General features: G+C 49.2%; 3 protein-coding genes and 2 long non-coding RNA genes across 6 annotated transcripts in view; 2 read left to right on the top strand and 3 right to left on the bottom strand.

The window, feature by feature from the left end:
- Positions 1-3,256, bottom strand: part of E2F2 (E2F transcription factor 2) — a 23,301-nt gene extending 20,045 nt beyond the window's left edge. The window contains exon 1 of the mRNA XM_025278747.3: positions 2,542-3,256. Within this exon, the coding sequence (XP_025134532.1) occupies positions 2,542-2,793 (252 nt within the window). The 5' untranslated portion in view covers positions 2,794-3,256. The remainder of the gene's footprint in view (positions 1-2,541) is intronic.
- An 18,400-nt stretch (positions 3,257-21,656) lies between these two features.
- LOC112582977 (translation initiation factor IF-2-like) lies at positions 21,657-25,397 on the top strand. The gene is made up of 2 exons (XM_025278745.2): positions 21,657-22,609; positions 24,787-25,397. Exon 1 carries the CDS (start codon positions 21,923-21,925, stop codon positions 22,565-22,567), a length of 645 nt encoding a protein of 214 aa, XP_025134530.1. The 5' UTR covers positions 21,657-21,922; the 3' UTR covers positions 22,568-22,609; positions 24,787-25,397.
- Positions 25,398-25,533: 136 nt separating this feature from the next.
- Positions 25,534-27,176, bottom strand: ID3 (inhibitor of DNA binding 3, HLH protein). Its single transcript, XM_006077941.4, has 3 exons — positions 26,789-27,176; positions 26,585-26,668; positions 25,534-26,031 (listed from the first exon to the last, which is right to left on the bottom strand). The coding sequence occupies exons 1-2, from the start codon at positions 27,086-27,088 to the stop codon at positions 26,609-26,611; spliced, it is 360 nt and encodes a 119-aa protein (XP_006078003.1). The 5' UTR covers positions 27,089-27,176; the 3' UTR covers positions 25,534-26,031; positions 26,585-26,608.
- An 11,690-nt stretch (positions 27,177-38,866) lies between these two features.
- On the top strand, positions 38,867-40,461 carry LOC123328613. Of its 2 annotated transcripts, none has more exons than XR_006543543.2 (3): positions 38,867-39,022; positions 39,544-39,631; positions 40,102-40,461. It is a non-coding gene; the product is annotated as an uncharacterized LOC123328613 (long non-coding RNA). The 2 variants fall into 2 exon arrangements; XR_006543542.2 differs by having other exon boundaries at positions 38,883-39,070.
- A 3,892-nt stretch (positions 40,462-44,353) lies between these two features.
- On the bottom strand, positions 44,354-50,059 carry LOC123328612. Its single transcript, XR_006543541.1, has 3 exons — positions 49,729-50,059; positions 48,831-48,973; positions 44,354-45,236 (listed from the first exon to the last, which is right to left on the bottom strand). It is a non-coding gene; the product is annotated as an uncharacterized LOC123328612 (long non-coding RNA).
- Between the last annotated feature and the right edge of the window lie 19,879 nt (positions 50,060-69,938).

Raw genomic sequence — 69,938 nt, 5'->3', positions numbered from 1 at the left:
CAGCCCTAGAGGTAAGAGGGCCAGTGATGCCAGACACCACCCCCAACAGGTGAGGTAACCCAGGCTTAGAGGAGGGGAGGTGACTTGCCCAAAATCACACGGGGCATAGAGCCACGTCTCTCCTGAGTCCCAAGTCCTAAGTTAGACAGTGCGGATAGGAGCTGGTGTTAAGAAGCTGAGAGCTTTGCTTCCAGATCCCCCCTAGCCTCCCTACGCCTACATTTCCTCATCTGACCCACCTTGTAGGGGTGCTCATTAAAATGCTCATTTTCTTTCCTGATTCTCAGAGAAAATTTGGAAAATACAGACAAATGAAAAGCAAAGGAGAAGTCTGCAGGATCCCACCCTTTCCCCAGGCTCTGGCAGTGTGACCCCGAGTGAGGCCATGTGCCTGGCTGGAGCCGGATCAACCCACAGGTGGTAGAAGAGCTCTGGCCAGGGAGCGAGGAGACCCAGGTGCCCGCCTTCTTTCTGCCACTGATCTTGTTTTGCCATCTCTGAGCAGTGCCTAAGGTCCCTTTAAACAGCAGCTCCCCAACAAATCCTGCCTCACCCTGCACTTTGCAGCCTGGCCACAAAGCAAGTGGCCACACCCAGGGTTGGGGTTGGAGCTGCTCCTGGTCACACCCTGTGAAAATGAGCAAACGGGGGGCCGCGGTCTGCCCACAAGGCTTTGGGACACCGGGCAGCCGGGGAATGACAGGAGAGGGGGCTCTGGGCCCCGGAGGCCTTTAGGGTGACCTGAGGCAAAAAGACGCTCCCACGTCTTGGCTTAGGACCTGGACAAGTGACTTCACCACTCAGCTTCGTTTCCTCATCTGTGAGATGCCTCATCCCAGGCATCTTGACCAAGATAATGAATGTGAAGAGTGCCAAGCAGTGCCTGGCACATGAGAGGCATTCAGTAAAAGAGCCATTCTTGCTGTGATCACTGAGCCCCTCCGGGAGGGAGGTGCAGACAGATGCACTCAGCTCCTCTGGGAGGCAAGCGGTTCAAAACCACAGCTGTTACTAAAACTCTGCCGGGTCCCCTGAAAGCAGCTGGCCAGAGGAGAGACTGGGCCCGCCACTGAGCCCCTCCCTGGGGGCACCCAGCTCCTAAGTCAGACAGTACTGGAGAAAGTCAAGCAGAGAAGAGACTGTATCTCCCTAATAACTTCAGACAGATTACATCCCCTTTCCAAGCCTCAGTTTCCCCCTGCAACATAGAGCTGCTAACACCATCTACTTCCTAGGGTACAAAACTGTTTCAGATTGTAAAATACTGATCAAGAGATAGATGCAAAACTCCTGGTTATCCTTGAGTGCTTGACCTGTAAAAATAGGGAAAGTACTCCTGCCTCCTTCCTCCTAATTGGAAAGAATGTACAAGAAGGGGCTCTGAAAGTTTAAAGCCTTGATCATAAGCAAAGCAGGATTCCAGAAGCAGGAAGTGGAGGCTCTGCCTGCAGCCTGGGAGCCTAAGCCTGCAGACTGACACAGGTCTGATCAGTGCCTCTAGATCAGAGGCACTGGGGCAGAGGGAGTTATGTTTCTGTACTTGAACTTGATTCACCTCTCTCAAGAAAGTAACCTACAACACCACCATCTTCCCTCCCGGATCCTGCTTCCAAAACCCTGGACCTTGAGCTGAGAGAGAACTGAGGTGAATTAGTCCCACAGCTACCCCCCCACCCCCACACACACACAGATTTTAAAGACAAGGAAAATGAAGCCCAGACTCGGGCTGACTTGTTCAAGGACACACAGTGAATTAGTGGCAATCAGGATGAGAAACCAGGCTCCCCAACTACCACCCCCACTCCCCAGGGCTCTTCCCACTCTATCCCCACCCTATAGTTGTTTCATTTTGCATGGGCTCCAGGAATTCCACTCCCACAAAACACACCCTGTGCCTGGTGCCACCACACTTTGGGCCCTCCCTGGCAACGGGCCTGGGGGTTTGAGAAAGGAACACTCCATCTGCAAAGGAACCTCAGAGGGCTGCCCCAACCTTGCACCTGCCACTGGCTGGCTGGGACAGAAGACTGGCCCTGGGGGTGGGGGGTGGGGGTGGTACCTAGTGCAGATAATTGGGAAAGAGTTGGCTGGATGGTAAATTGAGTCTCAGCCCAGCTGGATCTGAGAGACCTCCTCCTGTTTTAAAGCCCCCACGGTATCCCCAGGCTCAGTGCTTGGACAATAGCAGGTGCCAAGTACTGGTTTCTGAACCAAACAATGAATGAATGAATCACAGCAAACTGATTCCAGAGATTTCCCCAAGGTCGCACGGTGCGTGGATTAGGTCTCCACACTCCTGTTCCAGTGTTCTTTCTATTCCACTCCAGTGGATAAGCTCATTTCATCCCAAGTCTGAAAAGGAAAGACTCTTCTCCTTAGATATTGGGGCAATGGGTTGTTCTGGAAGCTGAAAGCAACCCTTCTGCCTCCCCAGACTCACTTAGACTAGGTCCCAGGCACCCCTCCCGCCTTTCCCACACCCGTAAAAGTAGAGAGCGAAGCGTTGGGTGTGGGTGGGTAGGTTGGGGTCCCCAGCATTACCGGCAGCCGGCCAGCCGGCACGCATCGCACAGCTTGACCCTCCGGTCCGTGGGGGGTGGCGTCGAGGCAGGTGCCGGGCGCCGCAGCGGGAGGCACAGTCTGCGGGTACAGCTGGGTGTAGTAGGTGGTGGTGGTCGGGCAGAGCTGGGGGCTGCTGAGGCCCGGCGACCACAGCTCCGTGGGGCTCATCGCGGGCAGCCCCTTTGGGGGTGGCCCGGCTGCCGGAGCCAGGGCCCGAGGCCCCCGCAGCATGGCGAGCGCAGCGCCCCCCTTTTCAGCCAGGCCTGGCGCGCCCGCCGGCACCTGCGGGCTTCGGAGCCCGCGGCGGCTCACACCGCCCGCGGCATGGCGCGGAGGCCAGGCAGGGCCGGACCCTCCTCTCCTGGCCCGCAGCCGAGCCGGGCAGCGCTTGGAGATCGCCGCTTGGAGATCGCCCGGCGCCGCCGGCAGCGGCGGCTGCGGCAGGGCCAGGGGCTGCCCCGCCCCTGGGGCGCTGGCGACCTGCGAGGGCCCCGCGCCCCCGAAGGCTTCAGCCCCTGGGGTCCGGCGCGCTCCGGGGAGGGGGTCTCTGGGATGCCCACGGGCTCGGCAGAAACAGCGACGCACTCAGATGGGGGAGGGGGACCGATCGCACCGACTCCTTCTCGTCTCGATCTGAAGTCCCTGAGTCTTTCTCTGCTGCTTTCCCCCCCACCTTTTTTTTTTTTTTTTTTTTTTTTTTTTTAGCGCGAAACTGCGTGCCGCGAAATTCGGATCTCCCGCGGAAAATGCCGGGCTCCGATTGGTCGCTGCTACAGGCACAGGCTCCACCCCCCGGAAGGACCAGTCCCTCGAGGTGGTGGTTGCAGCACAAGCTTGATGCTTAAAGGGGCCGCCGTACCTGCTGTCGCCCGGTGCTCTCCCGCTCTGGCAGCCCGAGAAACAGACCCGGAGGGTGGTTCCCAGACAGCAGAGGCAACCATGCCCTGAGGACGGGGTCCGAATACCCAGGGGGTGGAGGGGATCTTTTGACGTTGAGTCTCTGGCCTGAACCCAAACCCAGGGGTACGTTGCCGGAGCTGCAAGCCTTTTGTTAGTTTACATTATAGCTCAGCTAACGCTAACGTAGAGGTATTTATATCCTTTTCCCCGCTGAAATGAAAGCCAGAAAAGTCTACTCTTTCTTGGCACGGGGCGGGGTGGGGGTGGGGGGAGGGCGACTGACGGAGACTAAGGTTTATACCTCTTTATAGGGGAATCCTAACATCTATCGGATGAGATGGATGACATCACCGACTCAATGGGCATGAGTTTGAGTGGGCTCCAGGAGTTGGTGATGGACAGGGAGGCCTGGCGTGCTGCAGTCCATGGGGTCGCAAAGAGTCAGACACGACTGAGCAACTGAACTGAACATCTATGGACGGCCACAGCATGCCTAGCACCCTGCTAGATGATTGCTTTATCTTATTTTATTTAACTGGATCCAACAATTGCCGAAAGAGGAGTGATGATCTTCCTGGTAAAGATGGACCGTCTGAGAGGCTAGGTCACTTGCTCAAGGTCACACAGAGAGACTGGCTGATTTGTGATCTGACAGTTCAGTCTGGGACAGGCCATCTCCTGAGCCCTTGTTTGTTCCAATGAAAGAATCCTCCCACATTCTCCCAAGCTGAGCCCAGGCCCTTGCAGGATTGGGTGGAAGTCCAGAGTGCAGAGCTCTGACTTGTCCACAGTTGTATTCTCAGAGCCCAGCACTCAGTAAATATTTGAACATCTCCAGGTTTCTCCTCAACAACCCTTTCGTCACAGGTCTTCCTTCCTTCAAGGCCAATAATCCACTTACATTCTTCATCTCTCCAGTCTAGAGAGGCCAAGGCTCATAGAAGTAACTTTGGCTAGTGAGTGGCAGAGCCACTTAAAGGTGCTGCTAGATTCCAGGTCTGCTGATTGCTGCCTGCTTCTGTGTGATTTTTATGCAAGTCTCAACCTGGCATTCAAAGCACTTCTTCAGAGTCAGTTCCCAGCTTCATACTTGATCCTCAGATCTTGAAGATGAGATGGTAACAACGCATGGGGATGAAGAACCCAGACTTTGAAGCAGATAGCCCTGCTTTCAAACCCAGACCTGGTCACTTTACTAGCTGTGTGAGCCCAGGCAAGTTTTATAAACGCTCTGAACTTGGGTTTTCTTGTCCCTTAACACTCACGTCATAAGACTGCGGGGAAATCTCATGAACTAATGCATGTAAAGCTCTCACCACAGAGCATGGTTTATAAGGAACCCAAGATACGGCAGCTGTGGTTACATCTCTGACCTTATCTCCAGTGCACAGATCCCTTTACTCCAGTCTACACATTTCACTGGATTTGCATGGCTCAGTTTACCTTTAAAAATTTTATTATTATTGTGTTATTTGAATGAAAATAGACTTTACTGCCCAGGGATTAAAACCATTTGAACATGTCTTTTTCTATATAACTTATTGTGAGGTGATCAGTGTTCACTAAAATATTAATTTTCATCAATGGCTTCAATTCATGTCTTCTTGACCAATTCTTTTTTTCCTTCTCATATATTGTATGACACATCTTTCAGGCAATGAAGAATTTTTTAAACACCACAGCTAAGGACTTGAGCATTCATCTGCAAGTACTTATATGCTTATTATTAATACATGCATTTATGTTCTTCGTGGGTTTTTTCCACAGCCATCCTCTACCACAAGTTTTTGGAAAACATTTATCATGACAACCTTCACTCACCTTCAACTCATAGGCTCTGTTTCACCTTGAAAAGTCTGGTAACTGGCCTCCAGGTGCTGCTGCCCTGCCCACACAGCTGATGGTGCCCCTGGTGACTTCTTTCCTCAGCAACCACATGGGGAAAAGTTTCATGCCCTAATTTAAATATCACCTCCTCCAGGAAGTCTTCCCTGCCTGCCTCCCCTCTCCTAGTCAGAGTGCTTCTCGCCCTTTTCTGGACCCTTTGTGTGTTCTGCCTCCACAAACAAGGCTTTGTTTCCATGCTTTGTTTATCTGTTAGGCTCTAAGCTTCCTCAAGGGACCAGGTGGTATCCCTCTCTGAATGTCCCTCAGCATCTAGAGCCTGGCTTGGCATGTAGAAGATGGATAATAAATATTGATTAAATGATTCACTCATCTTCCCAGCAAAGACTGGCAGAAGTTAATGAGATCTGAAATCAGAGGCTCGGCAAGCCCAGCTTCAAGTCCCACTCTCCAGCCTCCCAGCTGAGAACCCTCAGAGAGGCTGCGGCTCCACCTCTCCACGACAGTTTCCTCAACCATCAAATACTGATAATGCTTCCAGTTGGCTGGTGTCACTAGACTCCAGGGATATTATTGGCTAATGATGGTGTTGACGATTGCTAATATTTATGGAACCTACTGTGTGCTGGGCTCCAAGCACTTGGGCCTCTCTTCTGATCCTCGTGACACCCCTCTGAGACAGGCACTGTTATTATCCCCATTTTACAGATGAGAGAACCTGGAAGGAATTGTGGAAGAGCAGGTTTGGGGAAGGAACAGGGCCCCAGGGCCAGGAAGGGAAATGGGGGTGGTAGGGTGGGGCTGGGATGAAAGAAGGGAGCCAGCAAGGGGGCCATGAGCCAGATTTCTGCGGCTGAGTTTCGGGCAGCTGGGGCTGCCTTTAGAGTTTCACTGCCTGGGAACTAATTCCTGCCAGAAGTGTGGGATGCCAATCTGCAGTCTGTTGCCCTGAACTTGAATTCCTGCCCCTTCTGCTCCTAGTGCAGGGCTCTTAGTCAGGCTGTTGGATCTCTCCGAGCCTCAATTTATTCATCCTCGAAATGGGTATGGCAAAAGTGACCTTTCCATTCAAGATTCAATGAGGTGTTGGATATAAGGGGTGCACAGCAGGTATTTAATATATTTTCACTGAGCTTTGTGTGAGTGAACCGGAGAGACCTTCACAAGGAACTAAACTAAAATACTTGCAGTTTTCCATTCACGCCCTATACTCTCCTGTTTCCCAGCCTTGACTTCCATGGCTCCATATCCACAAGGCCCCTCCTGCCTGCCATCCCCACGTGACAGATCTGACCCATCCTTCAGGGCCCAGTTCAGACGGTGGAGTGGCAGGAACAGAGTCTGAATAAAACTTCCACCGACCCGTGCTGTGCTTTCATCTTCATGCCCTCTCCCTGAGCGTGCCAGGCACATAGTAGGCCAGCAGTAAGTGACGATGGTGTTAAGGGTTCACGTCTCCTGAACACCTCCTCAGTGTAAAGCACCAACCAGGCACTTTATATACATGATTATTTTTTAAAATTTATTTAGTTTTGACTGTGCTGGGAGTTGGTGATGGACAAGGAGGCCTGGCGTGCTGCAGTCCATGGGGTCGCAGAGTCGGATACGACTGAGCGACTGAACTGAACTGAACTCTGCTGGGTCTTCATTGCTATGTGTGGGCTTTCTCTAGTTGCGGGGAGCAGGGGTTACTCTTAGGTGCGATGCTTAGTCTTCTAGTGGTTTCTCTTGTAGAGGAGCACCCGCTCTAGGCACTCAGGCTTCAGTAGTTGCAGCTCATGGCCTCTAGAGGGCGGGCTCAGTAGTTGTGGTGCATGGGCGTAGTTGCCCTGCAGCTTGTGGGATCTTCCTAGACCAGAGACTGAACCTGTGTCTCCTGCATTGGCAGGTGGATTCTTAGCCACTGAACCACCAGGGAAGTCCTACATGCATTATTACATTGAAACTTCCCAACTACCCTATAACATTGTACAATAAGGGCATGTGTGCATGCATGCTGAGTCGCTTTGGTCATGTCTGACTCTGCAATGGACTGTACTCTGCCAGGCTCTTTTGTCCATGGATTCTCCAGGCAAGAATACTAGAGTGGGTTGCCATGCCCCCCTCCAGGGTATCTTCCTGACCCAGGGACTGACAGAGCTTCAAATATATAAGGAAATTGAGCTAGGGCTGGTTAAAGAGGAAAGTGAAAGTGTTATTTGCTCAGTCATGTCCAACTCTGTGATCCCATGGACTATAGCCCACCAGGCTCCTCTGGGCATGGAATTCTCTAGGCAAGAATACTGGAGTGGGTTGCCATTCCCTTCTCCAGGGGATCTTCCTGACAGAGGGATTGAACCCAGGTCTCCGGCATTGCAGGCAGATTCTTTACTATCTGAGCCACAAGGGAAGCCCAGTGGTTAAAGGGGAAACCAGGATCTGAACCCAGATCTCTGTCTCCCAAGACACTGAGCTATTATTTTGAATGAAGAACTCAATGCTAGAACCAACCCCATTGAAGGAGGGTATGTTCTGCCAGTGAACCCAGGGTTCCAGCCCTGCACACATTGCTGTGGATGGGAAGAGTGTGCCCACAACTATCAATTACTTTATAATTATGGATGTTTAGCCCCATTTTCCAGATGAGGAAGCTGAGTCCCAGGGGATGTTAAGAGAGGCTACACAGCTGGTAAGGGAGGCAGCCCTGTTCTTGAAAGAACCAAAAGCCCTGGAAAAGTCCCCCAAACAAAGCAAATTTTCATTTCAGCTGTTGTACCTCATCCCTGGTGAATTTTCTTATGAAAAATGCCTCTGATTCCCTCTTCTCAAAGCCCTACTTATCAAAATATAATATGCTTGATAGAAACTTCCCAAAGGCACAGACCTCCTGTTTTGGGGCTCCCAGTGTGTTCAGTTCAGTTCAGTCTCTCAGTCGTGTCCGACTCTTTGCGACCCCACGAACTGCAGCGCGCCAGGCCTCCCTGTCCATTACCAACTCCCAGAGTCCACCCAAACCCACGTCCATCGAGTCAGTGATGCCATCCAACCATCTCATCCTCTGTCCCCTTCTCCTCCTGCCCTCAATCTTTCCCAGCATCAGGGTCTTTTCCAATGAGTCGACTCTTTTCATCAGGGGGCCAAAGTATTGGAGTTTCAGCTTCAACATCAGTCCCTCCAATGAACACCCAGGACTGATCTCCTTTAGGATGCACTGGTTGGATCTCCTTGAAGTCCAAGGGACTCTCAAGAGTCTTCTCCAACACCACAGTTCAAAAGCATCAATTCTTCGGCGCTCAGCCTTCTTTATAGTCCAACTCTCACATCCATACATGACCATTGGAAAAACCATAGCCTTGACTAGACGGACCTTTGTTGGCAAAGTAATGTCTCTGCTTTTTAATATACTCTCTAGGTTGGTCATAACTTTCCTTCCAAGGAGTAAGCGTCTCTTAATGCATGAAGCCTAGAAAAATAAAGTCAGCCACTGTGTCCACTGTTTCCCCATCTATTTGCCATGAAGTGATGGGATCAGATGCCATGATCTTAGTTTTCTGAATGTTGAACTTTAAGCCAGTGTATTATCTGTTCACAAAAATCCACAATCAGACGGAAGCCAAGTTGGAGCTGTGCAAAGGGAGGCGGGAGCCTCTGCTCTGCTATATTTGCACTTTTCGGTACAGCCTTTTTTAACTATTCTAAAATAAGCACATATTCCTAAGCCAGTAAAGAATCTGCCTGCAGTGTAGGAGACCCCGGTGTGATCCCCAGATTGGGAAGATCCCCTGGAGAAGGGAACAGCTACCCACTCCAGTTTTCTGGCCTGGAGAATTCCATGGACTGTGTAGTACATGGGGTCACAAAGAGTTGGACACGACTGAGCAACTCACACTTTCACACTTTGGTAGCTGGAGGGAAAACGTTATTAAAAAAAAAAAAGCGGGGCGGGGGGGGCTTTCCTGGTGATTCAGAGGTAAAGAATCTGCCTGCCAAGGAGACAAGGGTTCGATCCCTAGGTGGAGAAAATCCCCTAGAGAAAGAAATGGCAACCACTCCAGTATTCTTGCCTGAGAAATTCCAAGGAAGGAAGAGTCTGGTGAGCTACAGTCCATGGGGTTGCAAAAGAGTTGGACATGACTTAATGACTAAAAAATAAGTCATTTTTTTTTAAAGAAAAGCAATAAGTTGCTGCTTCAGGGAAGCAGAGAAGTCCTATTGATAATGATAGTTTCACTGGAAAATTGTTGGAATGTGAGGTTCAGGGGTTCTCTGGACTGGCACATAGTAAATACTATATGAGTATTTGTCAAGTAAATAAAACTCTGGGCCCTGAGATTCTGTAAGCTGTGGCCTCTTGGACATATCATGCCACTGCTCTGGGCCTCAGTTTCTTAACCTGAGAAATGGGACAAATCATGGATTCCTCATATAGTTACTATGATAGTTGAAGAAAATCCAGGATGGTACATGAATGTGTGTGTGTGTGTGTGTGTGTGTGTGTATGTGTGTGTGTTGGGCATAATATTACCAAAGTGAATTGAGAAGATAAAAGATTTGAATGAACAGTTCTCCAGAGAAGACATATAGAGGCCAGTAAGCATATGAAATGGTGCCCAGTATCATTAATCATTAAGGAAATGAAAATCCAAACTGCAAGACACACCCTCTAGAATGGCTGTAATCAAAAAGAATGTTAATGACAAGGTTTGGCCAGGATATGAAGAAATTAAAACCCTCATATATTGCTGGTGGGAATGTAAACTGGCGTAGCCATGTTGGAAAACAGTTTGGCAGTTCCTCAAAAAGTTATACACAGCTAGAATCATTGTTGTTCAGTTGCTAAGCTGGGTCTGACTCTACGGTCCCATGGACTGCAGCACGCCAGGCTTCCCAGTCCTTCACTATCTCCAGGAGTTTTCTCACATTGATGTCCGTTGAGTCCGTGATGCCATCCAACCATCTCATCCTCTACCACCCCTTGCTTTTGCCTTCAATCTTTCCCAGCATCGGGGTCTTTTCCAATGAGTTCAGGTAGCCAAAGTGTTGGAGCTTCAGCTTCAGCATCAGTCCTTCCAATGAATATTCAGGATAGAGTTATGATATGACGCAAGGACTCCACTCCTAGATATATACCCACGTTGATACAAAAACATATACATGGATGTTCACAGCGGCAGTATTCATAATGAGCAAAACATGGAGACAACCCAAATGTCCATCAGCTGATGAATGGACACACAAATGTATATCCATCCAAGGAATATCATTCAGCCAAAAAGAAATGAAGTACTGACATCTGCTACCACGTGCATGAGTCTTGAAAAATTATGCTAAGTGAAAGAAACCAGACACAAAGGGTTACATACTACATTATTATATTTAGGTAAAATGTCTAGAATAGGCAAATCTATAGGGACAAAAACCATTCCAACAGAAGGATGTCAGTGCCACGCTTCTCCAGTGGAGACAGGCCATAAGAGGATGCTGTTCGTGATCCCCACACATGGGTAGGGCTTCCCAGGTGGCTCGGACGGTAAAAAGAATCTACCTGCAATGCAGGAGACCCAGGTGTGATCCCTAGATTGGGAAGATCCCCTGGAGAAGGGAACAGCAACCCTTTCCAGTATTCTTGCCTGGAGAATTCCATGGACAGTCCACTGGGTCGCAGAGAGTCAGACACAACTGAGCGACTAACACTTTCACCTTTTTCACAGGGACAGAAAGTCGATCAGTGTTGCCAGGGGTGGGTTGGTTTCATCGTACAGATGAGGAAATTGAGGCTCAGAGAAACTGAGTTCCACTATGCCCACCTATCTGGTGACTTTGGACTGGTGGCTTCACCTCTCAGAGCCTTAGTTTTCTCAACTAAAAAATGGAGGTAATGATGGGCACCTGAGAGGGTGGTTGCCTACCTTCAAATTAGATCATGTCCTTTCTCTCTGGCCTTTTCAGGTGGAAGCTGGTGGGGTTAAAGGAGTAAGGCTGCCACCTAGAGGTGAACTCTGGTACCTGCCAGAAGCCTGCAAAGCTATATAATACCTATTAATCAATGAACCAACCCCCTACAGACTTGGGGAGGAGAAAAAGAATGTGAAAGATGCAGCCGGCTGGGAAGCCCAGGGCTACCAGATTGGCCAAATTCTTTCCAGATGTTTCCAGGCCCTGAAGATGTTTTTCACAGATGTTGGGTTTTGTGGTCTCATTGGAGGAGGGCAATCAGATTCAGGTCCTAGTAGAGGTGCCCAGAGGAGTTTGGGGAAACACAACCTACGAGTCCTGTGATTATCAGTTTATTCCCTCCTTTTCCCAAAGGAACTCTTTAAAACACACACCTGGTCTTGTCACTCTCTAGCTTATGATCTTGCAAATAGCTCCCCGGTATGGCCTGGCCAGCCCACCCCCTGCAAGTCCCTCAGATCTTCAGCCTCCTTCACACAACAACCTTAGGCTTTGATAAAACACCCTTCTCTTGACACTCCCTCTGACCTCCCTGCTCTCCCTGTTAGCCCACATTTCTGTTCTCTCTGCTTGGGCTTCTCTCCACCTCTCACACCAGGAAAAAAAAAAAAAGGTCTGCTCTCAGACACAAGTTTCTCAGATACACAAGTCATAGAGAATGCTGTGTATATCCCCCATGCACAGATGATCTCAAACTACACTCAGTAAAATGGGTGTATTTTCCATCGACAGATGGGTGGTTAAAGGGGATGTGGTACCTGTATACAATGGAATATTCCTCAGTCTCTAAAAAGAATGAAATAATGCCACTTGCAGCAACCTGGCTGGACTTTTTGAGATTATCATACTAAGTGAAGTAAGTCAGACAGAGACAGACAAATATGACTTCACTTACGCAGAATCTTAAAAAATATATACAGATGAACTATTTACAAAACAAACACAGATTCATCAACTTAGAGAATGAATGTATGGTTATATTATAGTTGGGGAAGCGGTCTAACTGGGGGAGGGAGAGATTGGGAGTTTGGGACTGACATGTACACACTGGTATATAACACTTAAAATAGACAGCCAGGGACTTGCCTGGATCTCTGGCAGAGTCCAGTGGTTGAGGCTTTGTGATTCTACTGCAGGGAGCATGGGTTCGATCCCTGGCTTGGGAACCAAGATCCCACATGCTCTGCAGGGAAGCCAAAAAATAAAATTAAAAAAAAGATAAAAATAAATAACCCACAAGGACCTACTGTATAGCACAAGGATTACTCCTCAATATTCTATGATAACACAATTGGGAAAATACTTGGAAAAAGAATGGCTACACGTGTATGTGTAAGTGAAGCACTTTGTTATACACCTGAAACTAACACAACATTGTTAATCAACTATCCTCCAGTATAAAATTAATTTTTTTTTAAAAAATGTGTGTGTTTTAACCCTTCAGCTGAATAGAATTGAAACCTGGGACAGCAATATCAAAAATCCAGATCAACTATTAACATAAAAAATAAGACTCAGAACCAGTTTGAAATAAACAAGACATTCAGTCTTTGGAGTCTGAGTGGTATTGGCCACACTATGAGTGTGGGTGGTGATAGCTTAAAGCACCCATTTCTCAGATGCTGACTCTGGCCCCTGCTCCACACTTCCTGTAGGGGATCTCAGTCTGTCATCATTTCACATTGTGATTCTGTTCTGTCCCTCCCCCCAGATTTAAGTCACTCCTTGTCTTTATTGTCGCACCCCCATATTCAGCCCAGTGTTCATTGCAGAGTAGAAGCCCAAGAACTGCTGATTGAAATGAACTCAGTGGAAGATTTTTGGAATAGATGAGAGGCCACTCCCAGTCTCTTCCCAGAAAAGTCTTTGGCCACTGTCAGCGGCTCTGTGACTCTGCAAGCCAAAGAGACTTCAGGGACCAGAATCCTCAGGTATCTCCTCCTGGCTTGTTGACAGGGTAGCATCTCTCTGCCCATCCCTCTGCCCCCATGGTCAGCCCTCCCCAAAAAGGCAGATTAAAAACAATGACGCTAACAGTAGCAAAGCAAGTACATTTATACCTCAAATCCACTTTAGTTACCATGATAGTCCTAAGAGGAAGCCACGATTAGCCCTACTGTATGGCTGAAAGAGGGGCTTCCCGGGTGGCTCAGTGGGTAAAAGAATCTGTCTGCTAATGCAGGAGACGCAGGAGGCGTGGGCCAATCCTTGGATCGGGACGATCCCCTGGGGGAGGGCATAGCAGTCCACTCTGTTATTCTTGCCTGGAGAATCCCATGGACAGAGGAGCCTTTTGGGGTCACAAAGAGTCGGACAGGACTGCAGTGACTGAGTGCACATACATGCCCAGGTGAAGCTCCATGATACTCCTGAAGGCACACAGCTTAAGAAGTGTCCGGGCACAGGATTTTATTTATTATGCGCCAATCACTGTTCTGAAGGCTTATAAATCTTATTTTATATATCCTCGTAACATCACTATGAAGTATGTATTGTTATCACTCCCACTTTACAAATACGAATCAGACTCAGAGCTCAGGTACATTTCCCAAGATCATCAGGCTGGTGATGCCTGGTTTTGAGCCGGGGCAGTCTGGATTCACCCTCTCAACCACTCTGCTGTCTTTGCTTCCTTCTGCATACCATCTGAAAGCCTTGGCTTCAGGATGTGTAAGGAGGGTAAGAACACCCACGTCACAGAGTGGTTGTGAGGATTAGATCAAATGGACATGGGCATCTGGAACACACTAGATACCAAGGAAAAAGAGGTAACCAGTTTGGCTTAAGTCGAAACTGACAATTGCAGCAACTGGCCACCAGGGGGCAGTCATGCGCTGAAGACCTAATACCTTCCCGGGTCCTGGTTGACCACTGGATGGTTAAGAATTCTATTGGGACCTTTTCCCCGGGCCCCGACCCTGTGATCAGTGACATCTTGCCGAAGCAGAACCTGGTGGAACTAACCTTCCTGCAGATGAAATGAGGTATAGACCTTAAACATATCCAAGGCCCCTTTGCCAACACCAGTTCTGGGAGGATGTATGCTGGGGGGAGCCTAGCTGTGTCCCATTTGGGGGTGGCCGTGGTGGGGGACAGCGATTACCAGCAATGCCCGTTCTGCTGGAGGCTGGGCTCCTGGAGCCACAGCTGCAGGGTGGAGGGTGACAGGAGGGGCTTTGGAATTGTCTCCCTACGGGTTTCCATGGTTACAGATTGATGCAGGCAGCCCACTAGGCTGGGTCCTTTATCTGTATTGTCTCCTGGAGAAACAATGGGCTTTAGGGATTGGGGCGGGGGGCCACTCCATGCAGATCACTGCTGCAGGAGGGCCCTCCTGGGCCCTGCTCTGTGAATCCCTTGACCCCGGGGCTGCTGGGGCTGAGAGAGCAGGGCGTAGGGGTCAGCCTTGGCAATCACTCCCTGCTTTAGGGTCCAACACACTGCTAGAGACTTGGGAGTGGCCATCTTCGGGGCCCTGAAACAACAAAGCGGCAGAAGTCTCGGGGTCCTGGGCAAAAAGCACACAGTTTAGAATCGGCCCTGATTATATCATGATTCCAACTCGGGAAATAACTTTTTACCTGCCTGAGTCTCAGTTTGCTCATCTGGAAAGTGGGGGGAGGAGCAGCGACTTCATAAAATTTCTGTGAGGCAGCATCAAGCACAAAGCCTGGTATCGAGAGGCTCACAGGACTAAGTGCCGAGGGACTCGGAGCATGCCTCGGGTTGCAGGACTAGCTGTCACTCAGCCTGTGGCCTTAGCCAAGGCCCTTCCCCTCTCGGGGCCTCAGCTGCCCCATGTGTGGCTTGGGGACTTTGAAAGGTTTATAAAGGATGAGATGAGATGATAAGAAAATGCTTAGAAAAATAGAAGTCAAACCCTAACACACCACTCTGCCTTCCAGGACTTAAAGGCACTTGGAATATGCAACAGATGATCACAGGGGGCACGTGACATCCAGATGAGTTGAATCTGTGGTGCTATGGCAGAAAGGGGAGGTTTTTTTAGGAGGCTGGACATGGAGGGTCTCAGAATCAGGCAATTATTCCAGGAAGATCTGCCACCCTGATCAAAAAAAGAAACAAAAGCACAGAGAGGGAATTCCCTAGTGGTCCAGTGGTTAAGACTGCACATTCACTGCCAAGGCTGAGGGTTCGATCCCTGGTGGGAAAATTAAGACCTCCCCCCACGAGCCAAGGGGCACGGGCAAAAAAATAAAAATTAAAAAAAAAAAAGCACAGAGAAATGAAGGGACTCAGCTCTCTGCCACCCAGTTTAATTACCTTGTTCTGTCATCACCTTCCTCTCCAAGGGAAGGGTGTGTCTAGGTGGGGAGGAAAGGAAGAAGAAAGGGAAAGTTACCGTCATTTATGGGACACTTTTATAAGAGGTTAAGTTGATCATTAGCCCCATTTTATAGATAAGGAAACTAAACAATGCTATTAGTTATTCAACTGGAGTGGCCAAACAACATATGAGCCCCAAGAATAAAAATAATTTGTCTGCAGGATGGAAGACAGAACTTGCTCAAGAGAAAACTAAAACAATTCCCAGCAGAGGGAATCAAAAAAGTGTCTATCACTCATCCTTCCATTAAGATGCACTCAGCCCAGAGTCTTGCACAATACAAGTGTCCAGGAAATGAAAGTTCTTATCACCATAAATGCTACTATTAAATTTATTACTACACATTCAACACAGGAGATACAAAGGTAAATAAAACTCCCTCCTGTCTTTGAGGAATTCGGCCTACTGAAAGGGAAGGAGGGTGCAAAAAATAATCTCTTACACTTATTGGACTTGACAGTGTACAGAGCACTTTTACATACACCATCTCAACTGAATTCTCCAAACAACCTCATGAGGAAGGCATTTTTCCCATGTTAGGAATATGGAAACTGAGGCTCAGTGAGGCCCAATGACTTGCCCAGACATTGTAAAATATGAATAAATTAGGAAAGAAAATAATTTTAGGAGGAAAACCACCTTTATTGGATTAACAAATGTGTTTAAAAATCAATAAAGGGTATTAATTACATAAGGCACCCGGATCATAACCCTGTTTTATTAAAGAATATAAAAAGATAGCCCTTACTGAGTTAAAAAACCAACATGCTTTGAAAAGCTCCCATATATGGAACAATGACAATGTGCCAGGCACTTCTCTAATCCTCACGATGACCTTGAAAGGTCCGCCCCCTTTCACAGGTGGGAGGTCAAAGCTCAGAGAGGTGAAGTGAGGTGCCCAGGGTTGCACAGCAACCTCAACCACGACTGAGACCTGGGCTCTGATACTCAGGTTAAGAGCGGGAGCCAGGGCTTCCTCCCAGGGCAGTTTTTTTTATTTTTGTATTAATTACTTTTGTTTATTTATTGGAATATAATGGCTTTACAATGTTGTGTTAATTTCTGCTGTACAACAAAGTGAATCAGTCATATGCTTACATATATCCCCTGCTTCTTAAGCTTCCCTCCCACCCCACCTCCATCCCATCCACCTAGGTCATCACAGAGCACCGAGCTGAGCTTCCTGTGCCTTATAGCAGCTTTCGTCCTGATTGACAGAAAGAGTCAAGACTTGGGCTTAGGGTGGAAAAAGCCTGGTGTTCCCCAGAAAGACAGCACTGAATTGATCTGCCGCCAGAGAAGGCTGTCATATCCTAGGTGGTCTGGCCCCACCTGACATCTTGGCTTTTTGTTTTATTATTGTTTTTAATTTTTATTGACTTGTAGTTGACCTACAATGTTTTGTTCATAACTGTTCTACAGCAAAGTGGTTCAGTTATACATATATACACATTCTTTTTTATATTCTTTTCTATTATGGTTTAACATGCGTGCGTGCTAAGTCACTTCAGTAGTGTCCAACTCTGTGACCCCATGTACTGCAGCCCACCAGGTTCCTCTGTCCATGCGATTCTCCAAGCAAGAATACTGGACTGGATGGCCATGCCCTTCTCCAGGGCCAGGTTAGTTTTGCCAAGGAATTCTCCTGCTGAGAGGTCACACAGTCACCCATCTCCCTTCACAGAGGACAGCGAGTTAGAGGGAGCATGCAGGCCGCTCTTCAATGCAAGAGGGCTTGTTTCAGCTCATCATGTGTGTGTGTGTTCATGCACACGTGTGCACACGCACAAGTGTGGCTATGTGTGAAGTTTGTTAGGCACTAGATCTCACAAAACCATATGATAAAAATCTGTACATCTTCTTGAAATGCCAATTTTTAAAAAATTGAGATATTAAGATTTTGTATAAAAACACAGATGGCTATAGAATGTATGAGAACACAAACTTCACAGACTGTGCTAAGATAATGAATGACAAGTAGCATTTGGGGGTTCCTATTATGTGCCAAGCATTAAACCGAGCATACTATGTGGTAACTGATTTAATCCTCACACCTGGGAATTCCCTGGCAGTTCAGGGATTAGGATTCAGTGCTTTCACTGCTGGGGGCCTGGGTTCGACCCCTGGTTGGGGAACGAAGATTCCACAAGCTTCATGGTATGTCCAAAAAAGAAAAGTTAAAACAAAAAATTTCCCAACTGTCTGTAGTAGGGACTTTCATTATCCCCATTTTATAGGTGCAGACACTGAAGATGAAAGAACTTAAGTAGTTTGTCCAAGTTCACACCGTAAGTGGGGGACTGTGTTATCAGAAACCAAATACTGTTTGTTCAATTGGAAGTTTACAAAAAGATTCACAATGAGGGTGACGACAAAGACACAGGTGGCTCCTGCTCTACTTCATCTTGATAAAATGATAGGGACTGCCAGCTTCAAGCAGTCCATCTGTGCCAGGTACTCTGTTTTCTTAGTTCCTGAAACAACTCTATGAAAGAGGTACTACTGGGAGCTTTAGAGGAAAAACAGGCTGAGAGAGGTGGTGTCCTTTAGCTGATCACACGGCTAAGAAGTGGCAGAGACTGGTCTGTCTGATCACAAAGCTCCTGCTCCCCTGATTTCACTATGTTTGGCCTCCAGGTTCTCTGGCCTCTGAGTCACGTCCATCCTACCCCAGCCCCGACCCCTGTTCTCTTCTACGGAGGGATGCGCTCACCAGTGAGCTGGTTCTGTATCAGGCGGAGCCTGGGTTCAAAGTTCTGACTTTCCACAGTTGAAAACACCTTTGTCATGAAATGATTACAAATCCCAGTAATGAGAGAGTAGTAGCTGGGCAAAGGGAGAAGGCAATGACAACCCATTCCAGTATTCTTGCCTGGAAAATCCCATGGATGGAGGAGCCTGGTAGGCTGCAGTCCCTGGGGTCGCACAGAGCCAGACACAACTGAAGCGACTTAGCAGCAGCAGCAGCAGCTGGGCAAAGACTGGGAGCATGAAGATCTGGTTTTTAGTCCCTAGGTCTGTGAGGGGGTCTTTTCACATGACACTGGATGCGTCACTTACGCCCTCTGGGACTCAGCCTCTCCATCTGTGAAATAGGATTATTTCTAACTCCAGCTGTAACTTACTGAGTGCCTCCATGTGCCAGCGAGCCTCTGGGTGGGCTATCTTTAGTTCCTCACTAAATCCTCAGCAGGACTCTGAGGTGGCTCCAGGCTGGTTTTCTGAGGTTCAGAGAGGTTAAGGAGCTTGTCCATGGCGGCACAGCCTGGGAGTGGTGAGGCTGAATTGCAGGCCTGCTTTTTTAAGTCCTTGCACTCTTCCTCAAGGCACTGAGCATCCTGTTGACCACATACTCCTGCGTGTGTGTGTGAAAGGCCTCTGAAGAGCACGGCTACTGGACAGGCAGTGCTGAGATGCCGTGGATGGACTATGCCAATAATACGGCCACCTGGAAAGAGGAGGGAGGAATTATGTGAGGAGTCTGACAGCCATGCCCAACAAGCTCCGTGGCTGCGGTCGCCCCGGGCCACCGAGTGCCAGTCTCCTTACATGTCATCTGCTTTAATCGTCACAGCAAATGATGTGGCTCTGAGAGGGTAAATAACCTACCTCTAACAGCTGGAGAAGAGATAGGCTACCCACTCCAGTATTCCTGGGCTCTCCTGGTAAAGAATCCGCCTGCAATGCGGGAGACCTGGGTTCCATCCCGAGGTTGGGAAGACCCCCCTGGAGAAGGGAACAGCTACCTACTCCAGTATTCTGGCCTGGAGAATTCCATGGTCTGTATAGTCCATGGGGTTGCAAAGAGTCGGACACAACTGAGCAACTTTCACTTTTCACTTTTCTGATGGCATAGCTGATACATGACAAAGCTAGGGTTTCCACCAGCAGCTGGCTGATTCCCAAATTCACAGAAAGTACAGGAGGGCTGTGGGGGTTGTGTGAGGCCAATTCTGTATGACCACTGGTTAGTAGAAAGTTTTAGAAGAGCTGCGTTGGCTCAATGGTAAAGAATCCGCCTGCCAAAGTAGGAGACGCGGGTTCGATCCCTCAGTGGGGAAGATCCCCTGGAGAAGGAAACGGTAACCCACTCCAGTATTCTTGCCTGGGAAATTCTATAGACAGAGGAGCCTGGGGGGCTACAGTCTGTGGGGTCACAGAGTTGGACGTCACTGAAGCGACTTAGCACACAGTATAGCAGATATCAACAAGACAGGATGTGGAAGCTCTGTCGGAGACCTGGGCTCTGATGCTTACTTCAAGGTGATCTTTGGCAGGTCCCTTAATATCTGTGAGCTTCATAGGTGTGAAATGGAGGCAGCCCCCCAGGATCCTACAACCACATAGACTAAAATCCTGTGTACCAGGAAATGGCCTCTTGGAACATTTTCTTGCTGCTGTCTTTGAATATGGAGTCTAACCTGTCCAGGGAAATGTGATTGACGGGATGTGGGACCAACATTTAGGCTCCTCAAGGACCACCCCCCACCCCCGCCCCGGATGAGTCCTGGATGGAAGCTGAGACCATCCCTTCATACATCTGGACCCACTGCAGGGGCCCTGGTGGTGAAAAGACATGTGTGAGTCAGGATGTGGGTGGTTCTGGGGTGGCTGTGTGTCTTGATGGTCCCTAAGTCTCTGATCCTACCCACAAAACCTAGAGTGGCCTAGTACCCGGTGTCTTGAAATCACATTTTTTTTTTTTATGTTAAAAATGGAAACAATACCTGGTTCGGGAAGAACCTGGATCAGTGAGTGGGCAGGCTATTCTGGTGAGTCTGCCTTAGGTACCCTCACTACCACACAACACACACTTTTAGCCTCAAACCAACCGACTGCCAGCTGGCCAGTGACCACTTCGACTTAGGCTAATGAGTTCCATATGTTTCCATAAGAACCCAGCTAAGCTTTTCCCCAGCAGTTCTTAAAAAGTGTTCTCTCCTCTCCCTCGCTTCGTCCGGCCACCCTTGTTTTATTCGCTCCTAATGAGGGCGCCAGGGAGGGGGCTGGGTGGCAATGACAAGGGCGCAATGCTTCAGGGAATCACCGGCTCCCCACTTCACAGGTCCAGATCCTCAGGTGGGTGCAGTCCACTCGCCCCTGGCAGTCCCTCTGAGAGAGCCGGGTGAGTCCAGAAGCCTCTCAGGGCTTCAGCTGCCCCATCTCTAAAGTGGGAATAACAATCCTTGCTCAGGGTAGGCAGAGGATCACAAAGAGTGCCCTAGCTAGAAAGGTAAAAGGCATGGGTTTCTGTCTTTTTTTTTGGCCATGGGAATGGGATCTTAGTTCCCCCACCAGGGATTGAACCCAGGCCAGGGCAGTGAAAGTGCTGAGTCCTAACCACGGAACCACTAGGGAGTTCCCTTGAGTCCTGTCTTGACCACGAACTTGCTGGGTGTCCCTGAGCAAGCTTCTTCCCCTCTTGGGCCACACGTGTGACCTCTAAGAACCCTTCCATCCCCAACAGCTTTTAGGTTTGTGAACAAAAGGCAGAAGGTACAGGGAAGATCAAGGTACCTGTTCCCCATGGGTGACGCAAAGTGTGGGGGGTCCCTCAGAAGCCTAAGGCCTCCTTGCCATGGCCAGTGTTACTGTCAGTCTGACCACGGGTCTGTCCCAGCCAGGGTTTTTTGCCTCCAGCATCTGGCACAAGGTAGGAGCAGAGAGGTGTGGAGGGCAGGGAGTGTCCCAGATGGAAGCCCAGCTCTACAGTCTGAGTAATGCCAGGGGGAGGCTATGACCAGCCCCCAGCTGTGGAGGGATAGGAATCTTGAGTTCAGAGAGCTACAGCGCCGCCACCCCGCCCCACTGCACTTATCTGGCTTGTCAAAGGCAACCACCAAATCCTAGTCTCTGGGTGACCTAGTACCCTGATCCACACTGTTCACTGACCCTGCCCAAGACTGACTCAGACTTTGGCCACTGATGCTACTACACTCTATTAAGCCCAGCCGTAGACTGACCACTGCCAACTTCCACCCACACTATCTCCAAACCTTGCCATAGTCTGGCTAAAACCCCAATTCTGGCCACACTCTGACCCCTCACTCCACTTTCAGACTGACCCTTGATTTCGATCACAGAGTGATCCCCTGATCCTGCCACTGACTGACCCTTAACAGGAGAAATAACCAGAGAACAATAATGCTAAACTCGGAGTGAAACCGGACATCAGAGATAGAAGAGTCGGGCGGAGTAGGGAAGGAGATCGGGCGGAGGGCGGAATCTTCCCGGAGGACCCCGGTGGCCCCGGGGGCCTGCACTTGGAAGGTCGGAGAGGCCTCGTGCGGGGCACGTCGCAGGCGCTCGAGGAATGCAAGTTGCCTGAAAAGAATGAAGGAAGGAAGGAACGGGGTGCGATCCAGGGCGGCCGCCCGGCCCGGGCAAAACTGCCGAGGCAGGAAGCCGGGTGGGGGCGCATCGAGGCCGCCGCGGTCCGAGCGCAGCTGGGGGCAGCGGGAGAGCAATAGGGTCAGCAGCTCGGCTGGGTGGGGGTGGCCCCGGAGCGGGGGGTGGCCCGGGCCCCCCGCCCCTCAAAGCCAGGAGGCTGGGAACCGGGAGGCCGCGCTGCTGGCAGAGCGGCAGGGGCGCCGCGAGGCTCCGGATGGGCTGGGAGCCCCGCCCGCAGGCTGCGGAGGGAGCCGGAGCCAGAGCGGAGCCAGAGCTCAGACATCCGGGCGCCAGCGAACACCTGCGACCGGCCCCCAGGGCCCGCGGGGGGGAGCGCGGGTCGCCGGGCCGGGGGCGGGGCTACCCTGGCCCCGCCCAGCCGGGCTCCGGGCCACGTGGGCCGAGGCCCCGCCCCTGCCCCGACCTCCAGAAACCTTGGCGGGGAGCGGAGCACCAGAGGCAGTTCTGCAAGAGCGACGCGAGGATTTAGGATGTAGCCCCGGGAATGGAGACGAGTGCCAGCCAGCCGTGAGAGATGATGAGGTCGAAAGACAGCCACTGACAGTTGTCCGGCACATCCACAGCTAAGGAGAGCTGTCACTGGCCTTCTCGGACAGGGCACCGTCTCTGGTTTGTCACACGCATGAATTTGAATCCTTGCTTTGTCACTTAGGAGCTGTGGGGCCCCGGGCAAGTTACTTCGTCTGTTCTGAACCTGTTTTTTTTTTTTTTTTTTTAACAAAGTAAAAATCCCTTCCCAAAGTCCGTTTTTCAGAGCTGATGCAATAGTGAACTGTTAAGACTCCGTTAATGGTGAATCTTGTATTTTCAGGGAGGCTGGTAGATGCTTTATGCATCTTTAATCCGAAGCACAGACCTGCAAAGGAGGCACCATCATCCTCTTTTCACAAATGAGAGGGAGACCTGGGGTGGGCCTAGGTCTTGCATTTAGCAAGCACCTACTGGGGACCAAATATGTTCCCTTCCCAGGGGAAGGGAATGGAGAGGGAAAAAATTGAACGTGGACTTTGGAGCTAGGTGGTGCTGGATGCTGCTTTGCTGTGGCCCTTCCTTGCTATGTGGCCCTTCTTTGCTATGTGACCTGGATCAAGTTATTCAGCCTCTCTGAATTTGTGTCTTCTGTAAAATGGGAATAATGATACGTTGCTGGGTGGTGGTGAGGATTAGAAAAATGTTAAGATAAAATAGAGCCTGGCACCTGGTAGGCATTTGATAGGTGTTTATGACACAAGACAACTCTCCTCTCTCAGAGTTTTCTGACCTAGGGCCAAATTGCTTTCACTCTCTAATGACTAATGAATTGGTGTGCTGGTTTCAGCTTTTGTCCCCGCCCCCTGAACAGCTCAGTCTGGCAATTTCCTTGGAATTAGCTTAATAATACCTCATAGGTGTGTGATGCATTTCAAAGAACTTTCCCACCATTATCTTCTGTCCTGGGAGGCAGCAATGCAAGAAGCACCAGCTGCTGTGCAAGGGAGGAGAGAGGCTTGGAGAGGTGAGGTGGCTGGCTCAAGGTCACACGGCAGATGAGCCATCCAGAGCTTCCTAGCCTTTAGGTCCTGCAACTTCCGAGCAGGAAGCTGCATGCTGTGGCTGAAAGGGCACAGGGTATTGAGCTCAGTGCCTGGCTCTGCTGCAATTAATGGTTTAATGTGGGGCCAGGTGCCTCAGAACTGTATCAAGATCAGCAGTCTCACACAGGTGTGGACACTGAGACTCAATAGAAACAGTCTCTAGCTTGCAGTCAAACAGCTAGTATGCTGTTTGCACCTTTGTGTGGCTGACTTACTTCAGAGCCAGCACAGGACACCTAACGAATGATCCCAGGCAGACCCAGCCTGGGTCTTGTACTTGCTGGGTTTGAAGCAAAAGTTCCTCACATGGGGACTGAGGGCTCTCCCCCAGGCATTGGAAGTTTGCTTGGCCATGCGTGCATCCTCAGTCGCTCAGTTGCGTCCATCTCTTTGTGACCCCGTGGACTGTAGCCGGCCAGACTCCTCTGTTCATGGAATTCCCCAAGCAAGAATATTGGAGCAGATTGTCATTTCTTTCTTGAGGGAATCTTCCTGACACAGGGATTGAATCTGTGTCTCCTGTATTGGCAGGCAGATTCTTTACCACTGAGCCATCTGGGAAGCCCTATTGCTTTGGCAAAATTGTGTGTGTGTGTGGATTTTCTGAAGAGTATTCATACCTTCCACCAGATCATTGGAGGAGACAGGAAACAGGTTAAGAACACTGGTCTATCAGGAGGGTGGTTCACAAAGACATAGTTCGCCTCCCCATCACATGCCCCTGTTCACCCTTGCAAATTCACCAGGGTTAAGGCGTGAAAGGTGGGTGATGACGTGACCTGTTTGTTATGAAATACTGAAGTAACTAATGCCAGGTGCCAACACATGAATGAGATCATATCATAAACAGGAATCTGGTAAGACCAGGCACCTGGTGGGACCTACCTGGGGAACTGCCAGATCGAGGTGGAGGGGAAGCAAAGGAAGATGGCATGGTATAGGAGTCTTGCCCTCTGCCTGACTCTCAAGCCTGGCCCCATGGAATAGCCAGTCTCAGATCCTGCTCCTTTCCACTACAGTCGTGGTCACTGTTGTTCAGTCATCAAGTTGTATCCGACTGTTCGTGACCCCATGGACTGTAACACACCAGGCTTCCCTGTCCATGGTCACTGTAGTTAAGTTTAAAATCCTATTTCTGCTTCTCGAGGGACTGTGTGAACCTGACTCCAACTCATTATCCACTGAGCCTCAATTTCTCCATTTCTGAAATAGGGTGAAGATACTTACAGAGGAGACTCCCACTGGAGATGTTATTGGAAGGATATACCAGAAATAAGGGCTGTGGTGCCCTCTTCCTCAAACTCCCAGTCTAGGCTCAGTCTTCAACTAACTGGAGGTAGAATAATTCATTCTCTTATTTCCCAACCAGCACCAAAGTCCTTCTGATCAGAGTGGTTGATCAGATTTGAGGGAAGAGACCCCTGTCCTATTTTCCCCAACTCTGGAAGCCCAAGAGGAAATAAACCAAGCCCAATGATCCATTTATTCATCTCTGAAATGGGTCTATCAGCACCATCCCTGCCTAACAGGTGAGGGTCCTGTTTCACATCCCCTGCTAGAGAAATCATTAATGGCATTAAAGAGGACAGCCATCTGCTAGTTAGCAACATAGCTCTCAAACTACTTAAGAACTGGGACTCAGGAGAGCAGATTTCTATCCTAGGCCCCCAACTTGCTGGATGAGCTTGTTCCAGTCACTTTCTCTCCAGTCTTCCCTCACTTGTAAAGTGAGACAGGACAAGGCTCTTCTCTGCACCCAATGCGTGTGGGGCTCCACCATGAGCCCTTTCTACTTCCCCCTCTTCCCCAGTCTTAGCTGGGCATTCTCCCATCTCCCTTTTAAGGGAATAAGCAAGTTTACTTTTCCTAAGCTCCAAGAAAGACATGAATTTATTCTCCCTAAACCCAGCTTTGTGAGAAACAGTGTTAGCACTTAAGGAATCAAATTATAAACACAAGTGTTTAAAAACCGTTTATTATGCAAAATGTTAACTTTTATAAAAAGTTTAATATACATCGCATGGTTACAGAAAGTCACCTTCCTGCAAAAAAGGTACAAAAGCTAAATACTCTATTATAGAGTTCATAATCAGGGCAACAGAGTCTTTCTCCAAGGAGACCAGAAGACCAGCTCTACTGCTGCCTTGGCCAAGGCAGAATTTGGAGAACAGCCAGCCCCCACCCCCAACCCCGTACACCTCCACACACTGAAAGACAGTCTTTAAAACTTGGGAGTGGGGTGAGGGCTGGGGGAGGTTGCCCAGCTGGTGCCCAGAGCTAGCGCCGGCTCTTTAGGCCACCCAAGTTCACAGTCCTTCGCTCCCGGGCGCAGGTCCAGCCTCGAGGCAGGGGTTTGGGGAAGTCAAGTGGGCAGGGCAAGGTTGAGGCCCATCCATGCCCTCGGGCTTCCGGCCGTAGAGGGTCCCGGGGTCCCGGACGGGCGCCAGCACCTGCGTTCTGGGCGGGGGAGGAAAGAAGACCAGGGAGCCGTCAGTTTCCGCCGAGCGCGCCCAAGCGGGGGCCGTCCGCAGACTGGCCGGCGCCAGGGAGGAAACTTGGTCTCTACCTCCAGCTGATAACTCCCGCCCCACACTGCCCCCACCCAGTTGGCGCCGAAGGACCACAGGCGGAGCTTGCACCACCCCTCCCTATTGGAAGTGACACTAGTTGGGAGGGGGGCTGAGAAAAACGCGGCTCCTTTTACGACTCCAAGCCACAAACAGACTGGTTATTTTATTTAGTCGGACCTGCGTCTATAGTTTCGCACCTTTGGCCAATGGGGAAGACGGTAACAACTTGCACTTAAGGTTGAAACGAACTCTGGATCGGAATTGGTTCCGTCATTCATTTGCTGTGACCACGGGCAAGTCACTTGCGCCTCTCTGGCCTGAATTTCCCTAAACCGAGGGGGCCGCGGTAATCCTTTAAAAGGCCTACCAACTCCAAGATCTGCCGTTTAAGCACCAGCTGTCCCCCTTCCCCGCCCCCGAGACAAGGCTTGGATACTCACCTGGAGGCGCCAGGGCGGGCCAGGTCAGTGGCAGAAGCTCCTTTGGTCGTTGGAGATCACAAGTTCCGGAGCGAGCTCAGCTGTCTGAGAGAAGGAAAAGGGGGGAAGGGTTTACGCACGGAGTTTGGAAGGTCCAGGGGTCCCCGTAGCATCCCAGCCCTGGAGCTCAGCCCCGCCCCGGCTCCCGAGCACGCCCGCGCGCACCTGGATGGGAAGATGCGGGCCGTCTGGGGGCCCAGGGGCCGGCTCGGCCAGGACCACCTGCAGGTCGAGGATGTAGTCGATGACGCGCTGCAGGATTTCCACCTGGCTAAGCTGAGTGCCTCGCGGGACTCCGGGTACCAGTTCCCTCAGTCGCGAGTAGCAGTGGTTCATGTCGTCAAGCAGGCTCAGCGGCTCCTCGGCGGCCGGGCTCTTGCCACGGCCCCGCGCGATGGCCAGGCTGCGTTCCGACAGGCAGCATACCGCCTCGTAGCAGCCGCGAACTGGGCTGAGCGCCTTCATACTGAGCAATGAGGTTGGGAAGTGCTGGAAGGAAGGAATAAAGCCAGAGACCCTCTAGAGCAGCCTGCAACGCGCGCACGCTCTCCGAAGTCTGCACTTATAGAGTCGGCCTGGAGGGCACGCCCCTTTATGCAAAACAGACCGCTGTGGCCCCGCCTCCGTCGACCCTGGGCGTTCACAACCCGGGTAAATTGCAAACAGGCTTCCTCTGGCCGGTCTGACGCCGAATACCGCGGAGCCGCGGATTCAAAGAATGAGGAAGCGCTGATACTGGGGAGAGGCGGGCCTCTTTGCCAGCAAGGATTTTTAAAAATCACTTAAAACCATTAACTTTTAAGAATTTGCCTTTTCCTGGCAGCGCCCTATATCTTCGAGCTCCCCTGCCCGCTTGCCAGTCCACCTACAGCCCAATACTGGTTCGAACTCATAGTCCTCCGAGGTCATAAATCCCTGAACAGCAAAGCTTTTTTTTTTTTTTAAGCAAAAGATTTTTCAAGGGAAACTTGTAAGGAATTAGTGCCGCCTTGTTCCCCAATTTGCTGTTCGTCTGACCTCCAGACTCACTGGCGTCAGGAATTATCTTGTGACCAGAGGGGGAAAAAATTAATTGCGGTGAAGCTGAGGTTACAATGAAGAAAACAGATTTGGGCTAGGCGCTGAGATTGCAGAAGGAGGAGGGGAAGGAGGTTTGAGCAAAGAACACTGTTTGAGCAACAAGGAGAAAGAAAAAAAAAAAAAAAAAGCTTGAATTGTGGTTTTTGCTTGGGGAAGGAAAAAAGCTCCTACCCTCTGGCCCCATGCATTCCATAAGGAGCCAAACATATGCCCAGTTATGTTTTGGAAGTGAGTTTGATTAGAATTTTGGACAGGGTTTTGAATATGGGATACAGATGGGCTGATTTCTAGATAACCTTTTTAGGAGCTCCCTTTGGGTCAGTTAATCTTTTTTTTAACTCTCCCTTCTCCCTCCCTCCAACCCCACATTCTCCACACACCTCTATGCAGAAAACAATAGTTTGGTAATTTCATCACTCTATTGTCTGTCTCTTTCTGCTGTGGAAGGGCAGGCCACCTGGACTTGATTATTCTTAGCCTTGCTGAAATGGCTCCAGCTCTATCTGAGAGCCCCCAAGAAAGGGACCGGGAGACAGGCGAGTAAGCCCCGTATTGCAATGGGACATTGCATTCTTTGCTTGTCTTTTTGTCATTTCCAAGGGTTTGGGGGAAAGTGCAGCCTCTGAATGCTGGTTTCTGTCTGGGGAGTGACCAGGTGGGATCCCTCAATGGTTGCTTCCCTAATCAGTCACTTGATGAATATTTATGGAGTTGCTTTCCTTAAAACAGTGACTTCTGCTCTCAAGGATCCCAGGATTTGGGGAGACAAGATTCACACCGGAAACAATTAAGAGTTCTATGCTATGTGGCACTGATTAACGGGACAATGGGAGCTCAGAGCTAGGACAATCGCAAAAGAGTCAGTAAAACAGGACTCTAGACTGGGAGTTAGGAGTCCTGGATTCAACTTCCCAGCCTTGCCAATAATCTGTCCTGTGATCGTGGACAAGCTCAGGTACCCTGGGCTTGGTTCCTTGTGACTAAAATGGGGAAATGGTGCTAAGTGATTATTTAAAATCCTTTCCAACTCTAGCAGTCTGATGCTTTATGAAATTTGGACAGGCAGGTGTGGGATGGTAAAGGGTCCAGAAAGGAGTTTTAAGATGTTTCCAAGGTCACACCACAAATAATGGCAGAGCCAGCCCCAAAGCCTTTTTTTTTTTTTTTTTAGCTGTCATACCACAGGAATCTGTGTCCCAGGTAAAAGGTCTTCAAAAGATTTCTTCCTGAAATATGGATGTTTTAAAGGACAGTCTCTTTAGTATAAAAGAAGGTGAAGATATCCTGTGAATGGACAAATCAGTCTATGTATGCTACAGAAGTCAACTGGAGAGCCTGTCAGCTATTTGGTCTCAGGAAGGGAATATGGTGACTATGAGGACTCCTGCATGACCAAAAAGAAAAACTTTTCCTTTTCTGTCACGCAGGCCTCCATGGTTTGTGCAAAATAGTCAAGCCCAGGTTCTGGAAAAAATCATGGCCTCTGAGGCTAGGCAGATTTATGTTCAAATTTCCATTCTTTTTTAGTAAACCTGTGAGTTTTGGGTAAGTCACGTCTCTCTGCCTCAATTTTCCAATTTATAAAATGGAGCTAATTAGACCTACCTCCTTCCTTCCACATGTAATTATCAAATGTCTCTTCTCTGCAAGGCGCTTAACATACTGTCTCCATCTCATCCATTAGTCTCCTTGGTGCCTGAGGACTGATTGAGTGGATGTGAAGGCAAGTGACTGTTGAGTGTATGTGTCTGGTTGAGTGGTCCGTGCTTAGTCCACAGGTCCACATAGATTCGGGAGAAGGCAACAGCAACCCACTTCAGTACTCTTGCCTGGAGAATCTCAGGGACGGGGAGCCTGGTGGGCTGCCATCCATGGGGTCGCACAGAGTCGGACACGACTGAAGCGACTTAGCAGCAGCCACATAGATTCCCCCATCTCTTTTTCACTCCTGCATCACTACCACTGATGTCTCAGGCTTGTACAGCAGTTTGCAAAGCACTTTCGCGTTATCTCTAAAGATGCTTTCAGGCTAAAATGCCCAGAAGCTGGGCGACACAGGCAGAAAAGAGATGCAGTGGGATTAGCAAGCAGAATTCTTTCCTGGTCATGTCAATAACTTGCAATGTGGCCTTGGAAGAATTTCCTTCCTTCCTGGGCTTCATTTTTTTGTAAAATTGGGGGAGGGGGCAGCAAATGACCTCTAAGGGTACTCTCCAATGTAAGATGCTAATTCTGAAAGAAATGGGTTACGGTTGAGAACACTGGATAAAGTTTGAACCCAAAAGACTTCTTTTTCCCAACAGCGGACTGAAGGGCTAGCTCAGGCCTTCTGCAACTTGTTTAGCGGTGGTGGGGCCTCAGTCTCTTATTCCAAATGCCTCTGAACTTTCTGTTCCCAGTTCTGCTCCTTTTACCAGCTTTTTCCCCCCTCTTGCATTTTTTATTTTTATGAAAGGATGTCATTAAGGCTTTTGTCTGCGCTGTTTTTGTTTCAGAACTTTTCTCACAATCCTATTTTTTGTTGAGGAATCCGCTCCTTTGCCCAGCTGTGGGTCCCGGTCCCACAGCTGTGTTGATCTAAGACTCAGCCCCAGACAGCCTGGCGCCAGGGTGGGACGTCATGCGTTCACACAGGGATGCGTGTCCCAGGCAACCTTTCCTCGGGCAGTCACCGGCCGGCGACTGCCGCCCCCACCAATGAGCGTCCGACACCCGAGAAAGGGGCGGAGTCTGCGCCGCCCCGACTCACAAGCGGCTTGTGAATTGCAGATGCTGAGAACTTGATAACGTTCCTTGAATTGGGGCCCTTTAATGGCTTCCCCCCTCCCCACCGTCTATCTCTTTTAGATCTTTCCTTTCTTTCGTTGATTCGCTTTCTTCCCACCTTCTTCCTTTACTACATGTGTTTAATAAGTTTTCGTCGTCTTCTTTTTTTAACTATCTCCCCCCAGTGTCAGGAATCATTTTGCAAGCATTTCCAGGAACTGAATCTTCCTTTGCCAAAATTTAAAAAAAAAAAAAAAAAGAAAGAAAAAGTCAGTGCTGTGATCTCTGATTTTTTTTTTTTTTAAGAGTTGGCAGAACTGTTAAGTTATACTGTTTTGTCTTTAAAATTTTAAAAAGTGGTGGGGGGTCTCTGAGCTGTCGATTTCAAAGCCAAAGTAATGATGATGAGAATTGCAGATGTCTTTTTGCCTAAACTGAGCTTCTATCTACCTTTCTATTTTTTGCTTTTAATGTCGAAAGTGGGGATCAAGGGAACCTCTGAATCTTGCCCAAAGTTACTCTTTCTTGCCCAAAGTTACTCTTTTTACTATGGGGAGCGTCTGGATCTCAGGCATGAGCCCTTATAGGAATGTGGACATCAGAGGCCTCCAAGATGGGCTCCTCTACAGTTCAGAAGTACTCTGATATCAGTTGCTGACCTGTAGCCAGGACCCATACCTACCCTTCATGTGGCTCCCTGTCCACTCTGCCCTCTAAATCTCTTTTGAATTAGGGTAGTCTGCTGTATTAGGGATACCTTAGGGGTCTCAGGAATCCTCAGATGCTGCATTTCCTAATATGTACCTGTTTGACTTCCCTGGTGGCTCAGACAGTAAAGAATCTGCCTGCAGTGCAGGAGACCCTGGTTCAGTCCCTGGGTCTGGAAGATCCCCTGGAGAAGGGAATGGCAACCCACTCCAGTATTCTTGCCTGGAGAATTCCATGGACAGAGGAGCCTGATAGGCTACAGTCTATGGAGTCACAGAGAACTGGACAGACCAAGTGACTAACACACACATACACACACACACACACACACACACACACACCTGTCTACTCACAAAGTACCTGTAAGAGTGTGAGGAGGATTTCCTAGCCACACACTTAGAACATACCCCTCCCTCTCCCCCTAGCAAGGCTAGACCTCAAACTACAGCTTGAGACTCTTGTGAAACAAGAAGATCACAGGGAATGCAGGTTCAAAGCCAGGCTCAAACCCTTGGATGGACTACCTAGGCTGCCTCTGCCTCAGTTGTCTCCTCTGTAAAATGGGGAGAAATACCCACCCACTTAACAGCTGGGAGGATCAAGGGGACAAGGGATAGAAAGTGCCACAGGATCCAATTAGTTATTTTCATGTGCTGTGATGTGATATAGCCCCTGGTGAGTGAGGTGGTTTCAAGAAGCTTAATGGTTCCTGCTGAGACTGTTCTCAGGAACGTGAGCAATACTGAGAAGAAGACTATGGGGAGCCTCTGGATCTCAGGCATGAGCCCTTACAGGAATGTGGACATCAGAGGCCTCCAAGATGGGCTCCTCTACAGTTCAGAAGTACTCAGTCTCATCATTATCGTCATCATCGTCATCGTCCTTCACTGAATACTTATATTTGCCAAGTCCTTCTTGCCTTATGCATTATCTCATTGAATCATTCTGTGTTCCAGCAGACCGAGGCTCAGGGAAGTTAATATACTTGCCTAGGGTTACATGGCTAATAAGCTACAGATCCAAATTTTGTACCCAGGTACCTGTTTCAAAGCTTTTATCCTTCTGTGTTTATGCTTTTCCTTCTGCCCTTTCAAGGGACCTCCTAGGAAAGTAGTCTGCTCCTGAGACGTTTTATTCTACCCGATAGAGAAAAGCAAGGGGGACAATCATTAGGTTGGAAGACAGACACTAAGGTATTAGAAAATATTTTCTAAGCAGAGAGAGACTCAGAGAGCTTTGGAAATTTCTTGGAAATCTGAAGGTTTTTTTTTCCCCAAAAAAACCTTCCTGTTCATGCTTTAAGGGATGTTTATTCTTAAACAAAGTGCAAACTGACTACTCCTGTATTTAGGAGTCAGCTTTGGAGTTGAGTTTCCTGCCTCTCTCCTTCTTTCAACACAAAGCTAGCCTAGCTTGGTCCAGTCATACCACCCTGAAGTTAACTAAGCCCTTATGTCAGCAGGTAGGCAGTGACCGTGGGACGTCCAGAGGCTGGGTTGGCATCTGGGAGGTATGTGGGTGGGTGGACAACCGCAGGGAAGTACGAAGGGAATTTACTTTCTGATAACCTATCTTGTGCTGGTGTTTTATAAATTCTGTCTTGTATAATCTTCTCTTTTGAGGGTAGGTATTATGACAAAGGTACTGAAGGTCAAAGAGACTTGTCCACGGAGCCAGGAGAAAAAAAATTCCAACAATCAAAATCTGAACTCTCAGGTCTGGTGGCTCAAACATTGATGAATAAAAGGATGGAGACAGACTTTCAAGCTGCACACAGTGTCCAGACACACAAGGACTAATTCCCTCACTCAAGCTGCTGCTGCTGCTGCTGCTAAGTCGCATCAGTTGTGTCCGACTCTGTGCGACCCCATAGACGGCAGCCCACCAGGCTCCCCCGTCCCTGGGGTTCTCCAGGCAAGAACACTGGAGTGGGTTGCCATTTCCTTCTCCAATATTTCTCGGCTAATGAGGACAGATAGGGATAACCTCATTTCCCTGTTAAGAGAAGTTTGGAGAAAAAAAGAAAGAAAGGTTTGGAGCTTCTAGTCTTTGGAGAGCAGCAGCAGGTTATGTGGGAATCAAGTAGCAAAAGGAAAAGGAATTATTGCAGAGGTTTTGCTATTTCCAAAGCACTTTCCTTCATAGTTTCACTGAACTCTTCCAACCATCCTGTGGGGTTTATAGCTCACCTGCTTTGTAATTATGTCATATTGTCTCCCTAGTCTCAGTATCCCTCACAGTGCCTGGCAGAGAATGGGCAATGAGTAAGGATGTACTGAATTAAGCTCCATCCCAGTGATCACTCATGGGAGACCCCTTAGGGGATGTTCTTTACCACAGACAGATACTGACAATTGGATTAGGGCTGTCACTACTGGGGTTCAGGAAGGGCTTTAGAAAGATGATGGAAGCAAGGCAAGAAAAAATGAAGGTTAAAAAAAAAAAAAAAGGATCATGGAAAAGCGATGTTCACCCTGCCCCGATATTGTCTTGTGTTGGTCCAGGTCCCAGCAGCAGTTCAAAGGGTAGGTATTGAGGTTGGGATGGGACGGATCTGGCCTGGGGACAGAGCTGACCCTGCTGGGGCCAATTCCACGCCCAACTGGGCATTGAGGTAGAAGTGCAGGGGTGCGGGAAGGCTGAAGACAGACCGGCCACAGCTGCCCCTGAGTGTCTTCGTTACTGGGGCCCCAGCATCAGCAGGCTTATAAGGGATTAGTTTTACCAAGTGCCAACGATGAGTCAGGCATCTTACATATATTATCTCCTACAACCCACATATCCATCGAAGCTCAGAGAGGTGAGGCGACTCACCCAAGGTCACACAGCTGTTAGGAGGCAGAGCACAGCTGCTTGAGTCCAGAGCTTGTGCTCCAAAGCATGAGCCAGGCTGCCAACTGGAGGGAGGGTCTAGAAGCTAATACTGGAGAATGCAGGCCAGTCTTAAGGAAAAATGGGGGTTGGAAGGAGAAGTGAAGTGACATGAAAGTCGCTCTGTCATGTCCGACTCCTTGTGACCCCATGGAGGATATAGTCCATGGACTTCTCCAGGCTAGAATACTGGAGGGGGTAGCCTTTCCCTTCTCCAGGGGATCTTCCCAACCCAGGGATCGAACCCAGGTCTTCTGCATTGCAGGTGGATTCTTTACCAACTGAGCCACCAGGGAAGCCCAAGAACACTGGAGTGGGTAGCCTATTCCTTCTCCAGGGGATCTTCCCCACCCAGGAATCCAACCGGAAGGAAAAGGAAATTCATATTGGAAACCCACGTTGCTGAACAGACCTTCATGGTGTCAGGTGGTGTGTGGGTGTCTGTGTATGTGTGTAAGTGGGTTCTTCTTTTGAATGTGTGTGTTCCTCCCAGAGTGTGTGGTGTTGGCCCCTCTCTGGCTGTGGGACCCTTCTTGAGAGTTTGTGTGTCTGTGTCCCTGGTGAGACAGTGTGTGTGTGTATGTGTGTGTGTGTGTGTGTGCACGTGTCTCCCTGCGTGTTACTTAAAAGTGCGGTTCTCGTGGCCCCCTGCCTGAGTATACGACCTCCTGCGGGTGTGCAGCCTTCTCCCCACGTGCCCTTTCCGCGTGTGCCCATCTTCCCCCAATCTCGGGGCCAGCCGCAGAACAGGACCAAGAGGACAATGGGCTTGCGCGCCCGGGTGGCCCTTTTCCTCCACTCCCTCGGCCCCTGCGACCCTCCCGCCCGCACCCCGCGCCCCCGCGGGCCCCATCCCGCCGGGTCGACCTGCCCCGGCCATCCGCGCCCGCGCCCCTGCGCCCCACCCCGGCCCGGCCCGATCTCGGGGGGGCCCTCCCCGCCCGCGCCCCGGCGGCCCCACCCGGCGGCCCGGGGCGCGCAGCTGCCGGGACACACAATCGCCGGCTCCCCCGCCCCGCCCCCTCGCGCAGCCCCTCGCCCAACAAAAGCCGCTTTCTTTCCCCCACAACAGATTAAAGACCAGGAGGGGGTGAAAAATAGCTTCTCCGGCCCTGGCGGGGGAGGGGCGCGGGAAAAGTCGGGGCTTTGGGGACTCTTTGATGGCGAGTGTGTGGGAAACCCGGAGGAATGCGGCTGCTCCGACCGCCGCGGCGGGGAGAGGCGCCGAGAGGAAGGCCCGCCGCCCTCCCCACCCCGGGACCCCCGCGGCCCGGGCGCCCCCAGATCGCCCCCATCGCCCCTCGCACCCTCGGGGTGCCCCCTTCCTCCTCGCCCCCGTCGCGCCTCTCTTGCTCTTGCGGTCTCTCCCGCACGTTCTCATTTCTCTCTCTTCTTCCTGCTCTGCCTTCCTCTCGTTTTCCTTTTTCTGAATCCCTTTTTCATCTCCACCTCCTTTCTCTTTCTCTTCTGTCTCTTCTCTTCGTCTCTCGCTCCGTGCCTTGATCTTGATCTACGCGTCCGTCCTTGTTCTTCTGTCTTGGGCACACTCTTGGTTCCCCTTTGTGTCTGCGTCTGGGGTTTCTTCTCTGTGCCTCTGGCTCGGGCCCTCCTGGGTTGGCTCATAGCAATGATGATGCCCGGTTTGGGACGTCTCTCTCGCCCTTTCTCCTGCCTGTTTGGAGAGGCTGGGAAGAGGGCACAGGGATGTGGGCAGTCTTTACACATTTAAACACCCCCTCTCCCTAACGTATGAGTGGAGACGGGAGCTGGCAGGGGAAGTCTGGGGGAGCCCAGAAGATGGCCGAGAGCAGACTTGGGCAGGCCTGACCCGCTAGATCCGGCAGAGTTGGAATAAGGAGCTCCTGGAGGCGTCCAAGGGTGCAGAATTATTTTCGGGCTCAGTTTAATTCAGTCTCTGAAAGGAATTCCTGGCCCAGGACCGGATTGTGGCCTTGGGACCCTGGTGGGAATGAGTTGGGTCTCCTGACCCCCCCTTCTCTCTAGTCCTCAGGATAGGCTGGGGAGAGGAAGGGGGCTGGTTCAAGACAAAAGGCTTCCAGGTGGCTGGGGGCAGGGGCCTTCCATGTATGGACAGTGAGGTCCATGCAGGGGAACTCAGCCTGAGAGCCCAGAAACCCTGCTTTCGCATGTGGCTCTGCCACTGGCTGACAACCCTGGACAAACCTTCTCCCTTTTGGGCACCAGTGTCCCCACCTGTCAAACGAGATACGTACTTAGATCCTTAGTTCTCAATCTTATTACACCCAGAGGTGCCAAGATCTGCCTTATTCCAAATGCACTGCTTCTATTAATTAATCTGCTTTCTCCTTTCGTGTTTATGAAAGACAAGCATTCAGTCAGAGCTTCTGATTAGCATGATTCATTACCATGAAGAGCTATTCTGATTCCAGCCAAAGGCACCCCAGGAGACCCCCCTTGATGCTTCAGTGGTATGTGCAGCAGAATGGAAGACCATGGGCTTTGGCGGCAGACAGCTTGGGTTTGAATCCTGCTAGTGTCCAGCTGTGTGACCTTGGGGAGACCACACCTTCCCTCTGTTTTCTTATCTGTAAAAAGGAGATATTCATAACATCTCCCCACAGGGTTGCACTGAGCATTACATCAGATAACAGATACAACAGTGTAAGAAAAGAGGTGCTCAATAAACAGCAGCTGTTAAGATATTGATGCTCTTTACCAACGCCGCCCAGTAGAACTAGCATTTAGGCACAGATGTGAGCCATGTGTGTGATTTAAGGTTTTCTAGCAGCCTCATTTTTAAAATTTTTTAATAAATTAATTTCAATAATGTATTTTTACCTAACCCAATATGCCCCCAATACTATTTGAACCTGTAATTAATACCAAAAACCCTACTAATTTTACATTACTTTTTCATGCTAAATCATCAAAATCTGATGTATATATTATAGTTCAGCACATGTCAGTTCAGACTAGCCACATTTCAGGTCCTCAACAGCACACAGACAGCGCTAGTCTAGTTAGTTGGAAAGTCAGTGTAGGCAGCTTCCCTGGTGGTCCCGTGATGACGACTTCAAGCTTCCAGTGCAAGAAGCATGGGTTCAACCTCTGGTCAGGGAACTATGATCCCACATGCTGCACAGCATGACCAAAAAAAAAGTCAAGATAGACCTTGGAGAGGAAAAGACACCTGAGCTAGACCTGAGTCTTGAAGGCCAAGTAGGATTTTAATACTTGAAGAGAAAGTAAGAGGGAGACAGCAGAGAATGGTGGGAGCAGAGGCGTTGATCAGCTTGGCTGGGCAGAAGCTAGAGGGCAAGGTGAATGCTAGCCAAGACTGGATGGGTAGATGGAGCAATGGGGTGTGTAGAAAGCCTTGAATGCCAGGCTAAGAGGATAAAGGGTGTGTGGGCTTTAATACTGTCGAGTGACTGCCTCTTGAAGATTCACTTTCTTTCCAGGAAAGGAGGCAGCAGTACCTTGGATTCTAGCACTATTCTATTAAGATTCTGTTAAGACCTCTACTAATACTAGCTACCATTTATAGAAGATTCACTGTGATCAGGCACTGCTGCTGCTGCTGCTAAGTCGCTGCAGTCGTGTCGGACTCTGTGCGACCCCACCAGGCTCCCCCGTCCCTGGGATTCTCCAGGCAAGAACACTGGAGTGGGTTGCCATTTCCTTCTCCAATGCATGAAAGTGAAAGTGAAGTCACTCAGTTGTGTCCAACTCTTCGCGACCCCATGGACTGCAGCCCACCAGGCTCCTCCATCCATGGGATTTTCCAGGCGAGAGGACTGGAGTGGGGTGCCATCGCCTTCTCGGTGATCAGGCACAGTGCTAAGCATTTTATGTTAATTATCTCATTTAATTCTCTCTGCAAATCCTCATACGTTACTGCTGGGAATGTAAGACTTTGAAAAACTAGCAGTTTCTTATAAAGTTAAATATAAATTGACCATATGATTTTAGCCATTCTTCTAGGTATTCACCCAAGAGAAATGAAAACATATGTCTGTTCAAAACCTTGTACAGGGAACAGTCATAGCAGCCTTGCTCATTATAACCGCACATTGGAAACAACCCCAAAGTCTATCAAATGATGAATGCATTAACAGAATGTAGTACAGTCATATATGATGGAATATTACTCAGCAATAAAAAGGAGCAAACATGGGAATTCCCTGGTGTTCCAGTGGTGAGAACTTGGTGCTTTTATTGCCTTGGGCCTGGGTTCAATCCCTGGTCAAGGAACTAAGATTCCCACAAGCTGTGGAGTGTAACCACAAAAAAAAAAAAAGGAACAACTACGGATGTATAGAATCTATAGATGGACCTCAAAAATATTAGCCTAAGTGGAAGGAACGAAGCGCAAAGGACAACATATTGTATAATTCCATTTATGTTCAATTTCCAGGAAAGGTAAATTTATAGGGATAGAATATAGAGTAGTGGTTGCCTAAGGCTAAGAAGAAGGGGAGTGACTGCTAATGAGTACAAGAGAGTTTTTTTGGAGAGACTGATCACATCTGACTCTTTTTGACCCCTTGGACTGTAGCCCACCAGGCTCCTTGGTCCATGGAGTGGGTAGCCATTCCCTTCTCCACAGGATCTTCCCGACCCAGGGATCAAACCTGGGTCTTCTGCACTATGGGCAGTCTTTACTGTCTGAGCTACCAGAGAAGCCCCAATAAAAATATTTTAAAATGGATGTGGTGATGCTCATACAATTCTTTAAATAGGCTAAAACATCACTTAGTTGTGTACTTAAAGCAGGTGAATTTTATGGTATGTAAATTATACCTCAATAAAGCACTTTTAAAAAAAGAAAAGCGTCTCAACATCTGAGATAGATATGCTGGCCTTCCCATTTCACAGGTGTGGAAGCCTCAGAAAGGTGAAGCCCACCGCCACTCAGCTAGGAAGTGGAGGAGCTGGGTTTGAAACCTACAAGGCTGTGCTCTCGATCACTGGGCTCTCTTGCTTCCTAAGGTTTGCTTGGGCAGTGCCCTTCATCTTTCTGGAGCATCTAACTCCCAGGTTTGGTGCCAGACACACTTGCAAGCTACAACAACTGCTCCCTAGATGACGAGGGTCGGGGGAGGCGGCAGAGGGCCTGGGGTGGATCTGGGACGCTGGGAGAACCTCCTCCTGAGAAAGCTCAGGCAGCAGCTGGGCCAGGGTCACCCATGGCAACCCCCCCATGCACTGACACCCCCTCCCCAATCCTGTATCCCTCCCCAGGGAGAGAACTTGGCTTCAAAACTGAGACCAGAATGTGAGCCAGAGACCTGACCTGACCCCCACCTTAGAATCTACTGGATCTGGGACTATGTCAGGGGAGGGGCTGTCCCCAAACCAAACAAACTGAAATTCAACTGCCCCACTCAGTCCTGTTATTTTATGATCATGCCATATAATCACACCAGAAGACAGACTTTAATTGAAAGTCATGGAATCTGGAATCTTGAAATCCTAATTCCAGCCTCTGTCTTCTCTGTGTCCAAACTCAGTGTCCTTGAGGAACTTGCTTACCTTCTCCAGGCCTTAGTTTCCTTATCTGTAAAATGATGACATGGATATTCCCTTCAGAGCGTGGTTGTAAGTATTTGGGGGCCCAGAGATTAAATTCACTTCATTTTGATCACCTTCATTACATGTCTTAAGTTGTTATTGTGTTAGTCACTCAGTCATGTCCAGCTCTTTGTGAACCCATTGACCGTAGCCCGCCAGGCTCCTCTGTCCACGGGATTTCCCAGGCAAGAATACTGGAGTGGGTTTCCATTTCCTTATCCAGGGCTATCTTTCTGACCCATGGATTGAACCCAGATCTCCTGTACTGCAGTCAGATTCTTTGCTGTTTGAACCGCCAGGGAAGCCCTAAGTTGTTATGGTTTTAATAATTCTCCCACTCAAAAGAAACAAGTTTAGAAGAGAACAGTAAAAATAATAATAAGAGTCATCATTTTTGGACACTGATTTTGTGTTGTTCCAAGCGCCTTACTTACCTAAACTCATTAATCTTCGTAACAGTCCATAAAATTGGTATCATTATCATCTCTATTTTACAGACCGGAAAACTGAGGCTCAAAGAGGGTAAGCGCATTGGCTCAAGGTCAGCAAGCTGAGCGACTCTCAAGTCTTAGCTTTTTGCCATTCAGATTGGAGTAGAGTGGAACTGAAGACACCAGTTGGTTTTATCCAAGTCCTGGTGTGTGAGGATAAGGAAAAGCAGCAAAGATGGTGGATCCGAAGTAATTGGCCCACTTGGTTAACATTTATTCACATTTCACCATTTCTCAACCTTCCTGCCAGGAGGTCACACACTGCATTCATGTTTTGTTTTGTTTTTTTACCTTGAACGTAAACTGTTGTATTTTTAAAATATTTTTAAATGAATAAAGGGATTTCAATGCAATGTTTTAAATAGATAGCACATCCACCTGGTTCGAAATTCAGAAAGCATGAAAAGGCAGAGAGTGAAAAGCCTCCTGCTCCCCCGACCCCTGCCAGCCTCCTGCCTACCAGTCTGCACACAGTCAGCCAGTGTTGCTAGCGCTTTCAGGGGGAAGAGAAGAACTGATACGTTTTGAAATTAGAAAGGGTCTGCTTGATTTGTTCTGAAGCCATGAGGCATAAAGCCTACCTCAGTCTGGTTGATTTCTTCAGGTCGGCCTCTGCCTGATTTCCTGTACCCTTTGATGCATCACTGCTTCCTGCAGGTGATGGCTGGTCCCTCAGGGAAATGGTTGGTCCCTTCTCCCTCTCAACTTTCCCCTGAGGCACCCCCTGCAGTACCTGCTCTGCTCCTGACCACGTTCCCTCCCACGTCCAGGCCCAGCTGGTTCCTCCTCCCCCAGAGCCTGGAAAGCCTGTAAATGCCAGAGGACATCTCATCATCTCACCATCTCACCACCGATGGGGTGGAGATAAATTCAGAGGTCACACCTGGGTGGCCTCAGGCCAGATCTAGCCCATGAGAATTTTTTTTTTTTTTTTCCGGCCTGTTCAGTGATTTCAGAATTGGAAAATTTCACCCGAAGAAAGCTGGGGCTGAGTAGCAGATGCCCCCTTTAGAAGGGGACACTGAGAATATGTTCTCATTTAGAATATGTTCTCTCTGGATCGTCATGGTCCCCACCGCTCCCTGTCAGGTAATGGGGTAGACAGATTAATGGTCACTTTGAAGGTATCCACATCCTGGAAACCTCCTACACTGTTGTGGGAATGTAAGTTGGTGCAGTCACTGTGGAAAACAGTACGGAGGTTCCTTAAAAATCTAAAAATAGAGTTACCGTATGATCTAGCAATCCCACTCCTGGGCATATATCCAGACAAAACTCTAATCCCAAAAGATACATGCCCCAGTATGTTCATAGCAACACCATTCACACTAGCCAAGACGTGGAAATAACCTAAATGTCCGGTGACAGATGGCTGGATCAGAAGCAGCAGTATCTGCACACAGTGGAGTGTTACTCAGCCATAAAAAAGAACGAAATAATGCCATCTGCAGCACCACGGATGCCGCTAGAGATGATCACACTAAGTGAAGTTAGAAAGAGAAAGACAAATACTTTATGACATCACTTATATGTCAAATCTAAAGTACAACACGAATGAACCTATCTACAAAGCAGAAATAGATTCTCCGACATAGAAACCCAACCTGTGGTTGCCAATGGGGAGAGGGATGGGAGAAGGGATGGAGTGGGAGGTTGGGGTTAGCAGATGTAAGCTTTTCTATGAGGAACGGATAAACAACAAGGTCTTGCTCTATAGTACAGAGAACTATATTCAGTATCCTATGATAAACCATAGTGGAAAAGCATATTAAGAATATATATGTATAACTGGATCACTTTGCTGTACAACAGAAATTAACACAACATTGTAAATCAACTATACTTGAATTAAAAAAAAAAAGAAGGTATCCATCTCTTAATCCCTGGAACATGAATATGTTATGTGAACATGTTACATTACATGGCAAGTGGGAATCAAGGTTGCAGATGGAGTTAAGGTTGTTAATCAGCTGATCTTAAAATCAGGAGATTGTCCTGGATTTTCTGTCAGGTCCCCTGTAATCACAGGGGCTTCCCTGGTGGCTTAGGCAGTAAAGAATCCACCTGCAATGCAGGAGATCCAGGTTTGATCCCTGAATCAGGAAGATCCTCTTGAGAAGGGAATGGCAACCCACTCCAGTATTCTTGCCTGGAGAATCCCATGGACAGAGGAGCCTGGCGGGCTACAGTCCATCGGGTCACAAATAATGGAACATGACTGAATGACCAACACAACAGCAACCTAATCACAAGGGTCCTTAAAAGTGGAAGAGGGTAACAGAAGAGGCGAGTCAGAGATGTGGCGATGGAAGCAGGGTCAGAGAGGTGCCATATGGCTTACTTTGAAAATGGAGGATGGGTCCAGAAAGCCAGAAAAGCAAAAAAATGGAGTCTTCTCTAGAGCCTCCAGAAAGAAACACAGCCCTGCAGACACCTTGATTTTATCCCAGTGAGACCCTTGTCAAGCTTGTAATCTACAGAACTGAAAGATACTACCTTTGTGTTATTTGAAGGCATTAAGTTTGCAGTAATTTGTTACAGCCATGACAGAAAACTAATGCAGTTTATATAGGGTCTCTTAGGTCTTGGGATGGGGAGAGTGGGGCCCTGCTGGTGAGGGCTGTTGTAGGTGGGAGACACCTAGCTTAAGATGCTCAAGAAATGGGGGCTTCCTTGGTGGCTCCAGTAACAAAGAATCCAATGCAGGGAACTTGGATTCGATCCCTGGTGGGGGAACTATGATCCCACAGGCTGTGGGGCAAATAAATCTGCTCACTGCAGCTACTGAGCCAGCACGCTCTAGAGCCCACGTGTTGCAACTAGAGAAGCCTGTGCACTGCAGCTAAGATCCAGCACAGTCTGAAAAATAAGAGAAGAGATAGGCGGCCCACTCCAGTATTCTTGGGCTTCCCTGGTGGCTCAGCTCGTAAAGAATCAGCCCACAATGCAGGAGACCTGGGTTCAATTCCTGGATTGGGAAGATCCCCTGGAAAAGGGAAAGGCTACCCACTCCAGTATTCTGGCCTGGAGAATTCCATGGACTGTATCGTCTGTGGGGTCGCAAAGAGTCAGATACAACTGAGTGACTTTCACTTAAAAAAAAAGATGCTCAAGAAATGGCACCTTTGTTGGAAGGAATAGGCTTATAGGGTGGGCCCAGGCCGAGGAGAGACATTGATTCTTGTTTTGACTTTTCCTCCATCTGCTCTGCTAACACTCCTGCCTGGTTTGCTTCCCAGAGCCCAGTGCTCGCTGACAGGGGGGCTGAGTATCTAGGCCTTGGAGGAGGAACATGGTAACCGCTCCAAGAGTCAGCAGGTGTCAGCAGCCAGTGGAGGGATCTGATCCCTGACTGAAGATAGGATTAGGGGGTCAAAGCAGAAAAACAAGGACTAGGTCCCTGGCTGGGTAAAAGGGCCATCTCAGCTGCAGGTGGGAGGAGCAGGAGCGGGCCCTGAAGTGGGGTGCAAGGTAGGACAGGGCATCGCATTGGTCCAGGCTGGAGGCCTGCTTGAGGTGAGGATGACTGATGGTTAAGGAGTCCTAAGAGCAGGCGGTAGGCTGCCTCGCTGGGAGGGAGCTGAACTCATTTATCCTGAGCAATTACTGATGACCACTAGTGGCTTACTGTGTCAGACTTGCCAAAAACATTCATGTTTAACAGTGCATATCACTTCAACATAAAAAGGTGAAGTTGCATTTCAGGTCGCAGCGTCTGAGAAAGAAAACCTCATGGCCAGGGAGATGTAGGATGCCACGTGGATGACCACGTGCCTTATTTGCTCTCAGGGCCCTACACCCTCAGAAGGGTTCCCGTGTTCTAGTCCCTGTACTCTTAAATGTCTTTAGGCTTTCATTACAATTCTTCATTGGAAGGGCTGGTGCTGAAGCTGAAGCTCCAATACTTTGGCCACCCAATGTGAAGAACTGACTCATTGGAAAAGACCCTGATGCTGGGAAAGATTGAAGGCAGGAGGAAAAGGGGATGACAGAGGATGAGATGGTTGGATGGCATCACCAACTCAATGGACATGAGTTTGAGCAAGCTCTGGGAGTTGGTGATGGACAGGGATGCCTGGCGTGCTGCAGTCCATGGGGTCGCAAAGAGTTGGACACGACTGAGCAACTGAACTGAACTGAACCGAGCAATTCTACTTGCCTGTGTATTCTGGGCAAGTTTATTTTTTCTTATTTTTAGCATATGCTCATATAATACTTGGTATATTAAGTATTAACATCCAGGCACTGTTCTAAGCACTTTATAAAAATGTATTTAATCATTATAACAACCATTGACAGAAGTACTGTTATCTCTATTTCATAGATGAGGAAACAGAGGCACAGAGAGGTTAAGTAATTTGCCCAGGACCACAGTAAGTAAGCAGCTGTACCTTCTGAGCCTCGGCTGTCTTACTGTTAAGTTGGGGTGTGTTTAGAAGAATGCTCTCCAGACAACAGAGTTTCTCAGCTCTGATGCTACTGATCCAGATAATTCTTTGTTGTGAGGGCTGTCTTGTCCATTGTAGGATGTTAGGCTGTCTCCCTGGCCTCTATCCATGAGATGCCAGTAGCAATCTCCCTTCCTAATGACAATGCCTCCTGACCTTGCCAAATATCCCCTTGGGGCACAGTCAACCCTGGTTGAGAACGATTGCTCTCACAGGATCTGGGAAGGGTTAGATGCAGTAATGCCCGCAAGATACCTCTATACATTCCTTTCCCCATCCTTCTATCCCTCTACTGAGTGAATTCTGCCTCCTCAGAACCTTCTTTATCTTTCTGTTCCTTTACTGATGTTGAAGATGTGCCTACTTAAGTATAGACTGGTGTTCGAGAGCTTCTTGCAAAGCTGAAGCTGGCTGCAGGAGTCAGACCTGTGTTCTGGTCTCATCACTTCCTCTGACACTGCGTGTGGCCTTAGCTGAACCCCTTTCCCTCCCCCAGCCTCAGTTTCCCCATGTGTACAATGAGGGGGTTGACCTAAAAGCTTTCCAAAAGATCTTCTAGCTGCAGAAATCAGTGACTGGGTGATTCATACCAAATACAAACAAATTCCCCTTACAAAGTCCAAATTCTTCCAGAGACTTAGTCATTCCAGGGTTTGAACTTTCTCGCAAAAGCCATTTCAAAAATTCTTCCAGCTTAAAAAAAAAAAAGAAGCTATTAAAAGAAAGTAAAAGTTTCAAAACCAAATCCTAAGCAAACCCCCTTGAAAACAATACACAGATGCGCGCACACACACACACACAACACCCAAGGTAACTCTGAGAACAGGATATGAAACCTCTCAGGCTGGCACTAAGAAATGATTCACAGGCCTTTCGAGATGCTTCTATTTCAAGGCATGATCCACCCACTGGATCTGGTGGCTCCAAAACCAGAATAAACCTTAAAGAAGCTGCCATTTCTTATCTCAACATAGAGTTAGCCCGGCCTGCATCCTCGGGTCTCAGGGCTCCCTCCAGAAGACTAGGTTGAGTCCTATGAATTCCCTTTCTGTTCTATTTCAGGTCTCAAGCTGCAGGCTTGTTTAAAGTCTTTTGCATCCACCTTTGGTTGGCTGACTCCGAGTTTAAAGCAACACGGCCTAATGGGTTTACAGCACAAGCTGGGAGTTCTGTAGTTTAGCAAGGTCTCTCTATGGCTCTGTCCTACTGCATTCTAGGCTGATCATTCCAATAGCTGTCCCCAGCTAAACAATCCTACCTGGCTTTGTATCAATATCTATAATACTGGTAGTATTACGCTATCAATATTATACTTGTCCAGAAAGCATGAATTATAGTGCACCAATCAAAATGCCATGTTCTTACGTAAAACAGAAATATAAAAGTCATTTATTTATTCAATGAAATTCTTATGGAGCACTTACTATATACCAAGCCCTGAAGTGGATTGGTGCTAAGATCCGGCCCCAGCCTTCAAGGAGCTTTGTGAATAGGAAAATCTGATGAGTTAAATGTAGTAGAAACATAGGGAACTATTTCCTATAGGAAATGGCCTGCGTAAAAACTGATACCAAAGTTGGAGCAAAATTTAAAGAAATGCAAATGCTTGTGACATGGTTAAGTACCTGCTCACCTGGAGTTTTCCTGTGTGTTAAATTTAGTAAAGTTCTGCCCTTCATGATGCTTCAGTTGCTCCCTAAAATCCTGCAGGAAGGTCATCATCTGGGCCAGACCTACTTTTCCTCCAGTGAGTTTCCTCACCCCAATCACATGTTCACACACCATTGCTTCGTGGTGTCTTCCCTCCTCCTCTTCTTATCTCTGGGGTCTGATTCAAAAGCCCACTGTGCCCAGGAACCTATCCAGCCGTGCCGTCACAGTTCCTAAACACAGATCTCAGGCTCTTTGCTTGGCTTTTAGCCTGTCCTGCTTTGGCCTCTCTTGTATTTCCGTCCTGAACCTTCACCTAACTTGTGAATCGGGAAAAAGGACAAGAACTAACATTTATTAAATGCTTTCTTGGTGCCAGGCTAGCCCTTTCCTGCACATTTTGTGCCTGGCTTCCCTGGTGGCTCAGTTGGTAAAGAATCTGCCCGCAATGTGGGAAACATGGGTTCGATCCCTGGGTTGGGAAGATCTCCTGGAGGAGGAAATGGCAACCCACTCCAGTATTCTTGCCTGGAGAATCCCATGGACAGAGGAGCCTGGCAGGTTACAGTCCATGGGATAGGAAAGAGTTGGACACAACTGAGAGACTAACACTTTCACTTTCACTTTCACAGAGAAAAATGTTAAATATTTTCAGACTGAATACTTAAACCTAATAATAACTCTTTGAGGCAAATGCTATGTGTATTCCCATTTTAGAAATGAGGAAATTGAGGCACAGATGGGTTAAAGCCTGCCTTTGAGGTCTTTCTGCCTCCAAAGCTAAAGTTCAGGCTCATTTTCCTACTCCGCATTGTTGTTTTTTTTTTTATATACATATTTTTCCCCTAAAATATCTTACACATATAGTAAGTGCTTAACAAATGGCTACTGACTAACAGGACATATGCCATGCTTCCTGCTTTATTCCACCCCAGACAGTACTATTTGTTCTCTTTTGTGAGTCCATCTGCTTTATTTCTACACTTAGTTTAAAAACCATTCTGCTGTTATCTATGGCTGTCTGCCCCTCCCACTAGACTGTGGCAGAATTAATGTAACATGCCTGCTGGTGCCCTGGCTGGCACATGCTTTGTGCTCCATGAAGATTTACTGACCTGGGGTGGCAACAGGGTGAGTTGAATTATACCCTTTAATAAGATATGTCCAGGGACTTCCCCCATGGTCCAGTGGCTAAGACTCCATGTACACAATGCAGAGGGCCTGGGTCTGATCCCCGGTTAAGGAACTAGATCCTTCAAGCCACAACTAAAGATCCTGCATGTTGCAACAAAGACTGAAGAACGCCACGACTGCCACCCAGCATGCCCAAATAAATAGATATTTTAAAAAATACTTAAAATAGATATGTCCAAATTCTAACCCCCTGTACCTGTGAATGTGACTTATTCGGAAATGGAGTGTTTACAGATGTAATTAAGGTAAGTGTGTTATTCACTCAGTCGTGCCCGACTCTTCGCGACCCCATGGACTACAGCCCACCAGGCTCCTCTGTCCATGAGATTTTCCAGGCAAGGATACTGGAGTGGGTTGCCATTTCCCTCTCCAGGGGATCTTCCCAACCCAGGGATGGAACCTGGATCTCCTGCACTGCAGGCAGATTCTTTACCGATTGAGCTAAAAAGGAAGCCCAGTTAAGGTAAGGATGTCAAAATAATCTCATCTTTGCATTCAAAGTGAAAATGAAAGTCACTCTGTCATGTCCGACTTTTTGCGACCCCATGGTCTATAGAGTCCATGGAATTCTCCAGGCCAGAATATTGCAGTGAGTGGCCTTTCCCTTCTCCAGGGGATCTTCCCAACCCAGGGATCAAACCCAGGTCTCTCGCATTGCAGGCAGATTCCTTACCAGCTGAGCCACCAGGAAAGCTGCTTTGCATTCAAGGTGAGCCCTAAATCCAAGGACTGATATCCTTATAAGATGGGCTTCCCTGGTGGCTCAGCGGTAAAGAATCTGCCTGCAATGCAGGAGACTCAGGAGATGAGGGTTTGATCCCTGGGTCAGGAAGATCCCCTGGAAGAGGGTGTGGCAACCCACTCCAGTATCCTTGCCTGGAGAATTCCATGGACAGAGGAGACTGGTGGGCTATTGTCCAAAGGGTCATAAAGAGTTGGACATGACTGAAGCGACTGAGCACAGCACATCCTTAGAAGGGAAAGGAAAATGAGACCTGAGACAGAGAGAAGGCCGTGTGAAGACAGAGGACAGAAGCAGAGACTGGGGTCATGAAGCCCCAAGCCAAGGAACACCAGGGACTGCGGTCAACCATCACAAGGCAGAGAAGCACGGAGGGGGTTCGCCCCCTGAGCCTCCAGAGGGAAGCAGCCCTGCTGACACCTTGACTTTGGACCACTCAGCTCTGTAACTGTGAGAGAAGCTATTCTTGCTGCTTTAAGCCACCAAGTTTGTTATAGCAGTCCTAGGAGAGTAGCTGCTTAGTCACTTCAGTCATGTCTGACTCTGTGCAACCCCATAGACGGCAGCCCACCAGGCTCCCCCGTGCCTATCAGGGACTCTCTAATTAGGACTCTCTAATTTCTAATCCTGGCTAAGAAATTCAGGGCTCGAGAGAAACAGCTTTGACTTTGGGGTCTCATAGACCTGGCTTTGGCACCTACCTGTTCTATGGTCTTCACTAATGGACTCTGCTCTTCTGAGCCTCAGTTTCCTTCCACGTAGAACAGGGGCAGTCACAGTAATCGCTAACATCTATGGGGTGCCGGAGAGCGTGCTAATCCATTTCCATGCATCCATGCCCAGCCTGAATAACAGGCCAGGAGTAACCATTAATAAGGGTTTCCCTGGTGGCTCAGATGATAAACCATCTGCCTGCATTGCAGGAGACGTGGATTTGATCCCTGGGTAGAGAAGATCCCCTGAAGGAGGAGTATTCTTACCTGGAGAATTCCATGGACAGAGCAGCCTGGTGGGCTACAGTCCATGGGAGTCACAAAGAGTCAGACACGACTAAGTGACTAACACTTTCACTTCACTCAACCATTAATAAAAGAAACTGGCTTTGAGGGTTATAATTTCACCTTGCCATGTCTGAAGAATTCTGCACCTGGCACGGTTTGGCTCTGAACCTGACTATGTGATAATGACATGTGGCAATGACATGATAATGACATGTGATAATGACAAGAGCACAGATGGGGTCAAGCAGAGACCAGTTTGAATCCTGGCTCTGGCGTTTACCAGCTGGGTAAACTTGTGCTATCTATTTTGCCCATTTGAGCCTCAGTTGCATCATCTGTAAAGTGGGCTTGGTACTGGTCCCGACTTCGTGATGTCGATGTGATGACTCAGTTGTGTCTGACTCTGTGACTCGATGGACCAGGCTCCTCTGTGCATGGAATTTACCAGGCAAGGATATTGGAGTGGGTTGCCATTTCCTTCTCCAGGGGATCTTCCCAACCCAAGGATCAAACCCAGGTTTCCTGCATTGCAGGCAAATTCTTAACCACCTGAGCCACCAGGGAAGCCCAAATGATATAAGGGGATGCATGCGATTACCAGCTGTTCTGTGAAGGGTTCCAAAATGCGGTTCTGGCACACAGTAGGTCATCAACAAGAGGACGTGTCTGCTGCATTGAAGATGATGGTTCAGGAGGGGACAATCCAGAACAGCAAGACAGTGAGACGAGGACTACAACAGCTGGTGGCTGGTTTTCCCAGAGGAGGGCTGAGGGACAGTGGGGGCCTCTCGGGCAGCTGCTTCCTGGGGTTGTGATGTCACCAGCCCATCCAGGAGGCCCTGGTACCCACGCCTGTCACTGCCTCCCAGCTGGCCAGCTCCACTTCCTGCGCCCTGAGCCTGCCCTTGGCTTCTTTCTCATGACCCGGGGGAGACAGCTGGACGGCAGTTTAAGAAACAACTCCCATCTGCAAGCTGGGAGAGCGCGGGCTCCTCCTCCCTCCCAGGGCTCCTGCATCTTGGGAGGGACCCTGAAGAGTGAGTCTTGTCCAGTGGTTTTCAAACTGGGTTCCTCCAAGCCCTGGGATTCTGCAGAAGGGCCTCAGGGACCACTGAGGGTGGGGCGGGGGAGTGTGGTGGAAAGAAGGGGTACACTAAGCAGGCCAGCTTCTCAAGCCACCCCTCCACTCCTCCAAACAGCCCCACTTTTGTCTGGTTTACATATTGGGACTTTATGTAAAATTTAAGTTTAGTAAAAAAGATTCTTGAGAAAAGAAAGTTGAAAAACCTTTGATCTTCTGTGGTATGTGAGTTATAGCTCAGCTTTTGAAAAACCCTCTGATCTCTTCTACTGCTTTCATTTTCTAGAAGGGAGGTTGAGGCCAAGTGAGGAGGAGCAGCCCACGCACGGTCACCCAACGGGTCAGTGATGGAACTGGGAACCAGGCCTCCTGCCACAAGCCAGGTGCTATCAGGAGCGGGGTGGAGGGCAGACAGCTCTGGTTGCCACATCTGACAGTCACCACCTCATCCCGTCACTCTCTGGGAAACAGCTCAGATGCAAAGTGGGGCCACTCAGTGACTAAGACAGGCAAGGCTGAGGCTAAATGAGCAATCATTTTGCCTCCCTGAGCCTTCATTACCTTCCTCCGTACAAAGGAGAGACATGGTGGTTAAACAGGGGTGGAGGGGAGCTCAGATTTATTAGCTGTTCTTTGAACAATTTTTTTTTTTTTTTGATGGCACAGTTTGTGGGATCTTAGTTCCCTGACCAGAGATTGAACCTGGGTCATGGGCTTCGCTGGTGGCTCAGATGGTAAAGCGTCTGCCTGCAATGCAGGAGGCCTGGGTTTGATCCTTGGGTAGGGAAGATCCCCTGGAGAAGGAAATAGCAACCCACTCCAGTACTCTTGCCTGGAAAATTCCATTGACTGAGTAGCCTGGTCACAAAGAGTTGGACACAATTGGTCAACTTCACTTTCAGTTTCTTTTCTTTCATGGCAGTAAAAGCACCGAGTCCTAACCACTGGACAGCCAGGAAAGCCCCTGAACAAATATTTTTTAAGTGCCTGGTATGTGCCAGGCATTGTACTTGGCTTTGGGAATCGAGGCGGGACCAGAATATCAGGCTCCCACTGTCATGGAAACTTACATTTTTATGGGCGAGGCTGAACATAAACAAACAAATAAATAAATGTCAATAGAAACAGGTCAGAGAATGTTAAGTTCTATGGTGAACATAGAAGGGGTGACAGGGTATAAACAGGGTGCATCTCTGATTAGATTGGACGGTTGGAGAGAATCCTCTAAAGAGGTGCTATTTGAACTGAGACCTTGAAGGGGTGAGGACCTAGTGAATTCATGCTAAGGGAGGGTGCTGTGTCAGTATCCAAGAGGACAGGTGAGGGATGCAACTGACTACCACGAGTATCCATCTTTATCACAATTGCATTATTATTACAAATATGCAAATATGATGCGAACATGTCACGTGTTTGATGATGGTAGTAACTGTTAACACTTTTTGCACACTCACAAGGTGCTATGTCCTCTTCTAAGCATTTAGATATGTTGCTTCATTCTCACAGCAATCCTGTCGGGGGTGGGGGGGGCACTTTTTATTTCCACCATTTTACCCATAATGAAACTGAGGCTCATAGAGGTAAATTGACTTGCTTGAAGTCACACAGCCAGAAAGTGGTAGAGCTGGAACTTGAATCTAGTCAATCCAGGGTCTGGTTTCAACCATTGCTCAACTTTGCCTAACCCACTGTCTACCCGGGGTAGATGCTCAAATGAAATGGATGTCTGTGTTTAAGGAGAACTCCGACCAGACCTGTGGCACGACTGCCCCTTGAGTGACCCGTGAGGTCCTGTGCTTACCTTTCCCTGCCTTGCTCCCACCAACCTTCCAAAATAAATCCCTAAGGTTCCCCACAGGGGAAGGAGGGGCAGAAGTGCTGGCAGGAGACTCGATAGTGTCTGCAATCATCTGTGTGGATTGTGAAACCTAGACAAGTTCTGAGACCGTGACTCACAAATTTTGCGTCAAGAAGGAAATTACAAAGAAGTAATAACTAGGAGCATCATTTCGCAGAGCATCCTTCCCAGGCTGTGTCACCCCGGGCCCCTGATCCTATATTTTAGTCACAGCAGGCATCTGGAATACAGATGGGAGCCTCGCAGCCCCTCCCCTCAAGGCTCAAGACATCCTCCTCCCAGGTCTTGTCTCTTGGGAGAGTTGGGTTTGGCTCTTCCCAAGCTGCCCTCAATCCTTCTGTAGTTTTCTAAGATGATAGTTCCTGTTGGGAAGCCTGGGTTCAAATCTCAGCTCTCCCATTTACCAGGTGAGTGCCTTTGGCACAATACCCTTACTGAAGGACTAAGGTCCCAGATGCCCATCTCCTAGGGCTCCAAAGGCGCAGTGTTCTTATCTGTTGTACTGATGGCTGTATCCCTATGGATTACAACGGTATTCTGCATATAAGGAGAGCCTTAATAAATATCTGCTGAATGAACGAATGAAACTAAGGTTCCTGGACACATAGTAGGTGCTCAGTACCTGCTCACTGTTATTATGACTACTGATTCCTGACAGAGAACTTTCTGGCCAGCTGACCTCAGGATTCATGCTATTCAGCCTGTATCTCTCTCAGGATCAATGAAGATGCTGATTCAGAGTATTTTGGATGGTCCTGGATGGATTTACTAGTGTGAGTCAGGGTCCCAGAGCCTGGATCCTGGGGCTGGTAGAAGGGGCTTGGATAGATAAGACCTTGATCTTGAAACATTCAAGAAGAGGTTTGGGGCACCAAGGCCTCATTTAGGGCTGCCATCTATGGGGCTCAGCTGGGCAGGCCGCTCTGCAGGGACTCCTCTCCCAGCTGGGGTCTGACTCCACACCTCTGAAGACTTCCCCAAGAAGGGCCTATCCTTTGGGATACAGGGACCTTCTTTCTGCAGTGGGGTGTGGGCCAGGCAGGGAGAATATCTTGATAAAAACAGGGAAAGGGACTTCCCTCGTGGTCCAGGGGCTAATTGCTCTCAATGCAAGGGGCCAAGGCTCAATCCCTGGTCAGGGAACTGGATCCCACACGCCACAAGTAAGCATTTGCGTGCTGCAACTAAGATCTTGTGTGCCCACAGTGAAGATCAAAGATCCCGAGTGACGCACCCAAGACCTGGTGCAGCCCGATAAATACATAAATAAAATACATACATAAATATATGTATAAAAGGAAAGTGGCTCCTTACATCTGTCAGGGTTCCACCAGGAAGCAGATGGCCCACTGGAAGAGGCTCCTGGAGAGAGTTTAATAAAGGGACTCTAAGGAGATCCAACCAGTCCATCCTAAAGGAAATCAGTCCTGAACATTCATTGGAAGGACTGATGCTGAAGTTGAAACTATAATACTTTGGCCACCTGATGCAAAGAACTGACTCATTGGAAAAGACCCTGATACTGGGAAAGATTGAAGGCAGGAGGAGAAGGGGGAGACAGAGGATGAGATGGTTGGATGGCATCACCAACTCAATGGACATGAGTTTGAGTAAGCTCTGGGAGTTGTGATGGACAGGGAGGCCTGGTGTGCTGCAGTCCATGGGGTGGCAAAGAGTCGGACACGACTGAGCGACTGAACTGAACTGACTGAATCTCTGAAGGGGTGGGCATGGTTAAGGGATAGAGGGGTGCTCAGGGACCAGCAACAGCCCTGAAAGTGTAAAGGGAATGAGTGGGGAATTGTAGCTTCAGGTAAGGAGCTGTGGCTTTAGGGAGATGAGTTCAACACAGTCAGAGGATCCCAACAGGGAAAGGGGAGGCAGGACAAAAATACCTGACCCTCTCTCTTCCTTTAGACACCAATCTCCTGCCAGTGCTTCAATTGGCCAATTCCAAGTGGAAGCCAGAGAGCAGAGGAGCCCAGATTCTTCCCCAGGTGGGAAAGGGAAAGCCAACCTGGGTGGGGGAGGGGGCAAATGGAGAAGACACAGCATGTTTTGTTTGTAGCACGTCTATAAGTGAAGGGTTTTACATCCGCCATTATATTATTGTATGTATTACATATATTCTGACAGTTACTCTGGGAGGTGAGGAAACCAAGACTCAGGCGGTAAAGGGACTTGTCCAGGTCTTCTGACTGCAAAACCAGTTTCTTCTTTCCTTCCTTTTTTTCTTTTCTTCTTTCTTTCTTGAAAAGATGCTTTAATGAAGTCTTTAGGCTTCCCTGGTGCTTGAGATGGTAAAGAATCTGCCTGCTATGCAGGAGACCAGAGTTCGATCCCTGGGTTGGGAAGACCCCCTGGTGAAGGGAATGGCTACCCACTCCAGTATTCTTGCTTGGGAAATCCCACGGACAGAGGAGACTAGAGGGCTATAGTCCATGGGGGGTCATAAAGAGTTGGACATGACTGAATGACTAACACTTTCACTTTTTTTTTTAAAGTTTTATGGGAGATAGGAGGATATTTCAATCTCTTAGAAGCCAAAGAGAAGCACAGCACAGCCTCAGCCTGGACTAATGTCACCAGAGCTTGGAAGCCAGGCGTGTTTGAATGCAATAGCCCAGGGTAGGCTGAAGAAGGAAGACCCAGAAAAGAAGCTCCAGGAAGTCCATTGCTTTCCAGGGCACAAGCTCAACATTATCCATAGACTACCAGTTTATTATAAAAGGATTTAAGTCAGGAACAGATGGAAGACATGGGTAGGGCAAGGTACGTGGGAAGGGGCGTGGAGCTTCTCTGCCATGTCCGAGGGCCACTCCCCACAAATCTCCAAGTGCTCACTAACAGGAAGCTCCCCGTGTCCTTCCCCTGTAGCACGATTCTGACAAGAGTTCTCACTGACTTTCTGGCCATGTTCTTTCCAGGGAAATTTCCCTTGACCAGGTTAATTCGTAGGCTCACATGGGAGGGAATTCAGGGGACAGAGCGGATAGAAATATGTTTTTTGCCGCAGAGCTTCTTTGGTACTCACCAAACCATTCCAGAGCATCTCATTCATTCTGTGATTCAGCAGCTGAGACCTGCAAGGTGAGGGGAGCAGGCAGGGACTCGGATTGGGAGGGGCGTCGCCCATACAGTGATTAGGTAATTAGCTCTGGCAGGTCCACCACCTAGAGAAACACACACAGATACAAGAGGATCATTGCAGTTTTTTTCTGTGGCAGTGGAAAACTGAAAAGCTCTAGATGTCCATCATTCTGTGTGTTGATTGTATCGCGTTAATTTACAGAGGTGACTGTGTGACAACACAGTGAGGCCAATGCCACTGAAAGGAGTTCCGTGACTTACAGTTCCAAAGAGGAAGGACATATTACACCACACAAAGGCACGTGAGGACGCGCCGGGGTCAGGCGGAAGGCAGAAGAAGCGAGGGAGGTCATGGCCCAGAGCCTGTACTGTGGTTTGCCTTGGAAGGAACGGGTTGAGGGAGGGTGGGCAAGTCCGAACAAGCTTAGGGTTGCTAGTTTGCCTGCTAGCAGGCTCTGGGCTATACGGGTGGTTTCCTGGGTATCCAGTACCTGGCCCTGGGGTGAGTTAGGGCAGGGAAAGTATTGACTTGGTGTGTGAGACTTAGATAGAGGAGGTGGCTGGGGATATGGGTTTTAAACAGGGGTTGGTTTTATATGAAAGGGATGTTCTCAGGCAAGTTCACTATGTTTACCACCTCTACAAAAATGCTAGCCTGGGAAGAGCAATCTCTCCAGGAGTAGCAAGACCCTAGGATGTGAAAGCACCACAAAATACAGAAAATTTAAAACATGATTAATACATTTAGGGAATGGCTAAAATACACAGTACAGTCGTATTTGGGGTTATCATATGGTAGTTAAGGAGAAGGCGATGGCACCCCACTCCAGTGCTCTTGCCTGGAAAATCCCATGGGCGGAGGAGCCTGGTAGGCTACAGTCCATGGGGTTGCGAAGAGTCGGACAGGACTGAGCGACTTCCCTTTCACTTTTCACTTTCATGCCTTGGAGAAGGAAATGGCAACCCACTCCAGTGTTCTTGCCTGGAGAATCCCTGGTGGGCCGCCGTCTCTGGGGTTGCACAGAGTCGGACACGACTGCAGCGACTTAGCAGCAGCAGCAGCAGCATGGTAGTTAAAAACAGTAAAGGTTTCTAACATGGGTGGCCTCCAAGACATTGTTAAGTAAAGAAAAGTTATGGGACAATTCATACTCATATGATTCCATTTATAACTGTCTGCAATGCAGCAGACCCAGGTTCAATCCCTGGGTCGGGAAGATCCCCGGATGAAGGGAATGGCAACCCACTCTGGTATTCTTGCTCAGAGAATCCCATGGACAGAGGAGCCTGGTAGGCCACAGTCCATGGGGTCGAAATGACTCAGACACAACTGAGAGACTAACACTTTCACTTTATAAATGAAAAAAAAAAAACGCAAATGAAACTGAAACTTCTGTATACCTATGTGTATGCTCGCAATGCACCCAAAAATGTATGAATGAACAGACAGCAAACTGGCATCCATGAGGAGGACTTTTACTGTATCTACATGCTTGAAAATTGTATAGTAAGTACATGTTCATGTATTACCTGTGTGAAAGTGGAAGTGTTAGTCGCTCAGTCATGTCCTTGCGACCCCATGGACTGTAGCCCACCAGGCTCCTCTGTCCATGGAATTCTCCAAGCAAGAACACCAGAATTGGTAGCCGTTCTCTCTCCAGGGGATCTTCCCCACCCAGGGACAGAACACAGGTTTCCTGCACTGGAGGCAGATTCTTTACCGTCTAAGCCACCAGGGATGCACATTATCTGTGTAATTAAATAGAAAAATATTCATTTAAAAACCAGTGCAAAGATGGAGGAAATTGGATAAAGATTGTCAAAAGGTATAAACTTCAATAAATTCTTGGGATGTTATGTGCAATTTGATGGCTGAAATTTACTGTACTGTTTATTTGAAAGTTGCTAGGAGAGTAAGCAGTTCTTCAAAGTTCCCATCACAAGAAAAAAAGAAAATCGTAACTACCTGAGGGGATGCATGTTGACTAAACTTACTGTGGGGGGATTTCCCTGGTGTCCAGGGGTTAAGAAAAGACTCCAAGCTTCCAATGCAGGGGGCTCGGGTTGGATCCCTGGTTGGGGAGCTAAGATCCCATATACTTCTCAGCGTGGCCAAAGGGAAAAAAGAACTTACTGTGGTAATCATTCCACAGTATATACATATACGAATCATTATGTTGTACACCTGAAACTAATAAAATGTTATATGCCTACTACATCTCAATAAAACTGGAAATAAAAATAAAAACCAACCTTTCTTCCCCCAGATGATGTCAAACCTATGTGATAAACACAATGATGGGGAAGCATGGGGGCTGGTTGGTGTGGAAGCAGAGAGGTGGGTTTCCGAACATTGACTAGGCAATCAGGGAGGGCTTCCTGAAGGAGGTGAATCCTGAGCTGTGGCTTGAAGGAGGGATGAAAATTAGCCAGATGAAGAAGCAGAGAAACAGGATTCCAGACAAAGGGAACAGTATGTTTGAAGGAGTGGCGGCACATCTATATTTAAGAGCATTAAGATTTGAGAGGGAGAAGGTTGAGGGATGAGGTTGGAGAGGTGGTTGAGGGCAGATCGTAAGCAGCCTCCTAAGCCCAGGTGAGAGGTTTTCATTTAATCCAGAGGGTAACGGGGAGCCTTGGAAGGACTTTCAGCTTTGCCTTGGTGGGCCAGGATGGTGAGGCCAGGAGGAATCAGGGCAGTGAATGGATGGGCTGGGCTAAATTGAGGATCGGGGTACCCCTCTCCCCGTCACCACACTCCAGCCACACGGCTTTCTTCCTGAGCACCAGTGCAATGAACTTCAAACTTTAAGGTGCGTCAGAATCACCTGGAGGGGGTATTCCCTGGCAGTTCACTGGTTAAGACTCGGCACTTCTACTGCAAGGGGCATAGGTTCAATCCTTGGTTTGGGAAACTGAGATCTCATGTGCTGCCGGGGTGGCAAAAAAAAAATTAAAATTAAATAAAAGACATCAGTTCAGTTCAGTTCAGTCGCTCGGTCATGTCCGACTCTTTGCTCTACTCTTAAAAAAAAAATCACCTGAAGGACTTTGCTAAAAACTCAGCCTGCCCATATAGGTTTTTTGGTAGGTCTGGGGTGGGTCCTGAGAACCTACACTTCTAACTGGTTCCCCAGTGATGCTGCTGGTTGGGGACCCACGTAGAGAACCCCCACTGTAACGTACCTTTCCATTCCCCCCCTGACGGCCTTTGCACTTGCTGTTCTCTCTCGTTGGCATGCTCTTTCCCAAATCTGTCACCTCCTCAGAGAAGCCTTCCTTGATTACTCTGTATGAAGTAGCTACTCAAGTCACTAACTTCTCAGCCTGTTTTATTTTCTTTAGAGCACTGGTCACCATTAGAAATTATCTTGTTACTATATTTGTTGACTCATCCATTTGTTGTCTGTCTACCTCCATTAAAATGTAAGCTCCAGGAAGGCAGGGATCTATCCTTGGGGCCCGAGGACAGAGTTTGGCATGCAACAGTGACTCGGGGATTTTTTTTTTTTGGAATTTTATTTATTTATTTTTGGCTGTGCTGGTTCTTCATGGCTACACCGGCTTTCTCCAGTTTCAGCAGGAGGGGCTACTCTCTAGTTGCGGTGCACTGACTTCTCACGGCAGTGGCTTCTCTTGTTGCGGAGCGCGGGCTTAGGGCATATAGGCTTTAGTAGCTGCGGCTGCCAGGCTCAAGAGCACGGGCTCAGTAGTTGTGGCAGAGAGGCTCAATCACCTCACTGCATGTGAGATCTTCCTGGACCAGGGATCAAACCCGTGTCTCCTGCATTGGCAGGTGGATTCTCAACCCCTGAGCCACCAGAGAAGCCTGCTCGGGAATTCTTTATCAAATGAAAAGCAGCTAGGGTGGGTTCCTGCAATCTGGGGGAGTCTGCCGGGGCTGGGGTTTTCTGGTGGAGGCCCTGATGATGGGCACCAGGAGAGAGAGCTGTTAGGAAACTGAACTGAACTGTTGACACAGGTTAGAAAAATTCATCCTCTTTGGGGGGTTGTTGGGGGGGCGGGGAGGGACAGGGTGGGGTGAGAAAGAGTTTAAAATAGGTGACCTTTTCAAGCAGATGTGGGAGGAAGGAAGGGCCCTGACATCACAGCTGAGAGGCCTAGAGCTCCGTTGTGGCCCAGGGGCCAGGGCCACCAGAGCGGGGCCCCGGGGCCTGAGTCACTCCCACCTGTAAGTCAGGGGACTAGGCCAAACCCCGGGGTGGGGGCATTGTCCTGGGAGGAGCCGGCGGCAGGTGGGCAAGCGGGCAGAGGAGGCAGCTGCTGCATACCCTGCATCTCCTTCCTTCCCTCAGCTTCCCTCCCACAGGCCGCCTGCCCACTGCATCATGGAGGCCTGGGCGAGGCACAGCTCCTCAGTTTTCTCATCTGGGAAATGGGGCGAAGGGAGAAGGCTCAGGTCCAGGTGTCTCTGCTGGTCACAGATGATCTCACCCCAGCTATTCACCTCCACTCACTGCAAGCATACCTGCCGGAGAGCTGGAATCCGTCCTGCCTTAGGCCTCCATCCAAGCTCTTCATTCCCCACCCCCAACTCCCACCCCAGGACCTCGTCTCCTACAGCCGTGCTGTCCATCCCCAGGCGCTGGGGGCAGACAAGGCAAGAGTGTAGGCTCCAGGGCCTGAAGATCCAGCTCTCTCCCTGACATCTGGTGAACCTTCACCTTTCTTACCTCCCTTTTCCCTCCTAGAGCGTGGGGATATCTAACATCTGGGCTTCCCAGGTGGCGCTAGTGGTAAAGAACCCACCTGCCAATTCGGGAGACACAGAGACTTGGGCCGGGAAGATCCCCTGGAGGAGGGCATGGCAGCCCACTCCAGTATTCTTGCCTAGAGAATCCCATGGTCACAGAGGAGCCTGGTGGGCTCCAGTCCATGGGGTCGCAAAGAGTCGGACACGACTGCAGCGACTTGGCGCGTGCGTTATCTAACTTCCAGGTTGTGCTAAAGATAAAAAAGATCCTCTTATGAAGGTTGGCTTCCTTTGCCCTTCCCCCCCACCCCCAATTTTTTTATCGTGGTAAAACACACAATTTACCATCTGGACTATTTTTAAATATATAGTTCAGTGGCATTAACTATATTCACAATGTGCTCACCACCTTCCGTCTCCAGGACTCTTTTCATCTTGTAACACTGAAACTCTGGACCCATTGAACAATGACTCCCCCTCATCCCAGGCCCTGGCAACCACCATTCTACTTTCCGAGTCTATGAATTTGGTTGACTCCTCTAAGTTCCTTGTGTAAGTGGGTCATATGGTTATTTGTCTTTCTGTGACTGGTTTATTTCACTTATGCCCTCAAGGTTCCTCCATGCTGTACCATTGTGTTGGAAATGACTTTCTACTGGAGACTAAATAGTATTCCATTAGAACATATTTTGTTTGTCTATTCACCCATAGCTGGATAGTTGAGTTGCTTCCGTGTTTAGTTATTATGAATAATGCTCCTATGAACAGGGTTTCAAATATTTCTTTGAGACCCTGCTTCCAATTCTTTTGGGTATATACCCAGAAGTGGAATTGCTGGATCATATGGCAAGTCCACTTCTAGTTTTTTGACGAATCACTATACTGTTTTCCACAGTGGTTGGACCATTTTACATTCTCATCAACGGTTCCTTTACCTCCCCACCCCTACCCTTGTTCCTGCTGCCCTGAAGCCTTTCAGAATTTCTTAAACGGATGAACTCCAGTCGTGCTAACAGCCCTTGGCTGGCCCACCACGAAGCCCTTGACCCCAGGCTGGCTGAAAGCGGAGACGGTTTCACTCATCAGTGACTCTGACTAAGAGCTGGTGGTGGGACAGGGAAGTTTACTAAACACCAACTGTGCACCAAGTGCCCTCCTGGGCACTCTTTACGCATCATCTCCTTCACTCCTCACCGCACAGAGTTGTTATCAGCCTGCCAGGAGAGCGCCCCGCGAGGTGCCCTGACTTGCCCAAGCAAATATCAGTGAGCTATAAAGCTGGAGAAGTGGGCAGGGCTCGGTTTACAAAAGTCCTTGAAAACACTCTATCTGGAGGGTCATGGGAGCCATGGCGGGTTTTAGACTGGATGGGGGAGGGGACCGAGGGGTAGGGAGGGCAAGGTGATCAGCTCCCGCTGAAAGCTGAACAGAACTGAGACAGGGAGGGAAGAAGGGAGGATTGTGGGGGGGTTTTGTTTTGTGTTTTGGTTGCACTGCGAGGCATGCCAAACTTCCTGGACCAGGGACTGGACCTGTGCCCCCTGCAGGGGAAGCGCAAAGTCTTAGCCACTGGACCACCAGCAAAGTCCAGGATTGTGGTTTAACTTCTGCCTACCAGAGCAGTAAGAAGGGAGACCTTACCTTGGCAAAGAAGGGAGGAGATACAGGCAGGACAGATGGCAACAGAGCTGGCATGTGTGACCTGGAATGAGCCATCTGAGCTGGGATTGGCAGGGGGAGCTTAAGGAGGGTCCACATTGCCCAGTCCAGGGGCTGTGTGGTTTTCAGGCAAGTTACTTTTCTTCTTGATTCTCGAGTTCCTCATCTGCAGTATGGGCTTAATCACAGTAACAACCTCCTGAGGAGCTGTGAAAATTCAATGAGATCACTAAGACATGCAGAGACTGACTTAGGGCAATGCCTGGCACACAGTAAGTGCCCATAACCACTGAACATTGTGGAATCCTCACTGTTCCCAGGACAGCCTCCCAGGTAGGCTGGGGGTCTTCAACCCCCCAGGAGCATCCCTAAGTCTGGCTCTTTCGGGTGGGCTCTATCGGATGACATTTCTCTGCTTCCTGGCAGGGAGAGTGGAAATGACAGCCTCGTCTGCAGGTGCTACCTCCCAGCTCCCTTCCCTCCTGGCCCCCCTCCCCGAATCCTCCCCCCTCCCCCTCCCCTCCCCCTTTCCCCCTTCCCCTCCCCCCTCCAGCTCCTGCCCTTCTCCCCTGGTCTATTTCCAGCCACAGGGCTGCCTGAAGCCGGTGGCAGGTGTGGGTGGTGAGTCAGAGCTGCGCTGAGCGGACATGGTGGCCCTGGGGGCCTGACGCTGTCACAGCCTCCCTCCCTCGGCCTGTCCCAGCAGCGCTATGAGCACTTTGATGGGGGTGGGGAAGCAGAACCAGTGCCAAAGAGCCCCCTGGCAGTGTCACCAAGAAGACAAGGGGGCAGAGCCCCAGCATGCCCCACGTCAACCTCTTTGCTGGCTGGAGGTGGAGGCAGGGACCCAGCCCTGTTCCTCTCCACTCCCAGCGTACCTAGGACAGGGCTCGGCACCTGGCAAGGATGCAGTATGTGTTCACTGACTGGATGGGCCAGCATTCGCATGGGACTTTGAAGACATAGGATTTGCTGTGTGCCCGATGCTTGTGAGGAAACAGAGCAAGAATTCTGCAGATAGACCGACAGTCCAAGTTTATGTGACCCTGAGCAGGTGAAATGGCCTCTCCAAGCCTCAGTTTGCTCATCAGTGAAATGGGCATAACATCATGTATCTTGTAAAGGACCACTGTGAGGTGTAAAGGAGGCCGCCTGAGAAAATTGGCTACTGAGCCTCGGGTGGAATCTATAATAACAAGGGTCATATTGTGTTATGAGTGGATTACTGTATGTGATCCTCTTCCCTGGATAGCGGGCAGCTCCTGGGTCAGGGCTGGTGCTTACCCTCATTCACATTTGCTCCCTCGGGGCCAGGTGCTGGGCCAGGCACAGAGCCAGTCCTCCATACATGTTTGTTGCACAACCGACTGACCCAGTGCATGCCTAGAGCTTGTTAGGTGGTGAAAAGTGTTAACTGCAACAGCAGCCCACAGGCTATCTGAGTGCACAGCATTTCTACAGAAAAGAGGAGCCTGCTTTTGGCTTACCATTTCTTAAGCACTTATAAACCAAGAGCTTTGTAGTTGATTTCATCAAATTTTTACAGCACCGCACAGGCTGGTACTGTTATCCCCATTTTACAGATGAGGGAACTGAGGTCCAGCGACCTTAGGTCACTTGTTCTAGAAGTGGAGCTGAGTTTAGTCCCAGGTCTGCCAGGTCTTCCAAAGTTCTTGAAAATTTGAAAGTTTAGTCACTCAGTCGTGTCCAACTCTTTGCGACCCCACAGATTGTGGTCTACCAGGCTCCTCCATGCACGGGACTTTCCAGGCAAGAGTACTGGAGTGGGTTGCTATTTCCTTCTCCAGAGGATCTTCCTGACCCAGGGATCGAACCCGGGTCTCCCACATTGTAGGCAGACACTTTACCATCTGAGCCACCAGGGAAGCCCCCAAAATTCTTAATCATCCCCAATTTTGCAGGTGTAGACAGAAGAGGGAGTCGGGTCACGTGTCACAGGTCACGTGCTGACCTGTGCTGCCTTGAGGTGGCCAGGACCTTGGGATTGGAAGGGCCTATCCGTGTGTCTGTGCCCCACTAGGGAGGGGCCTATGTCTCCTTCAGCTCAGTAACTCCCAGGCTGTACAGGGTTTGGCGAATCTTATATTAAGATAGGAGTCTCCAGAGTGAACGAATGACCTTCTCTCCTGACTGGGTCCCACACGGTTGAGATAGTACAAACTGGTCCATGTGAAGACACTGCATTTCTGGGCATCATCCCAACCCAGCTGGCAACAGCAGATGCCTGAGAGGGTCAGCCCCTGGCTGAGCTGGCTCCTTAGTCAGAGTCAGCACTTCCTTCTATTTCGGATTCTCCCTGTCCAGCCTCAGATCAACCATCCTTCTCTCTGCCTCCTGAGACTCTAGAGTTCTTCCCTGTCCCCCACCCAGCTCTTTCTCTCTCCCTTATTTTATTTAATTTTTATTTTTTTGTCTGCACCACATGGCATGTGGGATCTTAGTTCCCTGAGCAGGGATCTAACGCGTGCATTCCTGGCATTGGAAGCATGGAGTCTTAACCACTGGGCCTCCAGGGAAGTCCTTCACATCTAGCTCTTGCACTTGGCCAAGTAGGACTTGCTTTGGGGGCCATTGAGGTAGTTCCATGTTGAGTGGGCTGGGCCTTTTAACTTAATTGAGTCCTACAGTCGTTAGTCATTGCCCACTCCTCAGTTCCTAGCACGGTGTCAAATACACAATAGGAGCTCAATAAATATCTGTTCAATGAATGAACACATCTCAGGACTCAACATATCTACGACTCTATTGCTTTCTCTGCTCACAAAGTTCTGGATTGATGTGTGTGTGTGTGGCCTTGGCATTTCCAGGCCTTGATGTTCCCATCTTTGAAATGGGTGGGTTGGCTGGAACCAGCCCTGTCCACCCCAGTATCCACAGCAGCTGACAGTGGGCATTCCCCACGTAGAGCCTTTCTCCCCCACCCCTGTGCACACTCGGATACAACTGCTGTGGGGAAAGCAAAGCCCTAAAATGATCTGTGATCATAAACTGATGGACCTGGGAACTAGCCACTCGCTGTGGCTTGGGGCTTTACAACCCTCTATGCAAGAGCAAGACTCTTTTGTTCTCTTCAAGGAAGCAGATTGCAGAGCATCAGGTGTGAATGACATGATTGCAGGGATTCAGTTGTTCATCTCTACCGATTTACCAACTGTTTATGGAGCATCTTCTAAGTACCCAGCCCTGGGGATACAATCATGAATAAAAAGCCCTTTGGGAGCTTGTGTTTTGGTGAGAGAGACACGGGATTACAAAATAAGGCTACATATTAAGTGGGAAGATTTCTAATTACAGTAAGTGCCCTGAAGGAAATTATCAGGGTGCTGGGCTAAAGGGGGTTACCTTAGCTGAGGGGGGAGGGTCAAAACTGGTCCTGAAGCTTCATTGAAGAGCTTTTTAGAAAAGGTGCTGACCTTGCAAAAAGCAGAGGGAAGAGCATACCAGGCAGAAGGAAGAGTTTGTGTCAAATCTCCAAAGGGGGAAAAGCGATAATTGGATATCCTTTTCATTTTCTTAAAGAAAAGAAAGGTAAAACTACAACTCTTCAGTTATTATTAATAGTAGTGCCAGATTAATTCATTCAACTGACAAGCCCCTACTGTCTGGCTGGCCCTGTGCTAGGCCCAGGGGACCAGCAGTGATGCTTGGGAGCCACATTCTTGTCACACACATCGGGGACCTGGCACCCCCACGGAGTTGAGCTGGGCCGATGTTTGGGAAGGGCTCCCAGCTTGGGTCCTTGGGGAATCCAAATAAACCCCGCAGGTTCCGGCATCCCAGGCCTCCCGCCCGCCAGCTCCTGGCCTCCTAGGAGGGAGGCTTCTGTTTCCTGCTTCTCCCTCCCCCACCCACCTGGGCACAGAGGGTCTTTCATCCATTGTTACTGCTTCCTGCCCATCCATCTCCAGCTGCTGGTCTGAACCCTGCAGATTTACACTGACAAGCGGATGCTTTTACCAGGACCCTCGAGGGGGACAAGGGAGGGGAGTGGCCTGGAGTGGAGGGAGAGGGGGAAGCTAGAGCTTTGTGACAAGGAAGAGTTTCCTGCCCTAAAGAGGCGGCAGACCCTGAGGGCTGAGAGGACCGGAAGCAGACCTCTGTCCCTAAAGCCTTCCCCCACCACCGCCCCCCATGCTAGGGGAGGGAGTGATTAATGACCCCTGACTCAGCAGTGCCTCCATGCCCCTTGGATGGGGTTTGGGTTCAGCCACGTCTTCCCTGGCCCCATTTCTGACGAGTGGTGTGGAACGAGGGCAAGGCTTATGGTCAGGAGACTGGGGTTTATGTCCAGCTCTGCCAACTCCTTGCTGGGTGATTTAGGCAAATTCTGTAGCCTCTCTGAGCCTCAAGCGTTCCTCATTTGGCAGGTGAGGCTAATAATCCACACCCAGCAGTGTTGTAAAAATGAATGTGATCATGGAAGATAGACGGTTGCCCAACGCCATAAAATGAAAAGCATTTCTTCCCCTCCGGCTCTCCTATCCAAAGTAGGAAGGTTACCAATTGGCTCCTCCTCAGGAAGGCTTGAACACCTACTGCATGCTAGCATTGCAGATAAGGGGCAACGAGATTCAGTTCTAAGTGAGACCGACAAGTAGACAGACATGAGTCAGGCAATTGGTTGAAGCATCTGAACCAGACAGCTCAGAGTATGGCTCTGGGGTCAGCCTGCTGGGGCCCGCCACTTACTGGCTGTGTGGCTATATGCAAGTCACGTATCCTCTCTTGGCCTCAAATTCTTAAATCTATAAAATGGGGAGAATAATTACCCACCTGGTACAATTACTGTGATGATTCGATTATTTAATATTTGTAAAGCACTTACTACAGTGCGTGTCACATCAGCTGTTGTTCAGTCGCTCAGTCGTGTCCGACTCTTTGCGGCTCCATGAACTGCAGCACCCCAGGCTTCTCTGTCCATCGCTATCTCCCCGAGTTTCCTCAGACTCATGTCCATTGACGTGATGATGCCATCCAACCATCTCATCCTCTGTCACCCCTTTCCCTTCTTGCCTTCAATTTTTCCCAGCATCAGGGTCTTTTCCAATGAGTCAGCTCTTCACATCAGGGGGCCAAAGTATAAGTCTCAATAAGTAAAAGTTATGGGGACTGCATTTCACCAAGAATATCAGGAGCCCCGTCCCTGAGCGGAACTGCAGTAACCAAAGCAGAAAGGCCAGTGATGCTGAGTGAGCAGCTGGTCAGGCGTCCGTTCTCCATGGGGTCATGTCTGTCTGTCCAGGACAGCGCAGGATCAGAGATCACCAGTTCATCTAAGGTCATTTTCACGAAGTTGGAGTTGATCCTGAACCCCAAGGCCATGTGATCCCACCAGGCAGTGGAAAAGCATTTTTTTGCAGCCCTGATGGGCTCTTGCTTCCTAAGACTGAGCTCCCTAAAGCAGCACCAGCTGGTCCACACTGTGCTGTCTGAGAGGCTGGCTGGCCCATGAGCTGACCATCTAGGACAGACCCCTGCCCAGTGGAGTGAGAACCCTCAACCAGACATGAAGGTTCAGTCCCCCACTGCTTGGGTAGGAGCAAGAAAACTCAAAGAAGTCCCTGAACCCCAATAGAGATGGAGGATCCAGATGGGAATGCCCTGGGTGAGAATGAAACACTGGGATTTGTAAGGGATAAGGGCCCCGAACCCCTTTCTACTGGCATGTACATATCCTCTGGACACAGCAGCTCATTCCCATGAAAGCTCAGCCAAAGGAAGAGCAGCACCTCTGACTCCTGCTCTTGCCCTGACAGTCAGGAAAAGCTGCCCAGTTGTTTCATGTTCAGTTGTGACTAAGGAACAACCAGACCTGACAAGTTGGAAATGATCCTGTACACTAAAAGCAAAATTAGCATTTGAAAAAGTTATCATGTACAGGTGCTGATGAAGTCAACACGGAGTGGCGAGGCGGTAGCCCAGTGAGGTCCCAGTGCAGCTAGTGCTGGAGTGCAGGTTGGTATGAAAAGCTGAGCCTTTGATGGTGTGGATGAGCCACGAAGGGCAGACCTGAAGGCGGGCACAATGCCAGCAAAGGCACGGAAGCAAGAAGCAGCATTGGGTGCTCCGTGGAAGGGCAAGTGGAGATCCAGATGAGGCACAGTGGGAGATGATGCAGGCCTAGGACTCAGGGAACTGTAAGCTGTGGGAAGGGGATGGGTCCTGATCCTGTAGATGATTGAAGATTCAGGCAGAGGAGGACAGATCAGATTTTGATTCTTCTCAAGCCCTGGTTGAAGTATGATGGACAGGTTTGAGGGTGGAGACTGAAGCCAGGGAGATCACAAGCTGGTTGGTGTAGTAGTGCTATAGGAAGTCAAATGGGGGAGGGTTCAATGAGAATAATATACTTCTAAAGGGACTAACACAGTGCCTGACACACAGTAGGTATTCAGTTAAAGGTTGCTGTAAATATGGTTAAATGACTAGGGTCTGGTTAAAGAAACACGTAGAAAGTCACATCTGTAGCAATCTTTGACTAGCAGGGTGAGAGAAGAGGAGTCAAAGAATTGCTTAGCTATTTATTAAGCACTCATCATGTCAATAGCACCCCACTCCAGTACTCTTGCCTGGAAAATCCCATGGACGGAGGAGCCTGGTAGGCTGCAGTCCATGGGGTCGCTATGAGTCGGACACAACTGAGCGACCTCACTTTCACTTTTCACTTTCATGTATTGGAGAAGGAAATGGCAACCCACTCCAGTGTTCTTGCCTGGAGAATCCCAGGGACGGGGGAGCCTGGTGGGCTGCCGTCTATGGGGTCGCACAGAGTCAGACATGACTGAAGCGACTTAGCAGCAGCAGCAGCAGCATCATGTCATGGTTTTTCCGGTGGTCATGTATGGATGTGAGAGTTGGACTGTGAAGAAAGCTGAGCACCAAAGAATTGATGCTTTTGAACTGTGGTGTTGGAGAAGACTCTTGATAGTCCCTTGGACTGCAAGGAGATCCAACTAGTCCATTCTAAAGGAGATCAGTCCTGGGTGTTCATTGGAAGGACTAATGTTAAAGCTGAAACTCCAAAACTTTGGCCACCTCCTGCAAAGAGTTTACTCATTGGAAAAGACCCTGATGCTGGGAGGGATTGGGGGCAGGAGAAGGGGACGACAGAGGATGAGATGGCTGGATGGCATCACCGACTCGATGGACATGAGTTTGAGTGAACTCTGGGAGTTGGTGATGGACAGGGAGGCCTGGTGTGCTATGATTCATGGGGTCGCAAAGAGTCGGACACGACTGAGCGACTGAACTGAACATCATGTCATGAGTTAATTCACCCATTCATGGTAGTCCAGCTCCATTCATACACCACTTCTCCTTGGGCACTTCCTGTGTGCAAGGCACTTTCCTAGATGCTGAAGCTACAAAATGAACCAGAGCTGTGCCTGGTGCCCCAGTGTCCACTGTTCAGACTTTGTCCAGTGATGGAAGGACTGACGGTCTTCATCAGATGGTCTGAGACTGCCAGGCAGTCTGGAGCTGCCTCCTGGCAATCTGCAGACGCCTCAAGCCCAGCATGTCCCAAACTGGGTTCCCACCCCTGCCCTTCTATCTGCATGTCTCCCCACCTCAGGAAGTGGCCCTGCCACCCACCAGGCAATAGGGCCAGAGGGCTGGGTATCCCTTCCAGGGCCCTCTTCCTCTCTTCCCTGCACCCCACCCCCGACCCCATCCATCTACAGCTTCTGGGAGGCTTATTTCCAAAACATATCATGAGTCCATCTAGTTTTCCCTGTGTTTCCTTTCCCATCTTAGTCCAGGCCACCAGCAGTCCTATCTGGATCCCAAGTCCATTATTGCCTAACTGGTCTTCTTGCCACGGGCCCCTCCGTCATTACCCCAGGCAACAGGCACGAGCAAACCTCTTCAAAGGCAAACCACGCCCCATGAGTCCACGGCTGAAAACCTTGTTTCAGGAGCTTCCCATGGACCTGGAGACTAATCCATAAGCCCCAGCAGGTCCTCAAAGCTGGCACAGGCCTGGGCCTGCCTCCTTCCCAGCTTCTGCAAGGCTACAGTCCCTCCCTCTCTCCCCGGTAGGGGCCTTCCAAGCTTCTTGAACCACCGAGCTCTGTCCCACCTTTGGCTTTTGTGCATGCTACTGTCTCTCCTGAGGTGCTGTTCCCTCCATTCTTTGCTGGACTGGTTCCTTCTCATTCTCCAGGTCTCAGTTTTTATTTATTTACTTTTATTTTTAAGTTGTTTTTTTTTTTTGTTTTTATGTGGAGCATTTTTAAAGTCTTTACTGGATTAGTTACAGTACTGCCTCTGTTTTATGTTTTGATTTTTTTGGCCAAGAGGCATGCGGGACCCCAGATCCTTGATCAGGGATCGAACCTGCACGCCTGTATTAGAAGGCAAAGTCCCAACCACTAGACTGCCGGG

Source organism: Bubalus bubalis, chromosome 2 (genome assembly GCF_019923935.1).
Source record: "Bubalus bubalis isolate 160015118507 breed Murrah chromosome 2, NDDB_SH_1, whole genome shotgun sequence".
Lineage (NCBI taxonomy): Eukaryota > Metazoa > Chordata > Mammalia > Artiodactyla > Bovidae > Bubalus > Bubalus bubalis.
Note: the sequence above shows the minus strand (reverse complement) of the source record. Positions and strands in the feature narration are given on the sequence as shown.

Bases quoted from the DNA above. Each gene is read 5' to 3' on its own strand.
- LOC112582977 (XM_025278745.2), top strand. From the start codon at position 21,923: ATGAAGGAAGGAAGGAACGGGGTGCGATCCAGGGCGGCCGCCCGGCCC.
- ID3 (XM_006077941.4), bottom strand. From the start codon at position 27,088: ATGAAGGCGCTCAGCCCAGTTCGCGGCTGCTACGAGGCGGTATGCTGC. The intron at 26,669-26,788 runs GTGCGCGCGGGC...TCCTTCTCTCAG, and splicing joins GCCCGCATCTTCCCATCCAG to ACAGCTGAGCTCGCTCCGGA.